A 67,324-nucleotide genomic window follows, 5' to 3' on the forward strand; every position below is an offset into this window, starting at 1 on the left:
CAGTCGTCTAACTCCTTTTTTGATTTTCTTCTTTTTTTTCAGATGTGGTGATGGTCTGTCTAGATCAGTCCACACGATTTGACGCCTTGAAACTGAAACAAAACCTGCTAGCTGAAAGATATAGTTGTCACCCTGAATACGTTTTCCGTGTTCATTCGGATCAACTTCCGGATAGCAAGCGAACGACTCATCACAGTTCCTTTGAGCCGCGCAGATTCAAAGTTTGCTGAGTGTCACATTAAAATATGTGATATGAAGAGGTATCTGTGCTTGTTATTTTCTTATGTTTCGACAAATGATGGGAAGTAGGCTCTTGAGCATCTGTAGCTGTTGTAATAGCACAAAACGATCTGTCAAGTGTTAGGACAAGTGAAGTTTTTGAACAGTGCTTGAAAAAAACAACCCCAAACAGAAACACACACACACACACGCGCGCACACACACACACACACACACACACACATACACAGAAAGAGAGATGTCCCATCGGACAACGTTCCACACAATAATTGCCTTTCAAAAAGAAAAAAAAAGTAACTGATGTTTATCGAGGGAAAAAAAACAACAAAAACACACCACCAAACTTAACGTTTCTTTAGAAATTGTTCAGTTGATATTTTTAGAAAATGCATCGGATTTGGAAGCTATTAATTTGGTAAAAAAAGATGAAGTTATAATAATAATTATATTTTCAAAACAAATGAAATGTAATGTCGCACTTTGGCATCCTGAATTCCTGGAGCTGAATTTAGGATGCTAAAGTATGATTATACTATTTCTTACTGATGTTAGTAGTTCTGTTTCTGAGTGAATATTGATATTTTTGTTTTGTTTGAATTTTAACACTTGTCAACAGGTCAGAAAAAGTTCCATTAACATTATTTGTGGAACTATACCAAGGTGAAGAAAAGAGCACAGCATGCATTCTGAGGTACCATTGGATAAATTTTGAACATGTATCCCAAGATACCATTGAACCAATTTTGAATTTAATTCAATAGATTTTATTTCATGAGGGTGGAATAAGCAACACAATCCTTTCATTTTTTTCATTTTTTCCATCCAGCCCTTGATCTGTTGAGCTGGCTATTTTTTTTCTTTTAGCTCTGTACAAGATACACTGATCAACATCACATTAATATGTTTATAACATTTAGGACTAAGTGAGATAGCTACATACTATTCTGATCAACATCATATTAATATGTTTATAGCACTTAGGCCTCAATGAGATATCCACATATATACTCTTCTGTCGGCTTAAGAGAAAAGAAGTGAATGTTACATATGGTAATTGATCATTGTAGATCTGGTGTCTGAATTATTTCACAAGCGTTGCAGCACTCACACCAGCTCAGCTCTAACAGACTGGTGCTCAAGGAGCAGGATATATCATGTTCTTGTTTTATTACATAAATTTTCTGGCTTAATATTTATTTGTCCCGGTATGCTTTATGAATTCTCCAGTCATTGTACTACTGTAGAAATGACCAAACATCTGTGGAGTTAAAACTGTGCAAGGTACATTGACATACTGTTTCTTGACATAAAAAAAATCAAACATACACTGATATAAAGGAAAACAAAATCCACATGCGTCTGCCTATAGTTTGCTCACCAAAATGTCATGCAGAGGCATACACATGTTCACACACACACACACACACACACACACACGCACACGCGCGCACACACACACACACACACACACACACACACACACACACTCACACATGCGTACGTGAACACACACACACACACACACAGAGAAAAAGAAAACAAACACATCAATCTGTCAAATATTCCAGATAATAATCTGTCATATATATGCAAATATTATGTATGCAAATATGTATATGCAAATAAATGCATATGAACCCATATTTGCAAATATTTATATGCAAATACATGCATATGAACCCATATTTGCAAATATGTATATGCATATACATGCATATCAACTCATATTTGTATATGTATGATATGTATGATTGTCAGTCATGCCCAACTTTGACCACCAGAACAGCAGAGGAGGCATCTGCTGTCCTGACTACTTGGGCTAGAATTTGATATAAATATTAGTGGAGAGTGTCCAGCCAAAGTTACATCCCCACTCTCGATCAAGAGTGTTTTAGGACAGTTGGTGCTGGGATGGTTCCCAAAGGACAACTAGCCCACAAGGCTGCAGCACTAAGAGCCAGTGCAAGAACTCATTAATGTTCACATGCAAATGCATGCTCACACACGCACACACACACATGCACACACGCACATGCACGCACACACACATTTAAAGAAATGAACTTAGCTACAGGTGTGTGATACATGCATGCTTTCAGACATTGTGAAAAAATGGCATCCCCTGACCAGCAAGCGATGTCAGAGGTGAAGATAGAGATTGATGTGGCTGAAGAACCACTGTGGATGACACAGGATCAGTGTTCAGGTCAGTTGCACATTCATCTTTCTGATTTTAATTTAAGAAGACATTTCCTATCCTGGCCCAGTAGTATGGAACAAACTGCCCATCTCACTCAGCCACGTGGATTCCTCAATACTGCTCAGCTGTAAAAAGTATCAAAACACAATTCTCCCATTCTGCCTTCCATCTTTGTGACAAATTTGCTTGTCATGAATGTGTGTGGGGGATGTGCATTGGTTTGCATGTCTGTGTTTGCATACACTTGATTGTGTATGGTGTACCTGATGCAACATGTATTGTCAACACCACAAACTCCCAGGTGTGAGCATCAATCTTCATTATAATGATTTAAAGTCCATGTCACTTGAGAGTGTGCCACAATTTGCAGGGTGAGGTCCCACTAAGAATCAGCCCAGTTTGAATCCTTGTTCTTCAACCAGTACAAACTGACAGCTATATAGAGCTAGTTATAATAATAGTAATTAGTAAATAGTGCTGTACAAATTGTACAAATCCAGTCTTTAACCACCAGCTTTTTTAGATAAGCTTGTTTGTGTATGTATTTTATTGGGGGGTTTTTTCTTCTTTTTTTTTTGGTTTTGTTTTTGCCTTTGTTTTCTTTTGGTGGTTTTTTTTTGCAATCACAGTCAGGTAGATTATGACCATTGTGGCTGACTGATCAACTGAATGTTAAGCAGTATTGCTAAACCCTTTGAATCCCAAACTTTGTGATAATTTTTTTTAGAGGATGATGATTCTTTTATGTCTGTTAACAGGTCTGGGCCAAATACTTACATTGTGAACGTAGCTGTGATAGTTTACTTCTTATTCTAATTTTTACATTGATCACCTTAGTGTTTGATGATGATAGATGATGGTGATCAGTTCAGGAAGAGAGATGTTGTTAATGACATTTGACTGATAAGTGTTGCAGGTAGCACATGTGAAACATCTGAAAATAATGTGAGCACAGCCTGTGAGACAGGCACTTGGAATCCATCAGCTGCTGTGTTGGAATCTGAACCAGACAGACACACAGACAGTGGTCCAGGTATCAAAACTGAACCAGTTGATCACTATGTGACAAGTGATATGTATCACCAGTTCCAGTCTGTAGACAAAGGGGAAAGGGAAGTAAACATCAAGTATGGGTCTCATACTTCAATGACTTCTGAATACTCTCAAGCAAACTTTTGTCATGATCGTTCAGAGGTGAATTTTGATATCCAGAGTGAATGCTGTAACACAGCAAACACCATCACTAATGTCATCAAGACTGAACCATTCACAGTAAACATCAGCACTGATGTCATCAAGACTGAAGCAGTCACATCAAACACCATCACTGATGTCATCAAGACTGAACCATTCACAGTAAACACCATCAGTGATGTCATCAAGACTGAACCAGTCACAGAAAACACCATCACTGATGTCATTAAGACTGAACCAGTCACATCAAACACCATCACTGATGTCATCAAGACTGAACCATTCACAGTAAACACCATCAGTGATGTCATCAAGACTGAACCAGTCACAGAAAACACCATCACTGATGTCATCAAGACTGAACCAGTCACAGAAAACACCATCACTGATGTCATCAAGACTGAACCAGTCACATCAAACACTAGCACCGACGTGCAGACTGAAGCAGTGACAGACATGATGGCAGTGACGTGTCATGCAGTCAGATCTGAATCCACCTCCAGCAGAAATGAAGACAACAGACCAGCAGGTGATAACCAGGTGTGTAAAACCTTTACTTGTGATTTCTTCAACAAGAGATGCTGTAAAAGAACTTAACATCCTTTGCTTCCTGTAACCATTACAAGTTCTCTGGGCTGTGGCTGTGTCATTGCTCAGATATCTGCCTGTTATTATATTTCTTTTCATTAAAGTTATACTTTAACCTATTGCACACAGCTGTTGTAATTTATAAAGCTGACAGGGATGACGAGCTTTTTTTTCTGACAATTTTCTGATGAACAGGGAACATGCCATTATTACCTGACAAACTTTTACTAAGATTGATACAAAGAATATGTTATTCTGTGACCATTTTTGACTCGTGTATTTAAACAAAGAGGGTCCATGTAATAACCCAGTTTTGGCTGTCTTTGTGTCAGTATGTATATATGTGAGTGAATGTGTCTGTGTGTGGTTGCCATGGGGGGTTATCAGTACTTACATATTATTGATCCAAATTCTATTTCGCTCATCATCAGAAAAGAATGTTTGTCAAACTGAAAGTTGCATGCTGAAAGCGGAACAGTTCAATCTTAAGTGACCAACATCTGTTGGCATTTCATTGTTTTTTCATTATAATTTAGATCTATGAAATTTTCAAACCTTTCCTGTCTTCATTGCATCTTTACCTTTTAAACGGATCATAACCAAATTGTGAAATGTATTTCTGGGCCTAATGTACACCATAATCACTCTGGAGAAATCCAGAACCTTTGGTAAATTATTATCGGCAGATCTGACACATTGTTGGTAAATTATTATCGGCAGATCTGACACATTGTTGGTAAATTATTATCGGCAGATCTGACACATTGTCACATCCCGCACAGTACAGACTGCCAGTCCATCACAACCTCTCTGTCTGATCATAGATGCCATTTAAAAAAGGCTACTCATTCTCAGAGCCCCTGGGAATAAATGCTTATATTTAAAAGCTATGAATATTTCTTTCCAAATAATAATGGAATTTCCTTCCGTTTGTGTACTGGAAAAGTATTACCCCGTCTCGCCAGCTCCGTTCTTCCTCTGATACTTGACTTCTCAGGATACCTCACGTCAGAAGTAAGACCTATGGACACAGATCATTTTCTTTTCAATCGCCAAAGACGTGGAACAAGCTCCCTGATAACCTCCGTCATTCTGATTCCCTCGCATCTTTTAAATCTCGTCTCAAAACTCACCTTTTCCCTCAGCAATAAGTTCAGTTGTGGCAGGCCCACAACTACATGCATATATATGAATGTGTATTGTGTGTGCGTGTGTTTATGTAAGTTTGTGCCTGCCTATGTGTGTGTATGTGTTAGGGTAGCTGTTAGATACACATGTATGTTAAAATGTATGTATACAGTGTGTGTGTGTGTGCGTGCGTGCGTGCGTGCGTGCGTGCGTGTGTGTGTGTGTGTGTGTGTGTGTGTGGTCACATTTTGGTGTGTGTATGTAACATAGATATAATGTTTTATGTTATCAAAAGCGTTTTTGTAAAGCACCTAGAGCAGATTTCTGGATAGTGTGCTATATAAGTATCCATTATTATTATTATTATTATTATTATTATAAGCATATGTGTAGTGTGAGTACAGACTGAATGACACATTCTGGACCACAAGTCAAGACTTTTTGCTCATTTATATGGTAATTTGTGTTTGTCTTACTGTTGGCAGTAATTTTCATTATTTTCATTTCAGAAACAAGTAAAAGTTGAGTCTTCAGTCACCAACAAGACAACACCTCAGCTGTCAGCATCTGAAGCAAACAGAACTCCTCTACACAAGTCTGCCAACACTTCTGGGTCACTGCTGTCTCAGAACAGAAGTCACGTGTCTCAGCGTTGTCCTCCTTCCTTTGTGCTGTTCAGGAATTCAAAACTAGATATGGTGCATGTTCATAGTGAGAAACTGCATGCTGTGTTACCTGTGTCCCCCACACCTGGTGTTTGTGATGCTGGTAACTATAGCAACATGGACGTGGGAAAGGTCACTGACAGGAAAGTTGTGCAGAGAACAAACAACAAAGCTGGTGATAACACTGACAAGGAGAGTGAGGAGAAAGAGAGCAGGCAGCATGTGTGTGAGGTATGCAGTAAGGCTTTTACTCGGGCTAGTCACTTGAAGGCACACAGGAGAATCCACTCAGGTGAAAAACTTTACATATGTCCACACTGTGCCGCTGGTTTTAATCGTTCAGGTCACTTACAGAGACACATCAGGTCAGTCCATGCAGGTGACAGACCTTATATCTGTGATGTCTGTGGGGCGGAGTTCTCTGAATTTGGTGATTTGAAAAAACACAAGATAATCCACACAGGTGAGAAACCACATGTCTACAGGAACATGGACATGGGAAAGGTCACTGGCCTTGATGACAAGAAAGTTGTGCAGAGAACAAACAACGAAGCTGATGATAACACTGACAATGAGAGTGAGGAGAAAAAGAGCAGGCAGCATGTGTGTGATGTGTGCAGTAAGCCTTTTACTTGGGCTAGTGACTTGAAGAGACACAGGAGAATCCACACATTGGAAAAACCTAACAAGTGTCCACACTGTGACGCTGATTTTAATCAGTCAAGTGACTTACAGACACACATCAGGTCAGTCCATGCAGGTGAGAGACCCTGTATCTGTCATTTCTGTGGGGCAGCGTTCTTTCAGACTGGTGTCTTGAAAAACCACAAGAGGATCCACACAGGAGAGAAACCTTATACCTGTGATGTCTGTGGGGCAGCGTTCTCTCATTATGGTAGCTTAAAAATGCACAAGAGAACCCACACAGGAGAGAAACCTCACGTGTGCACAGTCTGTGGAAAAGGTTTTACTCAGTCCTGTAATCTAAAGCGACATCAGCTGACCCACACAGGAGAGAAACCTCACACCTGTCCTCACTGTCCTGCAGCTTTCACCCAGTCACGTGATTTAAAGAGACACATCCAGAAATTACACCAGTAAAAATGTACACAGTACACTGGCAACCTGAAGAGACACAAGTTGATTCATACCAGTCATAAACAGTTGGTGTGTAACGTGTACAGTAAGGCTTTTACTCTGGCTCATCACTTGAAGAGACACAGGAGAAGCCACACAGGGGAAAAACCTTACATGTGTCCACACTGTGCCATCAGGTCAGTCCATGCATGTGCGAAACCCAATGTCTGTGGGACTGCATTCTCTGAGACCAGTGACCTAAAAAGACACAAGAGAACCCACACAAGTGAGAAAACCAATATTTACAGCAAATGGATGAGGGAAAGTTTGCTGACCTAGATGTCAGGAAACTTATGCAGAGAAATAACAATGAAGCATGTGTGTGATGTGTGCTGTAAGGCTTTTTACTCAGGCAGGTCATTTAAGACACACAAGTTGTTTCATACAGTTTGTGTGTGATGTGTGCAATAAGGCTTTTACTGGGACAGATCATTTAAAACGACAAGTTGATCCATACCGGTCATGAACAGTTAGTGTGTGACATGTGCAGTGAGACTTTAACTGAGACTGGTGACTTGAAGACACACAAGTTGATTCATACAGTTTGTGTGTGTCATGATCAATAAGGCTTTTACACAGGCTGATACCCCAAAGACCTGAATTTCCTGAAAGTGGCAGAATGGTTAAGACGTTTATCTGTCAGTACAGTGTCTGTGAAGGTCAGGGTTTGAATCCCTGTCTCACCCTTTCTCCCAAGTTTGACTGGAAAATCAAACTCAACGTCTAGTCTTTCAGATGAGGGGATGAACCAAGGTCCTGTATGCAGCACACACTTGGCACACTGAAAAAGAACCCATGACAACAAATGTTGTCCTCTGGCAAAATTGTGTAGAAGAAATCCACTCTGATAGGTAAACAAACATGCACTCAAGGCCTGACTAACGTGTTGGGTTATGCTGCTGGTCTAGCATTTGCCAAGTAGATGTGGTATGGCATATGTATGTAATTAACTGACCACAGTGACACATTGAAAAACTGACACTAAAGTCAGAATATCAAATGTTAAAATGTCATAACCAAGTTCATGTCATTTATTCTGTCTCCAACAACATAACTCATTGAATGGTGAATAAGAATGGGGTCTATTTTAAATATAATGATTTTAATCCTAATTCTGATTTGTCCATGATTGACATTGTCTTGTTAACAACAACAGCAACAAAAAAGAGAAAAAAAGGCACTGTAGATTTCACACACACACACACACACACACACACACACACACACACACACACACACACACACAACACACACACACACACACACACACACACACACACACACACACACACACAAGAAAAAAAGGCACACCAATTTGTAACCAAGATGGGTGTGTATTTGTGACTTTGTGATTTTTCATTCTTAACTGTCTTCAAATTTTTATTTTTTTTTATTTTTCTGTGTGTATATTTACAGTGAGTATCTGTGTCTCTGTGTCTGCGCGCACATGAGTGTGTGTGTGTGTGTATGTGTGTGTGTGTGTGTGTGTGTGTGTGTACATGCATCAGATTATGTGTATGTGTGTTTGGTATTATGATAACGTGGATTATGTTTGTTATGTTTGGATGTTTGCTATGTGGGTGAGGTGACTGTACATTGTATACAAGGGAGTGGGGGTAGATTTGTTATAAAATTCTCACTTGTGATTATGATTTTTATGTAATTTTTTTCTTCTTCTTATATTTTAGTCATGTGATTTGCCTTGAGTATTGTTGTATTTGAATGAAAATGCAGTACAAATAAAACATTCTTATTGTTTCTATTAATTGATGTTGCTGTGACAATGATTAACAATTCTAAATCTTTTATCTAATCTAATAGGTGCATACTTTTCCCCCTCCAAACATATCACTCAAATAGCCAGTGTAATTGATTGTGAGTACAATATTCATATCAAATGTGTTCTGTTTCGTATTGGATGAAATATATAATATTTTTATGTACCTCCATGGGGTTTCCTGGAATAAACATGTCTTCACATGTCTTGTCTTGTCACTGATAATAGAATGACTAGCATGTCTGTCTGCCTGTCTACCTGTCTGTCTGTCTGCCTCTGGATATACATACATACATACATATATATATATGTATATATGTGTGACGGGGTGGTGAGGTGGTGTTTGTGAAGGTGAAGACAGGTAGAAGGTGTTAGTAGAAGAGAGCTGCAGCCAGGCAAGGTAGACTCGGGATGAGGCAGTGCGCTGGTTTTCTTCTTTTATTCTTTCATTCTTCCAGACCAGGAGAGTTCTCTATATGTCTGGCACTCGCTCACTCCTTATATTCTGTTCCGCCGAATCGCAAAGCCAGCGCCGCGAAGCGACTCACGAAACCGGCCTCCCGCGAGCCTTGAGGGGCCAAGCTTGTGTTTCTTTGACCAAATTTAGCGGCTTCTGACTTTCGGCTCGGGGAACTAACATAGACATATTATATATCACACAAAACTACAAGAGACGAGCATTTTCTTAAGCTAAACCATTTTCTACAAAACAATGTAGTAAAATACTGTAAACAAAAAGAGTCACTGAATGAACGAGCTTTTAACGAGTTCATGTATCATTTTTGTACATTACAACAATTAATACGTCGCGATATGTAATATAATTGCAACAATTAAATAACTGAACAACCTGAATTTCCAACTATATAAAAATCATCTATAGAATCTGCTTCTAGAGTAAAAAAAAAAAAAATTATGTAAAAATTCAAGAGAAAACTCAACGGGAGCTCCCGTGTCGACAATGAAATACTTCGTTTAAACCAACAACAACACAGCTATACATGTATGATATGAATCAGATTGATAACAGAAATGCGAACATGAGCAAGACACGCTATAAAAATGTCTAGGTATTGTAAAAACGTATTTTGCTCAAATCGGCACTGACGAATTCCAATGGCTTGAAGAGGTTGCGCATGCGCGAGGAGAGGTTGCGCATGCGCGAGGATGGACGTGGTTTTTCTCTGTGGTGTGAAAAATTTTCAACTAAAACTCGTTTCTCAAAGAATAATGTGATCAAACTAGTGAAGTTTTGTGCCGAAATGATGGTGTAGTAAACCAGTGTACTAGTCTAAGTCAAGTTAGACCACTAAATTCTAAAACTCTTCTAAAAATTATACTTAAACATTGTGATTGACTCGATGACTTTCAGTGAGTTGAATGTGAACACTGTGCTTTGTTTACTTCCGGACATGATCGACAGACCAAGGTATGTTTTCATCAAATATAACATTACTTGTGACGGTAGTGGCTGCCCTACTTTATAAAACTGTTGTTGGTGATAACCAGAAACCTATTGCCCCAGACCAGGTGGACTCTATTAATTTCAGAGAGAAGACTGTGTTCCGTGCACTAGGCACGGGGTACTGCGTGTTTGTGGATTGGATTAAGTTCCTAACAACTCGTACTGCACGACCCCGAGCTGCCCGGAGTGATGTTACAAGACAGAGACTTGTTCTTCTGTATTTAGTAGGCCTCCTACTCGCAAACTCCTACTCGCCAGAACCAAATCCTGGACCTAGCTCCAATGACCCAACCTCACAAAATGACTCATTGAATATAGACCCAGACTCCCGCTACCCATGTGGTGCCTGTGACCGCAGTGTAACATGGGACCAACGAGGGGTTGCATGCGAGTCTTGTGGGCTATGGTTCCATGCAGAATGCCAACATATCGGCAGTGGATCCTACGACCTCCTTGGCAGAAGCGATGTCACCTGGCATTGCGTTGTTTGCGCCAATGCCAACTACAGCACCATTGCCTTTGATCTGCACGGTGTAGGTGCCACCCATCTCAGTCAAGTCAGCGAAATTGACTTATCCAACAGCTCAAACATAAACAGCCCCTTCAATCCACTCCATACTTCCACGCCTTCTAGAGCAAGCAAGCAAGATAAACACAGCAGACGACCTCTCCGCTTCCTGAATGTAAACTGCTACTCTATTGTCGGCAAGGTAGCCGAGTTCAGCAACCTGGTCCAAGCCATAAGACCAGACATCATTGTCGGTACAGAATCATGGCTGACCCAGTACCACAAAAACGCTGAAATCTTCCCCAGGGGCTTCGCCATCTATCGCAGAGACAGACCACCAGGTGAATGGGGTAAGGAGAGTGGGGGAGGTGTCTTTATCCTCGTCTCAGAAGACCTGACCTCACACGAGATGCCTGAACTCTCTGCAGGTTACGAAAACCTCTGGGTGAAGATCAAAATGAAAGGACGGCGCACACTGTTAGTCTGCTGTTTCTACCACCCCCACACAGAGTATGCTGAGAGCATGAACGCATTTGTGAAGTCTGCCCGACTTGCTTCCAACTCATACAGGAACGCCATCATTGTTGCCGGTGGCGATTTCAATCTACCAGGCTGGCACTGGCCCACCAAGACACTAAAAAAGGGATGCACCAAACCAGAAATTCATCGACAGTTCATGGACGCCATCAATGATGTAGGCTGGGAGCAGATGGTAATGGAACCAACAAAAGAGAGCAACACCCTGGACTTGTTCCTCACAAACCACCCCAACCTTGTCCCAAGAACCGAAACGCTCCCTGGTATTGCTGACCATGACACAGTGTACATGGAACTGCAGATCCATCCCCCAAAGAAACGCCAACCCCAGCGACTCATTCCCATCTACACTGAGGAATGCAAGGAGCCACTAAGGGAGGCGGTGCAGAAGGTGAATGATTACATCATGAGCACCTTCGACGAGAAGAGCAATGTTGAGGAAGTGTGGACTGAAATGCGCACTGGCCTGAGTCAAGCCCTCTCAGATCACGTCCCCCATAAGCAAACAAGATCCAAGCCAAGTCTCCCCTGGGTTGACTATGAGACCAAGAAACTCATACGCAGACGAGACAGAGTCCATAGACGCATGAAGAAAAACGGAGATGAGGCCCTCAAACAGGAATTTAAGGCACTCAAGCGCCTTATCCAGAAACGTCTACGTCGCGCCTACTGGAGACACGTAGAAGGCCTGATCTCTGACGAAGGAGAAAACCAGACCACCTCCAAGAAGAAGTTCTGGAGCTTCATCAAAGCAAGAAGAACAGAAGGAGTGGGCGTCTCCCCACTTAAAGAAGCCGGGAAACTCATCTCTGACCCCAAAGAGCGAGCCCAGATCTTAAATATCCAGTTCCACTCAGTATTCAGCCCCAAACACACCATTACAGCTGAAGAATTCGAACAGCAGTGCCCCCCTGGACCAAACCCTCTAGACTATCCATCATGTGCTGATATAAACATCACAGAAGATGGAGTTAGAAAACTCCTGCTCAACCTCAACCCCAATAAAGCCTGTGGCCCAGACGGCATTACCCCCAGACTTTTGAAGACCGTTGCAGAGGAGATCACTCCAGCCTTCACCCTGCTCTACCGCATTTCATACTCCTCCGGCACCCTGCCACAGGACTGGAAACAGGCCAACATCACACCTGTCTTTAAAAAGGGAGAAAAATACAAAGCTGCAAACTACCGCCCCATCTCCCTCACCTGCATAGCCTGCAAGCTGATGGAACATATTATCACCAGCCACATCATGTCCCATCTTGAGAACAATGAGATTCTCTGTCCAGAGCAGCACGGCTTCCGACGCGGACGGTCATGTGAAACGCAACTCTTAGGGTATGTGGAAGAAGCGACTAGAGAGATAGAGAAGGGAAACCAGGAGGACACTATCATCCTCGACTTCTCAAAGGCGTTCGACAAAGTTAGCCATACCCTACTTGTTCACAAACTATGTCGTTACGGCATCAGAGGACGCACCAATGCCTGGATCAAGGACTTTCTCAAGGACAGACAGCAGGCTGTGGTAGTGGAAGGAACAAGATCCGACCTTCTACCCGTGGAATCTGGCGTCCCTCAAGGCTCGGTTCTAGGGCCGAGTCTTTTTCTTCTATACATAAATGACCTTCCTGATGGCATCAAGTCGAAGATCCGCCTATTTGCCGATGACACCCTGTGCAGCAAGACCATCATAAAGAAAAATGACGAGCAAGTGCTGCAAGAAGATCTACACTCCCTTACCACCTGGGAGGAGAAGTGGTCCATGGAGTTTCATCCACAGAAGTGCTCAACGCTGAGAGTTTCCCGGAAAAGGGACAAGACCGCCCCTGCGTATGAGCTACATGGCCAAAAGATTGAAAACGTCAGCACCACAAAGTACCTGGGCGTCAACATTCAGGAAAATATGCAGTGGGAATCCCACATTGACTCCATCACCAAGAAAGCCAGCAAGACCCTAGGCTTCGTCCGGCGCAACCTCAAGATCAGCAACAAGAAGACAAAGGAAACTGCGTACAAAGCCCTTGTTCGCCCACTTCTTGAGTATGCAGCCACCGTCTGGGATCCCTACACTGCAAACGAGGTTGAGGCCCTCGAGAAGATCCAACGGAGAGCAGCAAGATGGGTCTCAAATCGCCACCGCCAAACATCATGCGTGGACTCCATCCTCAATTCACTCAATTGGCCTCCCCTACAACAGCGCCGCAAGAAAGCCCGCTTGGAGATGTTCTACAAATTCCACCATGGTATCATCTCCATCAACTCCAAGTACCTGCCCAAGCCATCTAAGAGCAGGCTGAGCTGTAGAACAAACAACAGCCTGAGCTACGACATTCCCTCCTGCACAACACTGTACAGGCAGATGGCATTCTTCCCAAGGACCATACCAGAATGGAACAAGCTGCCTCAGGAAGTTGTGACAGCCGAGTCACTGGACTGCTTCAAGTCCAGACTGGCCCCTCATCTCTAAAAGTGAATCCCCCCCCACCCCCCCCCATTCCCCCCCTCCTCCTAACCACCCATACACCCCAAATCACCCCCCGCACCCCTCCCCTCCCCCCGCTCACAGCTGATGCAGAGGCTTGGCATCATGTCAGTGCACGCTGAACGTACACTGGCTGGCCAGGTCGCAAAAAGAAAGGAAGAAGAAAAGAGAAAAAAGAAAGAGAGCTTTTTTTTTTTTTTTTTTTTTCCAATCCTCACAACAGCGCAATCCTCAGCAACCTCCCAAACTACAACAGAACCATCAATAAAATGATGTTGGTTGTACAAAGGAAGAAGAAGAAGAAGAGATAGTTTTGTGGGGCCGAACATTTCGTACAGACATTTCGTACTATCGCATGCCTATAACTTAGGTGTACACGGAAAGCAGTACACGAGAGGAAAGCTTAATCATTTACATTTTAATGCACAATCTAAATTCCACGGCAACTATATTGATTTATAGAAAACGAAGGTATTTTGTATGTTTCAACTGAGTGGATTTCGAAGATCGCGCCAAAACTCATTCACATATGTAGCCGGGTTGGCTACGATCTTCGTTGGGCCAGCTTAGCAGACGATTTTTGTGACTCGCCGAAGGTTACTAGGAAGTTGTAAATCGGTCACAAGTTATCTCCCTTTACAGGGAACCGTATGATGATTTTCATCAATTTGTTAAATTATAAACACTTCCTTATAGATGAGATTATAGTTTTATGTTATGGGACTTCAGAACGATCATACTTCTCAACTGTAATGATATCATTTGGCCAGAAAGCCTATAACTTTTTAAAACTAATATTTATGTGAATGAGTTTTGGCGCGATCTTCGAAATCCACTCAGTTGAAGCATACAAAATACCTTCGTTTTCTATAAATCGATATAGTTGCCGTGGAATTTAGATTGTGCATTAAAATGTAAATGATTAAGCTTCTTCTCGTGTACTGCTTTCCGTGTACACCTAAGTTATAGGCATGCGATGGTACGAAATGTCTGACGGCATTTCGGCGCCACAAAACTATCTCTTCTTCAAGCCATTGGAATTCGTCAGTGCCGATTTGAGCAAAATACGTTTTTACAATACCTAGACATTTTTATAGCGTGTCTTGCAGATGTTTGCATTTCTGTTATCAATCTGATTAGTATCGTGCATGTATAATTGTGTTGTAGTTGGTTTAAACGAAGTATTTCATTGTCGATCACAAGTGCCAAAAGCACCGCCAAGCGGTGCCGACACGGGAGCTGTCCGCTGAGTTTTCTCTTGAATTTTTACATAAAAAATCTTTACTCTAGAAGCAGATTCTATAGATGATTTTTATATAGTTGGAAATTCAGGATGTTCAGTTACTTAATTGTTGCAATTATATTACATATCGCGACGTATTAATTGTTGTAATGTACAAAAATGATACATGAACTCGTTAAAAGCTCGTTCATTCAGTGACTCTTTTTGTTTACAGTTTTTAACTACATTATTTTTGTAGAAAATGGTTTAGCTTAAGAAAATGCTCGTCTCTTGTAGTTTTGTGTGATATATAATATGTCTATGTTAGTTCCCCGAGCCGAAAGTCAGAAGCCGCTAAATTTGGTCAAACAAACACAAGCTTGGCCCCTCAAGGCTCGCGGAGGGCCGGTTTCGTGAGTCGCTTCGCGGCGCTGGCTTTGCGGTTCGGCGGAACAGAATATAAGGAGTGAGCGAGTGCCAGACATAGAGAGAACTCTCCTGGTCTGGAAGAATGAAAGAATAAAAGAAGAAAACCAGCGCACTGCCTTCCCGAGTCTACCTTGCCTGGCTGCGGCTCTCTTCTGCAAACACCTTCTACCTGTCTTCACCTTCTCCAACACCACCTTACCACCCCGTCACAACTGGCGCTTGCGAGCAGGATTAGGAGAAGACAGAGAGAAGAGAGTGCAGCAGGTACTTCAAGTCCACGCAGACTGAGTAACGTCGCCCATCAACATGGCCCAATCCGACTTCCTGCCCAAACTCCCGACATTCTCTGGTGAGGAAACCGGCAGGGAAGTTGATGACTTCATCTGGGAGGCCCGTATGATCCTCCATCTGCAGCCCCTGGATGACGCGACAGCCTCTCTCTGGCTGATCTCAGCCCTTGCAGGCAGAGCTCGCCAGCAGATTGTCAGGCTGCCGGCGACAGAAGTGGACACGCCAGCCAAAATCCTAACACTACTCGAGGAGAACTGGGGAGAGCAGCGTGACACCACAGACCTTGCCACTGCCTTCTTCACTAGGCAGCAGCAGTCCAAGGAGACGATTACAGTGTACGCGTCCCATCTTCGGTACCTCTGGACCAAGGTCAACAAGGCTGAAGATGGGATGATGCAGGTGCCAGCGACCATTCTCCGCGACGCCTTCGCCAGAGGTCTTCAGCCAGCTGCACTCAGGCGCGATGTCAGGCGCTTCATCAGAGACCACCCTGACACCACCTTCGAGGCGGCGAAGAAGGAGGCCCAGCGATGGCTGAGGGAGGACAGCGACGCTGACGACAGTCACAACGCTACTGTTGCCTGCCTACAGGCCCAGCTGGCTACATTGACGGCTGAAGTCAACAGTTTGCGACAACAGCAGCAGCAGTTCCCCATGCCAGCACACCGCCCACATCCTCCAGGACCAGCACATCATCCTCGCCGCTGTGCTGCTGACCGGGCCCCAGACCCTCCACACTGTGTCTGGTGTCAGCGGTCTGGCCACACTGAAGACCAGTGCCGGCACAAGCAGCGCTATATGAAGAATGCCAGGCGACAGAAAGCTGACCACCAGACTCCAATGGCAGTCAACAACCAGTGTGTTGTCATCAAACACACTGAGCAATCTGGGTCCATGCCAGCTGCTCCAGCTCCAAACCAGCGACGCAGGAGACGCCGACGCAGACGGAAGCGCCACAGCACCACACCTGATCCTGTGATCCCACAGGTGTCACCTTCACCTTTACTCAGCCTCACACAGCTGAGAGGCAGCCAACGACCACCACCTGCTGTCACGCCGACTGACCCATCCCAACGGTCCTGCCATGTCAACAAAGTGTCAGACTCTGACACTGACACTGACACTGACAGTGGGGTGTGGCTGTTCAGTCCCATGCCAGGGCCCAGGACATCAGCCCAGCAGGCAGCACCAGAGCCGCCTCCACTACCACCAGCTCCCACCCCTAGGCGATCTCTACACCTGACGACGAAGCCAGTAACATGGTACACATCTGGTGTTCCTTACGTTGGTCAGTGACTTTGCTTAGTTGCTGTCTCACTTGAAATTTGAGGAGACAAGATAGGTTAATGATGGACAATGTGTGGGACTGATTGTTCTCTTGTTTTTGTTTTTTTGTCACTGAGCAGTTGAAATTTTTCAAAGATTGACTTTTTTCCCAAGCAAAGCTGTTGAATGCTCACTTGTTTTTGGTTGATAATTGTATCAAATTGTATTGATGAAACTGTTCGCTGAACTGCAAATATGTTTTTGGGTGCTAATGAGTTGGTCAAAAAGAAGAGAGAGACAGAGAAAAAAATGACTCAAAGGAAACGTTTGTTAAAAAATGACAACTCCTTTCTAGTCTTCGTTGGGCCCGCGCTTCAGGTACTTCATCTTGAGGAATTTTGTTTCAGGTTCTCTCTAGTCAATACGGATGTGAAGCTGATGAAAAGGAATTATATGTTTATACAACTATTTTCCCACAGTCAGTGTATAACATGCCGATATACATTTCAGACAATTAACATTGTTGGGGCTTATTTTGTTATATTGGGAACACTGTTAATACAACAGCTCCCCTTATAACCTGTACTGGTTTTGGCTTTGGGGGTTTGCATTTTAAATAACGCCCCTCAAGAGCATTTGACTAGAGTCTACCCACTGGATTGCCGTGTGCATTTTAAACACATACTGAACTTTAAGGGCTACATTTAAAATGATGCCCCTTTAAGAATTCAGTGTGGGCAAACCGTTTTGCCCTGACGTGGGTTATACATTTTGTGAAAATCTGACTCTGAGGGTTCACGCTCAAGATAACGTTCCTCGAGGGTTACTGATTATTGTTTGAGATTTTAATGGATTTTGCATTTTTCCGATTTTTGGAACTCAGTGTCTTGGGATTTGCACTTAAGATAATGTTTTGTGTGTTCGTTGGTTTGAATGGATGTATTAGTGCATGATTTAGGCCCCCTTTTATGTAGTCATGAAAAGTGCCAGCGAGGACGCTGGTTGTAACTGAGTAGGGGGGGATGTAGCCGGGTTGGCTACGATCTTCGTTGGGCCAGCTTAGCAGACGATTTTTGTGACTCGCCGAAGGTTACCAAGGAAGTTGTAAATCGGTCACAAGTTATCTCCCTTTACAGGGAACCGTATGATGATTTTCATCAATTTGTTAAATTATAAACACTTCCTTATAGATGAGATTATAGTTTTGTGTTATGGAACTTCAGAACGATCATACTTCTCAACTGTAATGATATCATTTGGCCAGAAAGCCTATAACTTTTTAAAACTAATATTTATGTGAATGAGTTTTGGCGCGATCTTCGAAATCCACTCAGTTGAAACATACAAAATACCTTCGTTTTCTATAAATCGATATAGTTACCGTGGAATTTAGAATGTGCATTAAAATGTAAATGATTAAGCCTTCTTCTCGTGTACTGCTTTCCGTGTACACCTAAGTTATAGGCATGCGATGGTACGAAATGTCTGACGGCATTTCGGCGCCACAAAACTATCTCTTCTTCAAGCCATTGGAATTCGTCAGTGCCGATTTGAGCAAAATACGTTTTTACAATACCTACACATTTTTATGTCGTGTCTTGCAGATGTTTGCATTTCTGTTATCAATCTGATTAGTATCGTGCATGTATAATTGTGTTGTAGTTGGTTTAAACGAAGTATTTCATCGTCGATCACAAGTGCCAAAAGCACCGCCAAGCGGTGCCGACACGGGAGCTATCCGCTGAGTTTTCTCTTGAATTTTTACATAAAAAAATCTTTACTCTAGAAGCAGATTTTATAGATGATTTTTATATAGTTGGAAATTCAGGATGTTCAGTTACTTAATTGTTACAATTATATTACATATCGCGACGTATTAATTGTTGTAATGTACAAAAATGATACATGAACTCGTTAAAAGCTCGTTCATTCAGTGACTCTTTTTATTTACAGTTTTTAACTACATTATTTTTGTAGAAAATGGTTTAGCTTAAGAAAATGCTCGTCTCTTGTAGTTTTGTGTGATATATAATATGTCTATGTTAGTTCCCCGAGCCGAAAGTCAGAAGCCGCTAAATTTGGTCAAACAAACACAAGCTTGGCCCCTCAAGGCTCGCGGAGGGCCGGTTTCGTGAGTCGCTTCGCGGCGCTGGCTTTGCGGTTCGGCGGAACAGAATATAAGGAGTGAGCGAGTGCCAGACATAGAGAGAACTCTCCTGGTCTGGAAGAATGAAAGAATAAAAGAAGAAAACCAGCGCACTGCCTTCCCGAGTCTACCTTGCCTGGCTGCGGCTCTCTTCTGCAAACACCTTCTACCTGTCTTCACCTTCTCCAACACCACCTTACCACCCCGTCACACATAAATATTAGTTTAAAAGAGTTATAGGCTTTCTGGCCAAATGATACCATTACAGTTGAGAAGTATGATGTTTCTGAAGTCCCATAACATAAAACTATAATCTCATCTATAAGGAAGTGTTTATAATTTAACAAATTGATGAAAATCATCATTCGGTTCCCTGTAAAGGGAGATAACTTGTGACCGATTTACAAACTTCCTTTGTAATCTTCGGAGAGTCACAAAAGTCGTCTGCTACGCTGGCCCAACGAAGTTTCAGTTTCACTGAAAGATCGAAGATCGTAGCCAACCTGGCTACACACACACACACACACACACACACACACACACATATATATATATATATATATATTAGTGTCTGAGTGTGGATAGAGGGAAGGGGAGACAGCTTCTTTCAATCAGTGTTTTCACAGTCTGAGTGCATCATCTCCCTATTTACTGAGTGTACAAGATTCATATATTTGTTTCAGATGTAAAAACATCAAATTCATGCACGCATGCTTCCATGTGCCACACATACACATCCACACTCACGTACAATATGTACAAACAGACACACACACACACACACACACACACACACACACACACACACACACATGTATCAGACTCGCATCCATACACGCACATGTATCACACACACACATAGTGACATACACACAAGTTCACACACAGGCATATAATACTACACACATTCACACTCGCTCATACACACACATACACATAACACACATACTAACATCCTATCCCAGGATGATTTCTATTTCTTAATTTTTAAACGGGTATGATATATACATATATGATATATATACAGTGCAGGGAAAGATGCACAGAAGTCGAAAAATAAAAAAAAAGATGATAGAAAATAGGCCACCGGCACACACCAACAGAAGTGTGCTAATACACACACACAGATACACGTGTGCACACAGATGCGCGCATCCACACACACACACACACACACACACACACACACACACACACAAATGCACAATGTATATGTGAAATTTTCCAGTCTCACATTGAGGTAACTGTACCCAGACCCCACGCTACACATTAAAGCACACAAATCCCAACACACACACATACACATACATTCTTAAACACACACATACACACACACGCAAATGCACATGCACACATACACACACACACACACACACACACACACACACATTCTACATGCGTCAATTCACATACACATGCGCGCATGTGCACGCACGCACACACACACGCATGCACACACGCATGCATGCACGCGCGCACACACACACACACACACGTTTCTATATATCTCAACTCCCATAATTCAGATATGCACACAACACACACACACTCAAACACAGAGGGAGAGAGAGGTACAAAAGACATGTACCCACACACACACATACATTTGGGAAGGCCCAGAGAAACTCTGTTCTATTTTGAAGAAATATGCCCAAATGATACCAGTATCTGTGTTCTTCATTTTCCAATGAAAAAAATGTATTGTCTAAAGGCACGCATTTACATAAATGGAACCTGAAACATAATCGAAATCTTTTATATTTCTGCATCCCATAGGATAGTCATCTTCAAACAATGTGATGTTGTCAAGTAACGACACTGACAAAAAAAAGTCAATGAAAGACGTTTATTCACACTGGAAAAAAAATCATTTTAAGAAAATGAGGAAGGTGCAATGTTGATGCATGTGCATGCGCGTGTTTACGTGCGCGTGCACATACACACACACACACACACACACACACACACACACACGAGACACATTATTTTTCGCGTGTTAGTGTCACTGTTTGTCATCAAAACCCAATTGATGTTGGCACTTTCGCCATAATCGGTCTGTTTCGGTTAAAAGACAGCCATGGAATGTTTTTGTGCAGTGGCATTTGTGCCATTAGAGTTGTCTTACCTTACATAACTGGCGCGGAGAGGCTTTGCAATTTTTTTTATTATGTTCTAATAGAATTCCGTGGAATGTAAGTTATTCGAGATTTTATCATTCTGTTTGCTTTGTTGTCGGCAATATTCCTCCTGCAGTCACACAGGGGAGGGGAAGATATGTGCATGTCTTCGTTGTTATGCATGGTGGTGTTGTTATTTTATTCCATACAAAGCTTACAGTGCAGCTTTTGTTTTTCGCATGGAGCTCGGCCTCTTGCGCTGGGCAATACCTCTGAAACAGTAGTAGTGACTGACATTTCCCTGATTTTAAATCATTAATTTTTGTTCCTGCTTACACGTGCCTGTGTGCGTACACGTAGTTGCTACTTATCGTCTATAGTCTTTCTTTGTTTTCGTGATTAAAAGTCGATAACAACGGTATTTTGTTGTGTGTGTGTGTTTTGTTTGTTGTTGTTTTGTGTGTGTGTGTTATCAGTTTAAACAAACCAAGAGCTGGATAGCATTGAAATCAACGAAGACTGTGTTCGAAAGCTCCTAGCTACCCTGCACACCGGAAAATCCCCTGGTCCAGATGGAATCAGCCCTCTGATTTTAGCAAGAGCCGCAGACATCCTAGTGAGTCCACTTGCCCACATCTTCAGACTATCGCTGGAGACGGGAGACATACCAGATGAGTGGCGTCAGGCCAAAGTTACCCCCATTTTCAAGAAAGGCAGTCGATCAGAAGCCAGCAATACCGCCCCGTAAGCTTGACCTCAATCATCTGCAAATGCATGGAAAAGATTGTCAGGCAAAGAGTGATAGACCATCTCCAGGAAAACAACCTCATCAGCAAACACCAGCATGGCTATGTCTCGGGAAGATCATGCACCACGCAGTTGCTAGAGGTACTGGACGAATGGATAAGCATCCTGGATGATGGAGGGAGTGTGGATGCAGTATACATGGACTTCCAGAAAGCTTTCGACACTGTCCCTCATCGCAGGCTTCTTCTGAAGGCAACTGCCCATGGTATTACAGGCAAGGTTCTGGGGTGGATAGACGCTTTCCTGAGGAACAGGCGCCAACGAGTAGTCGTCAACGGCTCATACTCCAGGGAGGCAAACGTCTCAAGTGGCATTCCTCAGGGGAGCGTGCTTGGTCCCCTCCTCTTCGTCATCTTCATCAACGACCTACCACAAGGCATCAGTTCATCCGTAAAAATGTTTGCGGATGACACAAAAGTGTACACAAGAAGTGACGAGGAGGGTGCCACAGAGCTCCTGCAAGATGACCTGGGCAAACTGGAAGACTGGTCACAAAAATGGCTGCTGAAGTTCCACCCACAAAAATGCAGTGTACTCAAGCTGGGTAACAGAAAGTCAGAGGCGAAGTACCACATGACAAGAAAGAGCGGGGATGGAAAGGATTGCACTGTTGTATTGACAGAAAGCGAAACAGAAAAAGATCTTGGGGTCGTGATTGACAACAAGCTCAAATTTAAGCAGCATATCGCTCAGTGCACATCCAAAGCAAACCGAACATTAGGAGTGATACGGAGATCCTTCGACCACCTGACAGAGGAGACATTTGTCATGCTTTTCAAAAGCATGGTGCGACCAATCCTGGAGTATGGACATGCAGTCTGGCAGCCTTACCAGAAAACCCTCAGCGCCGAACTGGAAGACGTTCAGAGAAGGGCAACACGATTGCTGGTGTCAATGAAGGACAAACCGTACCCAGAAAGACTGAGGGCCCTTCATCTACCATCACTGGAACACAGGCGTCTCAGAGGGGACATGATTGAGGTCTACAAATACCTGCACGCCTTCTACAATGTAGACAATCCCAAATTCGAGCTTGCCGACAATAGCAGAAGAGACCTCTGAGGCAACCCCTTCAAGCTGACGAAATCCAGATTTCGCCTGGATATCAGAGGCAACTTCTTCTCAAACAGGGTAGTTGCCGGATGGAACAGCTTGCCAGACAGTGTTGTCACCGCCCCTTCCCTGAACTCCTTCAAGACAAGGCTAGACAAATATTGGGAGAACCATTCAGCTAGGTTCTCCCCTTCCTGTCTAGAGTAATGGACTCACAAACCAGTGACCAAACCACAAATGCGTAAAGTCGTAGGAACAACGAACAGGCAAATAAGCCTCAATCGTTGATCAAGTCAAGTCAAGTCAAGATGATACGAGGTGACGAATATTTATTCTCTTGTCAGTTCATTGTGCTAGATTAATTATATAGTTTGAATAATAGCTATTGGTATTAATTACCACTTGAAATTTTTGGCACAGTGACGATGATGAGATCCAAAGAAGACGATGGCAATGATGAGTTGTTGATCTGCAGATTTGTCACTATTTTCTGCATTTTGTGTGTGTGTGTTTTTAGTAGCTATCATGCAAATACTATACATATGTTCAGCTTATAATAAAGCATAGTCTTCCCCATTGGTATGCATTCGCTGTTTTCGGATACATTAATATATTTCTTTTTTCTTATATTTTTTCAGCAACACATCAGCACCAGACTTCTTGCTTGACCTGTGCCCTCCCTCAGCCTTGTCTGGCGACACAGTTCGTCATGTCGTTCAGGTGTACAACCTGTGACTTGACGCTCAAGTCAAGCCGGCAGTATGAGCGACACATGACAGGCAGATCACATGCCAAGAAACTGAAGGAGATAGCTTCCAGTGGACAAGGTCTGTGTGGTTTGAAGTGGTAACATTGATAACAGTTTAACACCATTAAAAAGATAAGATAGAATAAACTCCATTTTCTCATGTCATCATGATATGCTCCTCAGGAGCAGGTGTACATGAATGGTTCTGTGCATGGTTGGAGATCAGAAATGGTATTGAGTGTTAAAATGTGCCTGGAATTTTTTTTTTCAGTGTCTGTGAACATAAGCAAGCCTTTATAATAATTATGAACAGTGTGTTCCAATCTCATTTCACCACTTCAGAAAGGTTTGCAGAAACACATGCACAGAAAGGTTCGCAGAAACACATGCACGCATACATTAAAGCATGGATACACACACTCAAACACTAACACACACACACATGCACACACACCCACACACACACACACACACACACACACACACACACACACACACATGCACACACACACACACACACACAGACACACACAGAACCAGAACCTCATTACACATGTGTATAATGATGTTTTGAAATTCAGAATAATATTTACAAACCATATCGGGTTTATCAGTTGTGAAAAACAAAGCTAAAAAAAAGATGATAAACAACAGTGTCATATTTCTAACACTAGTAACAGCAATGAGCACAGTAGCCAAGTGATTCAAGAACTGGAACTCATTTCCATCCCATTGCCTGTGGTATGTTTTCAGTCTCTGAGTTGACATTCACAAATGCGGTCCTGCTTGTGCCTTGATTGCCTTTATGGAAATAAGCTTACAAAAGATTAGATATGCTCATTAAAGATCCTGTAACTGATATCAACACTTTAGTGACTGAGGACAGAAGTTGTCAATATCAAGCCACTGACATTCAGTGATTGAGGACAGAAGCTGTCAATATCAAGCCACTGACATTCAGTGATTGAGGACAGAAGTTGTCAATATCAATCCACTGATATTCAGTGATTGAGGACAGAAGTTGTCGTTGACAAATCACTTTCAATCAGTGATTGAGGACAGAAGTTGTTGTCATTAACAAGCCTCTTATGTGTTCTGTCTGTTGCAGATTATGCATGTGACAGGTCTGTGACTGATGTGAGCACAGCCACCACACCCTGTGAGACAGACACTCAGAATCCATCGGCTGCTGTCATGAAGTCTGAAACAGACAGACACACAGACAGTGGTCCAGGTATTAAAGTTGAACCAGTTGATCAGGATGCAACAAGTGGTGTGTTTCACCAGTTGCAGTCTGTAGTCAAAAGAGAAGGGGATGTGAACATCAAATGTGAATCCTGTACATGTGTTCATTTGTCTTCTTCACCAGTGACTCCATGGAATGTGAGGTGTCATTTTCAGTGTGAGAAATCAAAAGTTAAGTTTCATTTTCAGACTGAATCCATCAGCACAAACATAAACCATGATGTTGTAAAGACTGAAGCAGTCACAGGAAACATCAGCAGTGATGTCATCAAGACTGAAGCAGTCACAGCAAACATCAGCAGTGATGTCATCAAGACTGAAGCAGTCACAGCAAACATCAGCAGTGATGTCATCAAGACTGAACCAGTCACAGCAAACACCAGCAGTGATGTCATCAAGACTGAAGCAGTCACAGCAAACATCAGCAGTGATGTCATCAAGACTGAACCAGTCATAGCAAACACCAGCACTGTCATCAAGACTGAAGCAGTCACAGCCAACATCAGCAGTGATGTCATCAAGACTGAAGCAGTCATAGCAAACACCAGCAGTGATGTCATCAAGACTGAACCAGTCATAGCAAACACCAGTACTGATGTCATCAAGACTGAACCAGTCACAGCAAACACCAGCACTGATGTCATCAAGACTGAACCAGTCACAGCAAACATCAGCAGTGATGTCATCAAGACTGAAGCAGTCACAGCAAACACCAGCAGTGATGTCATCAAGACTGAAGGAGTCACAACAAACACCAGCAGTGATGTGCAGACTGAAATAGTGACAGACATTATGATGACGGTGACTCCTGATGCAGTCAGATCGGAACCCACCTTCGGGAAGGATGAAGACAACAGACCAGCAGGTGATAAACAGGTGGGTAAAACTTCTGGTATGGGGTACCGTACTTCATATTTCCTACAAGATATGTAATAAACACTTCTCCTTTACTTCCGTTATATTTTTATCTCTTTCGCTGTGGTTTTATGTTTCTTTTCCTTCTAAGTTATACTTCAGCCAAGTGCACACAGCTGTTGTAATTTTGAAAGTTTATGTAAAAAGGAGTAGTTTTTCTGACAATTTCTGGTGATCTAAGAACTTGCCATTGTTACTTGTAAATATGTACCATGACTGTCATTCTGTGACCATTTTTGACTGGTGTTGGTCTAAACAAAGTGAATCTTAGCCAGCGGGACAAAGGGGAGGTTACCTACTTCCGGGGGGTTATCGGCCGTAGTTTCGTTTTCTCCGCATAGGCGGATAGTAGTTTGCACAGGACAGGAATGTCAGACCCCTGCCGGAGTCTGCACTAGTTGGGTCACGGTAAGTATGTTATTTAAACGTAATTTTAGATAGAAAATTTCCTTTTTGGTGTGTGTGTGTGTGTGTGTGTATGTGCATGCATATGTATGTGTGTGTGTGTTGTTGGCCTTTGCTTGATAACTACTGTTAGTGATATATGCAAATAAAACTCAGTGGTGTGATAGGTATGAGTGAGACCTTTCCAGTCATAACCTGTACTGTGTACAATGATGTGTTAAGGTGCTCAGTAAGAAGTCAAAGGTCAAGGTCACTTTCAAGACAGTATGCTTTACAGTGTCCTTTTTATATTCCAATGCTGTAATTCACGTGTTCAAAACAGTGGGTATTATATATGTGTGAGTCTTGAAGGCCTTGCCTCTCGTTGTTGTTTTTTTGTGTGTGTTGACCATGCAGCACATTGTGTATTGGTTGTGTTTGTGTTATTGATAACAGTGGTTATCAAACTGATTTTTCATTTCAGAAACAAGTGAAACTTCAGTCTTCAGTCATTAGTAAAACAACACCTCAGCTGTCAGTGTCTGGAGCGAAGAGAACTCCTCTACACAAGTCTGCCAACACTTCTGGGTCACTGCTGTCCCAGAACAGAAGCCACGTGTGTCAGCGATGTTCTGCTGCCTTTGTGACATTCAACAGTCTAAAGATACATCTGATGCATGTTCATGGTGAGAAACTGCATGCTGTGTCACCTGTGCCCTCCACACCTGGTGGTTGTGATGCTGGTAACCATAGCAACATGAATGTGGAAAAGGTTGCTGACCTTGACAAGAGAAACATTGTGCAGAGAAAAAACAACAAAGCTGATGATAACACTGACAAGGAAAGTGAGGAGAAAAAGAGCAGGCGCCATGTGTGTGACGTGTGCAGTAAGGCTTTTACTCAGGCTGGTCACTTGAAAACACACAAGTTGGTTCATACTGGTCATAAACAGTTTGTGTGTGACGTGTGCAGTAAGGCTTTTACTCATGCTGGTACCTTGAAGAGACACAAGTTGATTCATACTGGTCATAAACAGTTTGTGTGTGACGTGTGCAGTAAGGCTTTTACTGAGGCTGGTACCTTGAAGAGACACAAGTTGATTCATACTGGTCATAAACAGTTTGTGTGTGATGTGTGCAGTAAGGCTTTTACTCAGGCTTGTAACTTGAAGACACACAAGTTGATTCATACCGGTCCTAAACAGTTTGTGTGTGACGTGTGCAAAAAGGCTTTTACTCAGGCTGGTACCTTGAAGAGACACAAGTTGATTCATACTGGTCATAAACAGTTTGTGTGTGACGTGTGCAGTAAGGCTTTTACTGAGGCTGGTACCTTGAAGAGACACAAGTTCATTCATACTGGTCATAAACAGTTTGTGTGTGACATGTGCAGTAAGGCTTTTACCCAGGCTGGTCACTTGAAAACACACAAGTTGGTTCATACTGGTCATAAACTGTTTGTGTGTGATGTGTGCAATAAGGCTTTTACTCATGCTGGTACCTTGAAGAGACACAAGTTGATTCATACTGGTCATAAACAGTTTGTGTGTGACGTGTGCAGTAAGGCTTTTACTCAGGCTGGTACCTTGAAGAAACACAAGTTGATTCATACTGGTCATAAAGAGTTTGTGTGTGACGTGTGCAGTAAGGCTTTTACTGAGGCTGGTACCTTGAAGAGACACAAGTTGATTCATACTGGTCATAAACAGTTTGTGTGTGACGTGTGCAGTAAGGCTTAACACCTGTCCACACTGTGTGCACACATGTATCTTTCTCTCCATCTTTTGATGAGAACCAATGCTGAACTGATGGGTTAACTCCATGCACTTGTGTAAATAATGTGATATAAATTGTGATGCACTGTGGTTGGATTAGAAAAATTTGATTCCAATGGCAGTGGCAGGATGACAGTGGCAACTAACAAAGTTTATTCAACTGTAGTTTGGAAAATGAATATGGATGAAAATTATATCAGTGTTTCATAAAGGAGTTGGGGATTGAGGAGTGGGGACTGGGGGGTATGGCAATGATTCAGTGGTAACATTGTGTCTGTGACTATGTATTGTAAAAATGCTCATACGTTTTATGCCATTGGAATGCCTTCTTTCTCTCAGTCACTGTCACTTTCTCTATGTCTCTTTTTCTCTGTGTGTGCGTCTGAGTGTGTCAGTCTGTCTCTATCTCTCTGTATCTCTCTCAGTATGTCTCTCATTCTCTCTCACTCTCATTTTCTTTATGTATGTAAGCACCAACACTAAGACTTACTGAAATGCCATGGGTTATCATTTTCATATGCATGTGTGTTGGTATGCATGTACTTATTTCCAGTATGGATACGTACAAATCGGTGTATGGATTGATGTATTCATATTTGTTCTGTTTTGTTAATTGAAAAATAATATATAAAAGAAAATCAAAAATCATTTTTGAACATTGTTGTTTATAGATGAATATGTGTGTGTGTGTTTGCGAGTACATGTGTGTGTGTGTGTGTGTGTGTGTTTATCTTCAGTTTAGGTTTATTCACTATAAGTGTTTTTAGATGGGTGGGTGTATGTGTGGTGTGTGTGTAATATTAATTCCGAGCATGTTTTTCCTCAGTGATTTCTTGCCATGTTAGTATTACCTAAACAAGTAATGGCATTGCCATATGCCATAATTTGTGTGTGTGTGTATGTGTAACATTCATTCTGAGCATACTTTCCATCAGTGTTTTCTTGCCGCACACAGTTATCCACACAAGTCACAGTATTGCCATATACATTGTTATAGATCTGAACAAGTCAAATTCTTATATGCTTTGTTATCATATCAACACAAGTCATGGTTTTGCCATACATACTGTTATCTACAAAAGTCAGTTTTGCCATATGCACTGTTATGTACACAAGTCACAGTATTGCTGTACGCATTGTTATGTACACAAGTCACAGTATTGCTGTACGCATTGTTATGTACACAAGTCATGGTCAAAGCAATCAGTGACATTTCTTTCCTTCTTTTTTTTAACCATGTCCCATTCATAATATTTGGGAAAGAACTTTTGTTCTAAGATATATTCACATGCAATACATAGATAGTCTGCACTTTTTTGCATGTCATGCACGCTCATGTATCTGTGTGGGCTATTGTTTAAAAAGCATCACCTCCCTTGTATCATTGTACTCTCAAAAACATTAGTACTGGTTCATCAGGAAAAAACCCACAACAATCAACACTTGAAGTTAGCAGTTGTTAATTCAGTTTAGAAAAATATTCATGATTTGCTTTTAATAATAAGAAGAATAGATCCTTTATCATAATCATTGTATGAGAACATGAGAGTGGTGTTTATTTACTTTCTTTCTTCTTCTTCTTCTTCTCTCTCTCTCTCTCTCTCTCTCTCTCTCTCTCTCTCTCTCTCTCTTTTCATTGGGAAAAATCTCAATTTTTTGTTTAGTCACCAACAGATTTCATAATTTGGAACACCAGACATAGCCCACATGGCTGAAAAGGGGTATGTAGTGCATGGCATGTGTATATTTGCCTGTACTGTTTTGTTTGGGTTGTCTTTGCTTTTTTAAAATATTGAAATGAAAAAAGCTGGCCTATTTATTTGTTTCAGGAGTGTGTGTGTGTGTGTTTGAGCAGAGTATGACTGCCTACATGGTGGGGTAAAAACGGTCATACAAGTAAAAGCCCACTCGTGTGCATACGAGTGAACATGGGAGTTGCAGCCCATGAATGCAGAAGAACAACAAGACATACCTCTACCCTATTAGGAAGGAGGAAGGTGTCAGAATGGTTCAAATGCTCAGCTGCCAATACAGAGAGTCCATGAGGGTGTGGGTTCGAATCCCGCTCTCGCCCTTTCTCCCAAGTTTGACTGGAAAATCAAACTGAGCGTTTAGTCTTTCGGATGAGATGATAAACCAAGGTCCCGTGTGCAGCAGCACACACTTGGCACACTGAAAAAGAACCCATGGCAACGAGAGTGTTGTCCTCTGCCAAATTATGTAAAAATAGATGGGCGCAAGCTGGTTAAAGCATTAGACTTTCAATCTGAGGGTCCCAGGTTCGAATCTCGGTAACAGCACCTGGTGGGTAAAAGGTAGAGATTTTTCTGATCTCATACACAACACACACATGTACCACACACACACATAGTGACATACACTCAAGTTCACACACAGGCATATAATAGCACACACACTCCCACTTGCTCATACACACTCACACATACACACACACACACACACACATACACACACATACACACACACAGAACACCCATACAAACATCCTATTCTAGGAGGATATTTATTTCTTACTTCTTAAAAGAGTATGATATATACGTCAAAATACAGTGCAGGGAAAGATGCACAGAAGTTGAAAAATATAAAGATGAAAGAAAATAGATCACTGGCAAACAACTGTACCCAGACCCCACACTACACATAAAAGCACACAAATCCCAACACATACACATACACTGTTAAACACACACATTCACACACACGGAAAAACACATGTACACATATACACACATACATGCACACACACACACACACGTTTCTACATGCCTGAACTCCCATAATTCAGACACACACACACACACACACACACACACACACACAAATGTGCAAGTGGAGGGAAACACACACACATATTTCACAGCTCCTATGATATGCACACAACACACACACTCAAACTGAGAGAGAGAGGTACAACAGACATGTACCCAAGCACACACATGCATTTGGGAAGGCCCAGAGAAACTCTGTTCTATTTTGAAGAAATATGTGCATTGTTTGTTTGGCAATGATACCAGTATCTGTGTTCTTCATTTACTAATGAAGAAGGTGTGTTGTCTAAAGGTCCACGTTTACATAAAAGGAACCTGAAACATAATTGAAATCTGTATGTCTTCTGCATCCCGGAGGATAGTCATCTTCAAACAATGTGATGTTGTCAAGAAACCACATTAACAACAAGGAGTCAATGAAAGACGTATACGAAAAAAAATATTAATCATTAATCATTAAAATTTAAAAAAAGAGAAAGGTGGAGTGTTGATGTGTGCGTGTGCATACACACACACACACACACACACACACATACACACGTACATGCGCGCGCGCGCGCACACACACACACACACACACACACACACACACACGAGACACATTATTTTTGGTGTGTTAGTGTCACTGTTTGTCATCAAAAACCCGATCGATTGATGTTGACACTTTCGTCTTGACCGGTCTGTTTCGGTAAAAAGACAGCCAGTGACTGTTTTTGTGCAGTGGCATTTGTGCCATAAGAGTTGTCTTACCTTGTACGACTTACAGAGAGGCCGAGATTTGATCCTTGTTATTTTCTGTAGTTCTTATAGAATTTCGTGAAATGTAAGTTATTCGAGTTTTTATCATTCTGTTTGTTTTTGTTGTTGGCAATATTCCTCCTGTAGACGGAATGATTAATGTTCACAACAAGGCGTGGACGTTCACTCCGCCAGTCACACAGACAGTGGAGAGGGGAGGGGAAGAAGTGTGGATGTAATGTTTTATTAAAATTTATAGCATTGTCTTCTTTGTTATGCATGGTGTTGTTGATTTTTTTATATTACATACAAAGCTTACAGTGCAGCATTTGTTTTTCGCTTGAAGCTCAGCCTATTGCGCTTGGTGATATTTTAAACAAACCAAGACGATACGAGGTGACGAATATGTCTTCTCTTGTCAGTTCATTGTGGTAGATACATTATAGTTTATACCGTATAGTTTGAATCATCTCTATTGCCATTATAGGTATTAATTACCAGGCACAGAGACAATGATGAGATCCAAAGGAAGTGATGTCAATGACCAGTTTTGTTGTTGATCTGTGGATTTGTTACTATTTTCTGCACATTATATATAATATATATATATTATTATATATAATTATATACATATTTCTTGTCTAGTAACTAGCCTGTACATACTATATTATACAGTTATTAAGGTTATAATCATAGTCTACACCTTTGGTACACATTCAGTGTTGTCTGATACATATGAATTTTAATTATGATATATATTTCTTTTCTTTTTTAGCAACACATCTTCAGCACCAGATTTCTTGCTTGACCTGGCGGCACAGTTCATCATGTCATTCAACCTGTGACCTCTTCCGCCTTCACAGCCGTTGGGAAAGGTTTCCTCCTCCGCCTGGTCTGTCGTTGGGAGACTTCACATGCGGCAGGTAGTACTGGGTTACATGGTACCAGAGGCAAGGGCTGTGCCCCTGACCTGATCCAAACACACAAAACACACATACTAACATCCTATCCTGGAGGATTTTTATTTCTTAATTCTTAAAAGGATATGATATATACATCAAAATACAGTGCAGGGAAATATGCACAGAAGTCGAAAAATAAAAAGATGAAAGAAAATAGGCCACTGGCACACACCAACAGCAGTGTGCTAATGCACACACACAGATGCATGTGTGCGCGCTCATGCACGCACTCACTCACTCACACACACACACACACACACACACACACACACACACTCTGAAATTAAATTCTTAACTACATGTGTGATACATGCATGCTTTCAGACATTGTGACCAAATGGCATCCCCTGATCAGCAGGCAATGTCAGAGGTGAAGATCGAGATTGATGTGGCTGAAGAAACAGGACCACTGTGGATGACACAGGATCAGTGTTCAGGTCAGTTGCACATTCACCGTTTTTATTTCATGACATTTCTTATCTTGGCCCAGTAGTAACTAGTATGGAACAAACTGCCTTTCTCAATCTCTTATATGGATTCCACAGTACAGTTTAGTTTTTAAAAAGTATAACAAAACACACTCTTCCAATGTTTCATTGTACCTACCATCTTATTGACTCGTTTTCTTCTAGAAGTTATGATGGACATGTGTGTGTACATATGCAGTTTATGTGTTAGTGTGTGCACTCACTCACCTCACACTTGTTTTGTATGGTGTACCTGATGCATACAATATGTTTATATGTATAACTTTTTATTGTAAACTCCACAAACTCCCTGTCTGGGATGTGTGAGCATCAGTCTTCATTATCATTATTACTACTATGGTTCATTATTATTATTGAAATTATCTCTTTTTTTATCACTGTTATCATTATTAAAATTTCAAGTCAATTGACAGTGTACAACATCTTGGTGAGGTCCTAGGAATCAGCCTTGTGTCATCGCTCTTGAACCAGCACACAGTGACTGCTATTATAGAGTTAGATGTGTACAAATCCAGTCTTAGACATATTCACCCTCATATCATCGTTCTTGTTGTGTTCAATTCCAGTCTTAGACATATTCACCCTCATATCATCGTTCTTGTTGTGTACAATTCCAGTCTTAGACATATTCACCCTCATATCATCATTCTTGTTGTGTTCAATTCCAGTCTTAGACATATTCACCCTCATATCATCATTCTTGTTGTGTACAATTCCAGTCTTAGACATATTCACTCTCATATCATCGTTCTTGAACCAGCACACAGTGACAGCTATTATAGTGCTAGATGTGTACAATTCCAGTCTTAGACATATTCACTATATCTTTCACTTTCTGTATATTTCATTATTTGTGTGGATGTGTTTTATTTTTGTGGTGTTTTTTGTTTGTTTTGCAATCACTGTCAGTTGGATTGTGACCATTTCAGGTGATTGATTGATTGATTGATGGATTTAATGTTAATCAGTTACTGTTAATTGAGTCTCAAGCATTTGTGGTGAGCTTTTTTGGTGATATGTGTGTGCGTGCGTGCGTGGCATGCGTGCGTGCGTGTGTGAACGGTGGATCTGGGGAATGTGATGGTGATAGAGGAAGAGAGATGTAGTTGACATTTGATGCATAACTGTTGCAGGTAGCACGTGTGAAACACCTGAAAATAATGTGAGCACAGCCACCACACCCTGTGAGACAGACACTCAGAATCCATCAGCTGCTGTCATGAAGTCTGAAACAGACAGACACACAGACAGTGGTCCAGGTATTAAAGCTGAACCAGTTGATCAGGATGCAACAAGTGGTGTGTTTCACCAGTTCCAGTCTGTAGTCAAAAGAGAAGGGGATGTGAACATCAGATGTGAATCCTGTACCTGTGTTCATTTGTCTTCTTCACCAGTGACTCCATGGAATGTGAGGTGTCATTTTCAGTGTGAGAGATCAGAAGTTCAGTTCCAAACTGAATCTATCAGCACAAACATAAACCATGATGTTATCAAGACTGAACCAGTCACAGCAAACACCAGCAATGATGTCATCAAGACTGAACCAGTCACAGCAAACACCAGCAATGATGTCATCAAGACTGAACCAGTCACAGCAAACACCAGCAATGATGTCATCAAGACTGAACCAGTCACAGCAAACACCAGCAATGATGTCATCAAGACTGAACCAGTCACAGCAAACACCAGCAATGATGTCATCAAGACTGGACCAGTCACAGCAAACACCAGCAGTGATGTCATCAAGACTGAACCAGCCATTGCAAACATCAGCAGTGATGTCATCAAGACTGAACCAGCCATGGCAAACATCAGCAGTGATGTCATCAAGACTGAACCAGTCACAGCAAACACCAGCAGTGATGTGCAGACTGAAGCAGCGACAGACATCATGATGACGGTGAGACCTGATGCAGTCAGATCTGAATCCACCTTCAGGAAGGATGAAGACAACAGACCAGCAGGTGATAACCAGGTGGGTAAAACTTCTGGTTTGGGGTACTTCATATTTTCTACAAGATATGTAATAAACACTTATCACACACACACACACACACACACACACACACACACACACACATATATATACTTCCTTTTTAAAAAAATTTTTTAATCTATCTTGGGCTGTGGTTTTGTTTCTTTTCCTTCTAAGTTATTCTTCAACCAAGTGCACACAGCTGTTGTAATTTAGAAAGTTTATATAAAAAAGAGTAGTTTTTCTGACAGTATGTGTTTAAGGTATAGACGACCAAGGCCAAAACCAGGATAGGGACCTGGAACATCAGAACCCTATACGAGACAGGCAAAACAGCTCAAGTCTGTCGTGAAATGCAAAGGTACAACTTGAAGATTCTAGGCCTATGTGAGACAAGATGGACAGGATCAGGAAGAACGCAACTAGAGAGTGGAGACACCATCATCCATTCTGGACAGGAAGAAGGCCAACCCCACACCCACGGAGTAGCGTTGCTGATGACACCCGAAGCAACACGAGCACTGCTGTCCTGGGAGCCTATGTCACCAAGGATCCTCACGGCACGCTTCAATTCAAAGGGCAGGAAAGTTACCATCATTCAGTGCTACGCCCCTACCAACGTGGCAGTCATCGAAGAGAAGGATGATTTTTACCAACAAGTCCAAGCAGTCATAGACAAGACACCCAAAAGAGATATGAAGATCCTCATGGGAGACCTGAATGCCAAGGTAGGCGCCGACAACACAAACAGAGAGCTCATCATGGGCAGACACGGCACTGGAGTACAGAATGAGAATGGAGAACTTTTCATGGAGTTCTGCACCTTCAATGACCTGGTCATTGGAGGCACCTTGTTTCCCCACAAGACCATCCATAAGACCACGTGGGTTTCCCCTGACGGCAAGACCGAGAACCAGATCGACCACATCACCATCGGTCGTAAGTGGAGACGAAGCCTGCAAGACGTCAGGGTAAAGCGTGGCGCAGACGCAGCATCGGATCACCACCTGGTTGTGGCAGCACTCAAAACCAAGCTGAAGGCCTACAACGACCAGGCCGCAAGACCATCGCACAAGTACAACGTGCACAGCTTGAAGGAGAAACTCAAAGCAGAAGAGTTCAAGATTGAATTGAGGAACAAGTTCAGTGTGCTTTCCCAACTCCCAGAGGACTCAATAGAAGAACATTGGCACAGCCTTCGAGAGACCTGGACAACAACTTGCAAAACAGTCCTAGGCAAGAAAACGAGGAAGCACAAAGAGTGGCTATCAACAGACACCTGGACACTCATCACTGAGAGGAAGCATTTGAAAGACCAGATCAACTGCACGCAAGATCAAGCCAAGAGACATGAGCTACAAGCACAGTACTGGGAGACGAACCGACAAGTAAAGCGAAGTGCGAAAAAAGATAAAAGAACCTACATCGAGGAACTGACAGCAGAAGCTGAGAGTGCAGCAGGTCAGCGGAACATGAAGCGCCTGTATGAGATCACCAGGACACTCTCCGGGAAAAACAGCAACCCAAGCCGGCCCGTCAAGGACAAAGACGGAAACACCATCCTAGGCGAAGAACAGCAGAGAACAAGATGGGCGGAGCATTTCAAAGAAACGCTCAACCGACCAGCACCACCCGCCCCACCAGACATCCCGCCACCTACCAAGCTCCTCGACATCAACACCAACCCTCCCAGCAAGACCGAGATCGTCAAGGCCATCAAGTCCCTCAAGTCAGGAAAGGCAGCCGGCCCAGATGGAATTCGACCTGAAGCTCTGAAGGCCGACATCCAGACTTCAACTGAGATGCTGCACCCTCTCCTTTGCAAGATCTGGGAACAGGAGCGAGTGCCAAAAGACTGGAAAAGAGGACATCTTGTAAAGCTGCCAAAGAAAGGGGACCTTTCATCCTGCAACAGCTGGCGGGGAATCATGCTGTTGTCTATTCCGGGCAAGGTACTGAGCAGAATCATTCTTGAGAGACTGAAGAACGCTTTGGACAAGACACTTCGGGATGAACAAGCAGGCTTCCGACAAGATCGCTCGTGCACGGATCACATCGCAACCATGCGCATCATCATCGAGCAGTCCCTGGAGTGGCAGACCCCCCTGTACACAGTCTTTGTCAACTTTTAAAAAGCTTTTGACAGTGTCGACCGAGATGTCATCTGGAGACTGATGTACCACAATGGATTTCCACCAAAGTTTGTAACCATCATCCAGCAAATGTACGAAGACACCACCTGTCAAGTGATCCACGACGGGAAACTGACGGAACCTTTCAGTGTGCAAACCGGCGTCCGTCAGGGTTGTTTGCTCTCACCGACCATTTTCCTGATGGTGGTTGACTGGGTCATGAGGCAGTCTACAGCAGATCGGAGGACAGGCATCCAGTGGACTTTCACTAAACAGCTGGAGGACCTAGACTTCGCAGATGACATAAGTCTTCTCTCCCACAGGCAGCAAGATGCGCAGGAGAAACTATGTCGTGTGGCAGAAGAAGCTGAGAAGACTGGACTCCAAATCAACATTGGGAAAACAGAGGTCATGAGGGTCAACAACAAGAAGCAAGATCCAGTGCAACTACACCAAGAGAACATCAAGGAGGTGGACAAGTTTGTCTACTTAAGGCCGTTCTTAACCAAGCCAACACTTGCTTGGACAACCATGTTTGACAACACTTCTAACAGTGTTGCATCTTAACCGCGCTAACACTTGTCGGGGAACACGGTGTGCCAAGCTCAGCCAACACTGTTATCCAACTCTTTCGGTGTTGGCAAGTCCTGCTCTGACAACTTTTGTGTTGCTGCGTTTTCATTGGTCAACAAAATTAGCAACCGGCAAGTACAAAATGGCTGACATCACCAACATCGAGACCGATTCCACTACCACAAGTGCTTTTATTGACTTGTGGGCCCATTTTCGTTGTTTGTGGGATTGTAGGGATCCTGCCTACAAAAACAAAAATGCCAGGCACGCTGCCTTGAAGGAAATCAGCGACACGTTCGCCCAAGGATGGACTACAGGTAAGTGTTTTACTGAGTACCCCCGTCAAGTTTCTACTTTCTCATTTACACGAAGGCCTTTTTGATTAAAAATTGGAAGAAAGGGTTGTTCCAAGGCTTTTCTATGACGTCAAAAATAGTTTCACGTTTTGATGTTGAAAACAGTTGTTCTGAGAGAGAGAGAGAGAGAGCGCAGTAAGTACAGAAAGTAGGGCTTGGTGAAAACGAGTTGTACAAAATATCACAGTACTAGTAAACTGTAAACGGCAGTTTGTCATGTGTCATTTTGTATGATGAGAATGGCATAATCTCAGAGAGACATTGCAGATTCTTTTATGAAATTCTTAAAGAATGAAATATAGTTAAGGTTGGGGCTGTGATTTGTTTGAGTAGACGAGGCCTTTTGCTGGATCCATGAAAATACATGAGCATTTATTATTGTGTATGTGAAGTGTCATGTGACTCAGGATATCTTTCAGGCAAGTCGAGATAATCCATCAATTTTCACATCTACTGATCTAGTGTTGTGCTGCTGAAATAGGAAGAGATTTGAACATAAATTATGAACATGAAGGTTTTGACTTTCACATAAAAAAAAACAAGAACCTAGTTTCAGTCAAATCTCATGTATTATATATAATGTGTGTGTGAGTGTCTGTGTTTTTGGTAGAGGTGTAGGCTGTGGAAGCGAGTATGGGAAGGCACATGTATACATGTAGTTCATGCTTATTTTCATATAATAAATAATTAAATGAGAAATGTTCGGGAGGGGAGGGGTAGGAGTGAATATGATCTCTTATGCATGTGGGAGGGAGGGGGGTATGTGAAGGGGCTTGCATGTATGGTTCATGCCTAGTATATTATATAACTTTATGAGAAATATGGGGTAAGCAAGTATGTGAAAACCTAGTGGCATATATGTGGTTCATATTATCATAATTATGCTTATCTCCATATGAAAATTATGAAAAATGTCATGTGCGAGGGGTGGAGCATGTGAAGGAGCATGCATATGTGGTTCATGCTTATTTCAATAATATATTTATACTAGAAATGTTATATGTTTCATGCATAGATTTGTTTTTGTATAATTTGAGTGTTTGTCTGTGTGAGTGTGTGTATGTGTGTGCATGCTTGTTCATGTGTGTGTGTGTGTGTGTGTGTGTGTGTGTGTGAGTGCATGTGTGTTCACCTGTGTGTGCCTGATGCATGTATGAGTGCAAATAGGAACATGCCTTTGTGTTTGCTAGAGCATGTTTGCCATTTGTGTTTTTTTCACTGACATTTGTTAGTAATTTCCTTATCATTTCTTAATCTTATTACTTTTACTGATACTGTAAGTGTAACATTAAACAACCACAAAATTATGCGCTTAGAGATCATGTTACTTTTGTTAGGTAAAGCGTTTATTCATAAATACCCTTGGTCATTTTAAATTACATTACATAACATAGAGCCAAGATCCCGAAAGCATTTTCAACAATCCGACGAGCTCTGCTCAGTCGGTAGTTAAACACCTTTTTAGTGTGATCTATTCCTCGCTCTGGGTATGGTTTCATCAGGCTTGGTGATAGAGCAAATGCCGAGTCAGCCACTATTAGACTAGGAATTCTGACATTGGTTCCTGGTAGAGTTATCCCAGGTGGTGCTTGCAGCTGTTGCCCCTCAAGGCTCCTCTTCAATTTAGATGAGTTCCAAATTGTGGCATCACCAACTCTTCCAGGTGCTCCAACTTCATAGTACAAAAATTTGTATTTGGCATCGGCAGCAGCAAAAAGTACGATACTGTGAAACCCTTGGTAGTTGTAGAAACTGGAGCCAGCATTCGGAGGACAGCGAATTCGGATGTGCTTCCCATCCATGGCTCCAATACATTGTGGAAAATTCCACTTCTGGAAGAACTTGTCCTGAATTGCTCGCCACTCATCTTCCGTTTCAGGTGTCTGAAACAAGACAAATACATAATGTACATACAATAATTTAACCTTTGGGTTTGCAGAACTTGGATTACCCGGCTTCTGACATTGTGGAACTGACCAGGAGAGTGCACAAGAGCTACAACTGCAGCCCGGCTAGCACTTCGTCGGTATCATGCGCTGACCCTGAGATGCCGGAGAAGAACACAGGCGGGCGCATTACACCTGGTTGCAGCTCATCCACCAGTACAGTTGATCTGACTGGTGATATTACAGCGCCTGAAAGGATGCGCACGGGTGTGAGCTCACCAAGTCTCACACCTCCAGTAAAGAAAGCCAGAGTGGTTTTGGGCAGGAAGGGATCTGATCCTGCCAGCAATGATCCCTTGACCTCGAGCCTACTTGAAGACACCAGGGATTTAATCCAAACCATGAAGGAGGCGAAGAGAGCCAAAGAAGATGACAAAGATGCAGACTATCATTTTTTTATGAGCCTTCTAGGTGATGTGCGGAAAATAAAAAATGAAATGAGCCGACTCCAAGTGAAAAGAGAATTACAAATGATAGTCTGGGATGCCCTCACGCAGGAAATGAATCATTAATTTCAGTTTTTCTCTTTCATCATTTTACTTTTTAGTGTTATGTTTCTTTTTGATCTTGTTCTAGTCAACAGTCTATCACTGATTTGGTGTGTGTGTGTGTATGTGTGTGTGTGTGTGTGTGTGTGTATGTGTGTGTGTGTGCATGCGTGCGTGCGTGCGCACGTGTGTGTGGCACCTGCGTAAGCCACATACCTGTCTGTATAAGTCAGTTGATTGACAATTTCATCAAAATTTAAATCATATGATTTCAGTGTCTAAGTGATTTATGTTTATCCATCATCTTTTTTCTTGCTCTAGTCACATAATATTTTTTGTTACAGTGACATAAAGTTTTGCTTTTCCTTTGTACAATAACTGTGCTAAAAAGGGTGAAAAAATGTAATAATGAATAACAGGTGCATGAACATTCTTTTATTATAATATGTTTGTGACCCAAACCCAAATCCTGACTTTTTTTTGCCAGTCATTGTTTTACGAGTCAAAAATTGTAGCACATCTGAATTAATGAACAAGCTTTTTTGCCTATGTTCTTTGTTCTTAAATCTAGTCATATAGTAGTACCCTCCATTACATAACTTTATATCCTCCCATTACAGTACCCCTCCTGCTGTGACATTTCCCTTCTGTGTTAGAATTACAATTGCTCAGTTTGTAAGGCCCGTCCATTATAAGACCTCATAGTAATATTGAGTAAATTTTAAGGCCTGACACCGGAATACAATTTTTGTTTTAGAAATGTAATACAATAGATAATAGGGAGTTGATAGCCTGTATACAATTACAAAGAAGAATATGAATAGGGAGTTGATAGCCTGTATACAAAGAAGAATATGAATAGGGAGTTGATAGCCTGTATACAAAGAAGAATATGTCACTGACACTGACAGTGAAGAGGTAGGTTGGGTACATATGAGAAAAAAAAATTTTTTTTAGTGCCTTTGGATTTAATGTGTTAAATGTGTGGACACTGGGGACAAAAGCATGCATGAATTTACAAGAAGATAGACATGTTTGCCACTCGGCAACAAGCTTGTTGTCCTGTTATGGTTTTTTTTATTTTATTTTTTTATGCTGTATGTCTTCATGTTGTATCTTTTATTTTTAATCATTTTTGCTTCTCTGTTATTTGTCTTTGGAAGTAATATTAATTGTTGGTTCAGACTGTTCAGTTTACTGAACATGGAAGAAAATACTTACATCCCCAAACTTATTGTGTTTACAAAAAAAAAAAGATGAGATACAGAGGTGTGTCAAGAGCTCAGTATGCTGGTAATAGGTGAAAGATGGATTAAGCAAATATTTAAACTTACTGAGAATGTTGTGCTATGCATGGATTTTTTTTTTTTTTTTTTTTTTTTTGTCATGTTCATGTTGTATTTCAAAATTTTTATTTGCTATTTAAGTTAAAATGACAGCAAAATTTAAGTTGCAAAGCTCTGCTTTTATAATAAATGATTTGATTATAATAACAACTGATTTGATGTGTGATTGTGCTTTGTATTCTGATTTTCTGTGACTGACAAAGTTTATACTTATTAACTGATATCCCTGAAAACAGCAGATAGCTGTTTAACAGTACATGACAGGATATTGAAAGACATTCATACATGTAATACTTTGAAATTGTAGGTTGTACATTTCTTCCCAACTGTTTTTAACTGTTTGGTTGGTCTGAAATGTAGTTTTATTGACAACAGTTAAAAGAAACTGTTTAAAAAAAAAAAAGTTAAACTGACTGTTTAAAAGTACATGTTTAGTTAGGTTTAATACCCAACAAGACACAGGGTAAAAACACATAGGGGTTTTGGTTTAAAATGAGAATGGGTAGTTTACTCAAATTTCATTGGAAAATTAAGCTAAATAATATTTGCAACAAAACGTTCAAATTTTGAATCATCATGAGATTATTTCACAGGCAAATAATTATGCCAGGGGGACAAATCAGATTATATAAAACTTAGCGTTAGGTACTTGTCCTTCAAGACTTCATAGATAGCTTCACACGTGTCTGGAATAAGGTATGCCAGAGTTGCCACAGGGATGCGGAACAGAAAGAACATTGATGCGTATGTGCCACCTGTAATAAGCAGATGACATTGTTGCTCAATTAACATGCTGAATATATTGCATACGAGTATGGTGTACGGCGCTAAGTGTAAGTAAGTCCAAAGTGTGGCAGATGCCATAAGATAAGATGTCGATGAGATAAAATGTGGCAGATGCCATAAAATGAGATAAGATACAGTTGCATTCCTCTCAACAGCTCGAGACTGATATTGCCTCAAAATAAAAAAAAGTATCACACTGAAAGTTGAACAAGGTCAGGTAAACATTTTTGTATGGGATCTTCAGTGTCTTACGATAAATACCATGTTAAAAAAAAATTTTGCTAGTTACAGGCCAATCTCTCTCTTCTCTCTCTCTCTCTCTCACACACACACACACAAATACACACATAGACATAGACATGTCTATATGTGTGCAGCATGCAAACATGCACTGTGTATGCAGGCACACATGCACATAAACTGAACAATTTTAACTATTTCAAGATGACTATGAAACCTACTTTATTGTAATATTTAATACATCTTTCAAGCAATATGTATTGACTTGTAAAAGTTGTATGCTAAGATTTGAGGTGGCTACAGGAGCTGATAGCCTGTATAAGAAGAAGAAATTAGAAGAAATCGGTCCTTGTTAAAATTTCCTTCTTTTTTTTAAAGTTGCGGAAAATACACAACCTCCAACATAAGATATTGACCAGTTTGAAAGACAAAAATTGAAAATATATAGCATACCTTGGGCTAGAAATCTCAAAGTAACAGCAAGACGCTCTTCAGGTGCAATGCTAACTTTGTAGTTGGTGTCTTGTTTCTGGATGGAAGGGCCAACCAGGTGGAGCAGTTCATCGAATGTTGGGCCACTCATGCGCAAGAACTTGTATAAATATTTTGGATCCTGGAATAAATTTTTTTAAAAATAAATAAATAAAACTGACAGTGCATTACAAAAAAAATTAAAGAGTTCTTGAAATGTCATTGAATGGTGGATGCTCTGCCATGTAGCTTAAATATTACATGCAAGCAAATAATTATAAATGAAATTCCAGGCAAAACAGTACCTCAATCATAGAGGCAAAAAACAAAACAAAGTATGATTTGCATAATCTTGGCCTGAGTTTAAGAAAAAGTGCAATTACTGACATTATAAAGCAGGTTTTCTTATTTGGAGAATCACCAAAGTTACAATGTTCATCCCCCATCCCCCACCACCCCCTAAAAAAAGTAGTAACAAGCATTCAACAGGATTATTTTCTGTTGTCAATGTTTTCAGTTCACACTGTACTACTTTTCTTCTTCCTTATTTAGTTATTACACTACATAATAAAGTAACTACAGGCAGGTAACACTTTCTCTCTCTCTGTGTTTCAAACACACACAAGCATACACGCACGCACACACATACACACAAACACATACACTCTCTTTGTCTCAGACTCGCACACGCAGACTTACACATGCACAGACTTAATCTTTTGTTAAATACAGTGATAAGTGACAACTGCATAGAACTTCTATTAGTATTAATTGATATAAAATTCTACCTTGATATCACAATCATTAGGCCTAAAAATGGCTTGGAAGCACGGTATATTACATGGAGAGAAAAGATAAAATAGCAATGAATCTGAGAGATGTTAAAGTGCTAATACTGTTCTGCTGCCCCCTGTTAATTTGAATCGGCGAAATTCCTTGTAGCAACTTTGTTTCCGTCAAACTTGCTAGGAAAAAAACACGTGCTTACCTGTTCTGCCAGTTCTTGTACGAGCGAATGGTAGGCGCCGAATTCATGGCGTTGAAGAACGTAGGGCATTGTTGCTTTTCTCCTCCTCTTGCTCATCTCCTTCTCTCGCTGCTGTACGCACTCTAAAAGCCCATGCACCAGCACAATCCCAGCAAAATCTTCTGCATCGCTAAAATCGCTATCGGAGGCAGCCATTTTGTTTAGTAACCGAGTAAGTGACGTCTTCTACACAAGTATGCATATCATTAACTGGCGGTTAAGAACCACAACTTGAGTTGGAGAATACAAGTGTTGCAACACTAGTTGGAACATACTCGGTTAATACGCAAATTGTTGTAGAACAACATGTGGCCCAAGAAAGTGTTGGCTTGGTTAAGAACGGGCTTTACAGTGTCCTTTTTATTCCAGTGCTGTAATTCACTTGTTCAAATCAGTGGGTATTATATATGTGTGAGTCTTGAAGGCCTTGCCTCAATTTTGTGTGTGTTGGAACAGCACATTGTGTGCCTTGGAAAAGCACATTGTGTATTGGTTGTGTTTGTATTACTCAATTTACTGTTAACAGTGGTTATCAAAACTGATTTTTCATTTCAGAAACTAGTGAAACTTCATTCCTCAGTCATTGACAAAACAACACCTCAGCTGTCAGTGTCTGGAGCGAACAGAACTCCTCTACACAAGTCTGCCAACACTTCTGGGTCACTGCTGTCCCTGAACAGAAGTCATGTGTGTCAGCGATGTTCTGCTGCCTTTGTTCTATTCAACAGTTTAAAACTACATCTGATGCATGTTCATGGTGAGAAACTGCATGCTGTGTCACCTGTGCCCTCCACACCTAGTAGTTGTGATGCTGGTAACTACAGCAAAATGAATGTGGAAAAGGTTGCTGACCTTGACAAGAGAAACATTGTGCAGAGAAAAAACAACAAATTTGATGATAACACTGACAAGGAAAGTGAGGAGAAAAAGAGCAGGCGCCATGTGTGTGACATCTGCAGTAAGGCTTTTACAAAGGCTGGTACCTTGAAGACACACAAGTTGATTCATACTGGTCATAAACAGTTTGTGTGTGACGTGTGCAGTAAGGCTTTTACTGAGGCTGGTACCTTGAAGAGACACAAGTTGATTCATACTGGTCATAAACAGTTTGTGTGTGATGTGTGCAGTAAGGGTTTTAATCGGGCTGGTATCTTCAAGATACACAAGTTGATTCATACTGGTCATAAACAGTTTGCGTGTGACGTGTGCAGTAAGGCTTTTACTCAGGCTGGTCACTTGAAGACACACAAGTGGATTCATACTGGTCATAAACAGTTTGTGTGTGATGTGTGCAGTAAGGCTTTTACTCTGGCTGGTAACTTGAAGACACACAAGTTCATTCATACTGGTCATAAACAGTTTGTATGTGATGTGTGTAGTAAGGCTTTTACTCATGCTTGTACCTTGAAGAGACACAAGTTGATTCATACTGGTCATAAACAGTTTGTGTGTGATGTGTGCAGTAAGGCTTTTACTCAGGCTGGTAACTTGAAAACACACAAGTTGATTCATGCTGGTCATAAACAGTTCGTATGTGACATGTGTAGTAAGGCTTTTACTCATGCTTGTACCTTGAAGAGACACAAGTTGATTCATACTGGTCATAAACAGTTTATGTGTGATGTGTGCAGTAAAGCTTTTACTCTGGCTGATCACTTGAAGAGACACAAGTGGATTCATACTGGTCATAAACAGTTTGTTTGTGACATGTGCAGAAAGGCATTTACTCAGGTTGGTGACTTGAAGAGACACAAGTTGATTCATACTGGTCATAAACAGTTTGTGTGTGACATGTGCAGAAAGGCATTTACTCGGGTCGGTAACTTGAAGAGACACAAGTTGATTCATGCTGGTCATAAACAGTTTGTGTGTGACATCTGCAGTAAGGCTTTTACTGAGGCTGGTAACTTGAAGAGACACAAGTTGATTCATGCTGGTCATAAACAGTTTGTGTGTGACATCTGCAGTAAGGCTTTTACTGAGGCTGGTAACTTGAAAACACACAAGTTGATTCATACTGGTCATAAACAATTTGTATGTGAAGTGTGCAGTAAAGCTTTTTCTCAGGCTGGTCACTTGAAGACACACAAGTTGATTCATACTGGTTATAAACAGTTCGTATGTGACGTGTGTAGTAAGGCTTTTACTCTTGCTTGTTGCTTGAAGAAACACAAGTTGATTCATACTGGTCATAAACAGTTTGTGTGTGACGTGTGCAGTAAGGCTTTTACTGCGGCTAGTAACTTGAAGACACACAAGTTGATTCATACTGGTCATAAACAGTTTGTATGTGACGTGTGTAGTAAGGCTTTTACTCATGCTTGTACCTTGAAGAGACACAAGTTGATTCATACTGGTCATAAACAGTTTGTGTGTTAAGTGTGCAGTAAGGCTTTTAATCATGCTTGTAACTTGAAACACAAGTTGATTCATACTGGTCATAAACAGTTTGTGTGTGACGTGTGCAGTAAGGCTTTTACTCAGGCTGGTACCTTGAAGAAACACAAGTTGATTCATACTGGTCGTAAACAGTTGGTATGTGACATGTGCAGTAAGGCTTTTACTCATGCTTGTACCTTGAAGAGACACAAGTTGATTCATACTGGTCATAAACAGTTTGTGCGTTAAGTGTGCAGTAAGGCTTTTACTCATGCTTGTACCTTGAAGAAACACAAGTTGATTCATACTGGTCATAAACAGTTTGTGTGTTAAGTGTGCAGTAAGGCTTTTAATCAGGCTTGTACCTTGAAGAGACACAAGTTGATTCATACTGGTCATAAACAGTTTGTGTGTTAAGTGTGCAGTAAGGCTTTTAATCAGGCTTGTACCTTGAAGAGACAGAAGTTGATTCATACTGGTCAAAAACAGTTTGTGTGCAACGTGTGCGGTAAGGCTTTTAATCCAAGACACACAGGAGAATCCACACAGGGGAAAAACCTTACAGGTGACCACACTGTGATGCTAGTTTTAATCATTCAAGTCGCTTAACAGACTAACATCAGGTCAGTCCATGCAGGTGACATACCCTATGTCTGTGATGTCTGTGGGGCAGCATTCTCTGAGACTGGTCACTGAAAAGGACACAAGAGAACCCACACAGGAGAGAAACTTCACGTGTGCACAGACTGTGGAAAAGGTTTCTCTGAATCCAGTGATCTAAAGTGACATCAGTTGACCCACACAGGAGAGAAACCTCACACCTGTCCACACAGTGTGCACACATGTATCTTTCTCTCCATCTCTTGATGAGAACCAATGCTGAACTGATGGGTTAACTCCATGCACTTGTGTAAATAATGTGATATAAATTGTGATGCACTGTGGTTGGATGGATGGTCAATGATGCATATATTTAAGGTGATTGTTTTCTTCACATGATTTATTTGCATGATCATATTTCTGATTTGTAATTCTTTGAGCAATGTCATTTTTTCCCCATTGTCATTGTTGTTCTTGATTGTCTCCTGTTTTTTTTTGTTTTTTGTTTTTTTGTTTTTTTAATGTTTTTTCTTCATTTCCTTTGTGTTGTTTCCTCATGTGTTGTAAATATTATAAAAGAATCAAAGAAAGGAACCAAGAAAAAGAAAAAAAGAAACCAGATGACCTAGAAAGTAGATCCAAGTGGAACAGTCACATTTTTCACGGATGTAAGAGGAGACTTCTTGAGGACCGTGAGGGTATTGTTCAGGACTCATAAACGACAAGTTGATGTTATCAAACGAGGTGCAGTTTGGTGTGGTTCACCATTTTGATCGGAAAACATGACTCCCCAATTATCACCAGATACTGTTGTTGATTTTATGAGAATCAAATCAGTGTTCTCAAAGAAAAGGAAATTGAAAGGAAATGATGTGAAGGACTTTTCATTTTGAGTGTGTGAAGTAAGAAGAAAGTTGTCACCATATTCAATAAATGCTTGTAGCAATGGACAGAGGTGCTTGATAGTGTTTGAACATCTTGTTATTGATGGGAAGAAATTCTATCTGGATCAAAATGATAAGTTTAAAAGAATCTGTGTGAAAAAGTGACGACAACACAGCAAAATGGTTCACGGCACAACGGTACATTCCATTATTGTACAATTTTATACTGCTCAATGGTATATTTCAATGCTGTACAACTTTACACTGCACAATGGTACGTTCCATCACTGTACAACTTTGCACTGCACAACAGTACACTTCAATGCTGTACAACTTTACACTACACAACGGTACACTTCAACACTGCACAACGGAACACTGGTACTGGTACAGTTGTACATTGCTCAATAGTACACTACACAGTGGTACATTGCTCAGTAGTACAGTGCATAATGGTACACTACTCAATAGTACACTGCATAGCAGTACATTTGCATATGTAATACAGCACAATGGTACACATTGTTTTTTCTCTCTTACATTAATGGTGTATTCTTTTTGTGCCCAGGACATGTGAGGGGGAGGTTGGCAATTTTATTTTATTTTATTTTTTATGCCAGTTATTCTGGATGATGTGTTTTGTATTATTGTTATGTATTATTAATATTATGTTGAGGTTCAGGTTCTTTTATTTTTTCCTCCGCAGAAAAATTGACAGAATGGTCAATGTCAGAGGCATGTCCTATGTGAGCTTTATGTAAGTGAATATGACTTGACTTGTGCCTGATTTTCTTTTCCAGCATTTTGAAAACATTTTTAATTTTTTACCCATTTTCGTGGGATCAGTATGTAGTTTTTCAGTCCTGATATGGCCCTGTGTAGTCGGCTGGACAATAACTGTGTAAGCAACAAAAGATTAGAAATATTTGATTCCGATGGCAGTTGCTAGATGACAGTGGCAACTCACAAAGTTTATTCAACTGTAGTTTGGAAAATGAATGTGGATGGAAATTATATCACAGTGTTTCATAAAGGAGTTGGGGATTGAGGAGTGGGGACTGGGGGGTATGCCAATGATTCAGTGGTAACATTGTGTCTGTGACTATGTATTGTAAAAATGCTCATACGTTTTATGCCATTGGAATGCCTTCTTTCTCTCAGTCACTGTCACTTTCTCTATGTCTCTTTTTCTCTGTGTGTGCATCTGAGTGTGTCAGTCTGTCTCTGTCTCTCTCAGTATGTCTCTCATTCTGTCTCACCCTCTCTTTCTTTCTATATGTAAGCACCAACACGAAGACTTACTGAAATGCCAAGGGTTATAATTTTCATACACGGGTGTGTTGGTTCGCATGTACTTATTTCCAGTATGGATACATACAAATTGGTGTATGGATTGATGTATTCATATTTGTTCTGTTTTGCAAATTGAAAAAGAATATATAAAAGAAAATCAAAAATCATTTTTGAACGTTGTTGTTTATAGATGAATATGTGTGTGTGTGTGCTTGCGAGTATGTGTGTGTGTGTGTGTGTAATATTAATTCCAAGCATGCTTTTCCTCAGTGATTTCTTGCCATGTTAGTATTGCCTAAACAAGTAATGGCATTGCCATATGCTATAATTTGTGTGTGTGTGTGTGTGAGTGTGTGTGTAACATTCATTCTGAGCATACTTTCCATCAGCGTTTTCTTGCCGCACACAGTTATCCACACAAGTCACAATATTGCCATATGCATTGTTATAGATCTGCACAAGTCACAGTCTTATATGCTTTGTTATCATATCAACACAAGTCATGGTTTTGCCATACATACTGTTATATAGAAAAGTCAGTCTTGCCATATGCACTGTTATCTGCACAAGTCACAGTATTGCTGTACGCATTGTTATGTACACAAGTCACAGTATTGCAGTACACATTGTTATGTACACAAGTCACAGTGTTGCTGTACGCATTGTTATCTACACAAGTCACAGTATTGCCATATACATTGTTATGTACACAAGTCACAGTATTGCTGTACGCATTGTCATCTACATAAGTCACAGTGTTTCTGTACGCATTGTTATCTACACAAGTCACAGTATTGCCGTACACATTGTTATCTACACAAGTCACAGTATTGCGGTACATATTGTTATGTACACAAGTCACAGTATTGCTGTACGCATTGTTATGTACACAAGTCACAGTATTGCTGTACGCATTGTTATGTACACAAGTCACAGTATTGCTGTACGCATTGTTATGTACACAAGTCACAGTATTGCTGTACGCATTGTTATGTACACAAGTCACAGTGTTGCTGTACACATTGTTATGTACACAAGTCACAGTATTGCTGTACGCATTATGTACACAAGTCACAGTATTGCTGTACGCATTGTTATGTACACAAGTCACAGTATTGCTGTCCGCATTGTTATGTACACAAGTCACAGTATTGCTGTACACATTGTTATGTACACAAGTCACAGTGTTGCTGTACACATTGTTATGTACACAAGTCACAGTGTTGCTGTACGCATTGTTATGTACACAAGTCACAGTATTGCTATATGCATTGTTATATACACAAGTCACAGTGTTGCTGTACGCATTGTTATGTACACAAGTCACAGTATTGCTGTACACACTGTTATGTACACAAGTCATGGTCAAAGCAATCACTGACATTTCTTTCTTTCTTTTTTTTTAACCATGTCCCATTCATGATGTTGGGAAATAATTTTTGTTCTAAGATATATTCACATGCAATACATAGATAGTCTGCACTTTTTTTGCATGTCATGTACGCTCATATATCTGTGTGGGCTGTTGTTTAAAAAACATCACCTCCCTTGTATCATTGTACTCTCAAAAACATTAGTACTGGTTCATCAGGAAAAAACCAGAACAATCAACACTTGAAGTTAGCAGTTGTTAATCAGTTTAGAAAAATATTCATGATTTGCTTTTAATAATAAGAAGAATAGATCATTTATTATAATCATTCTGTGAGAACATGAGAGTAGTGTTTATTTACTTTCTTTCTTCTTCTTCTTCTTTTCATTGGGAAAAATCTCAATTTTTTGTTCAGTCACCAACAGATTTCATAATTTGGAACACCAGACATAGCCCACGTGGCTGAAAAGGGGTATGTAGTGCATGAGACAATAAACCAAGGTCTCATGTGCAGCAGCACACACTTGCAACACTGAAAAAGAACCCATGGCAAAGAGAGTGTCATTCTCTGCCAAATTATGTAAAAATAGATGGGCACAAGCTGATTAAAGCATTGGACTTTCAATCTGAGGGTCTCAGGTTCGAATCTCGGTAACAGTGCCCGGTGGGTAAAAGGTGGAGATTTTTCTGATCTCCCAGGTCACCATATACGCAGACCTGTTTATGCCTGAACCCCCTTCGTGTGTATATGCAAGCAGAAGATCAAATACGCACCTTAAAGATCCTGTAATCCATGTCAGCCATACCCAGCATGTACACCCCCCAAAACGGAGTATTGCTGCCTACATGGTGGGGTGAAAACGGTCATACATGTAAAGCCCACTCATGTACATACGAGTGAACGTGGTTTTTGCAGCCCACAAACGAAGAAGAAGCAGAATGTAGAGAGAAATCCACTCTCATAGGTACACAAATATATATGCATGTAATCAAGGCTGACAAACACGTTGGGTTATCATGCTGTCAGGCATCTGCCTAGAAGATGTGAGGTAGCGTATATATGGATTTGTCTGAACACAGTGATGCCTTCTTGAGAAATTGAACCTCGACCCTATTATATGTTTGAAGGATACCCCAAAAGAATTACTGGTGACTGTGCAAGCCAGTTGCTGGGCCAGTCAGTCTTGAACCATGTATAGTATTCACTGGCTCTTAGAGTCTGAAAGAATTCAGGAACCTAGGGCAGGGTCGTTATTTTTTCGGTGTGACCCTCTGTGGGATAGAACTCGGATCAAACTTCAATTCATTACTGTTAAGTATTTATTCTACCCAATGAGAGGGCATCACCCCAGAATCATGGTTCGAGTGTGCGTGCTAGCTATCTGGGCACATTGGGTTTAGCCCCAACACTAGCTGCTTTCGAGGGCCGCTTGGACACTCACTGAAGCAGTATTCCCACCCTTTATGACCCAGAGTGCCACCACTAATCACAACCACGCATACAAGTTTTAGAACAGTGACGAGCCCAGAACGGCAAACAGGCCACTACCAAGCCTCATGCATCTGACAAGATCAAGATCAAGATCAAATAAATTCGTGTCCAACTCGTTCTGGGCGTCTTAATGGGATACCTAATGTATGATACAGTATAAAGTCTATTGCAGTTCATTATTTACTGTACTTGGATGTGTCTGTTACTCCGATCAAACTTCAAGTCTTGAACAGCAGACAAGTCGTTAGTCATCGTGGCGACAATTGCTAAAGGCCAGATCAGTACGTTGGGTTTACGAACATCAGTCGTCTAACTCCTTTCTTGATTTTCTTCTTTTTTTTTCAGATGTGGTGACGGTCTGTCTGGATCAGTCCACACGATTTGACGCCTTGAAACTGAAACAAAACCTGCTAGCTGAAAGATATAGTTGTCACCCTTAATACGTTTTCCGTGTTCATTCGGATCAACTTCCGGATAGCAAGCGAACTACTCGTCACAGTTCCTTTGAGCCGCGCAGATTCAAAGTTTGCTGAGTGTCACATTAAAATATGTGATATGAAGAGGTATCTGTGCTTGTTATTTTCTTATGTTTCGACAAATGATGGGAAGTAGGCTCTTGAGCATCTGTAGCTGTTGTAATAGCACAAAACGATCTGTCAAGTGTTAGGACAAGTGAAGTTTTTGAACAGTGCTTGAAAAAAACAACCCCAAACAGAAACACACACACACACGCGCGCACACACACACACACACACACACACACACACATACACAGAAAGAGAGATGTCCCATCGGACAACGTTCCACACAATAATTGCCTTTCAAAAAGAAAAAAAAAGTAACTGATGTTTATCGAGGGGAAAAAAAACAACAAAAACACACCACCAAACTTAACGTTTCTTTAGAAATTGTTCAGTTGATATTTTTAGAAAATGCATCGGATTTGGAAGCTATTAATTTGGTAAAAAAGATGAAGTTATAATAATAATTATATTTTCAAAACAAAATCACCGGAGTTGAAATGAAATGTAATGTCGCACTTTAGCATCCTGAATTCCTGGAGCTGAATTTAGGATGCTAAAGTGCGATTATACCATTTCTTACTAATGTTAGTAGTTCTGTTTCTGAGTGAATATTGATATTTTTGTTTTGTTTGAATTTTAACACTTGTCAACAGGTCAGAAAAAGTTCCATCAACATTATTTGTGGAACTATACCAAGGTGAAGAAAAGAGCACAGCATGCATTCTGAGGTACCATTGGATAAATTTTGAACATGTATCCCAAGATACCATTGAACCAATTTTGAATTTAATTCAATAGATTTTATTTCATGAGGGTGGAATAAGCAACACAATCCTTTCATTTTTTTTCATTTTTTCCATCCAGCCCTTGATCTGTTGAGCTGGCTTTTTTTTTTCTTTTAGCTCTGTACAAGATACACTGATCAACATCACATTAATATGTTTATAACATTTAGGACTAAGTGAGATAGCTACATACTCTTCTGATCAACACCATATTAACATGTTTATAGCATTTGGGCCTCAATGAGATATCCACATGTATACTCTTCTGTTGGCTTAAAAGAAAAGAAGTGAAAGTTACAAATGATAATTGATCATTGTAGATCTAGTGTCTGAATTTTTTCACAAGCTTTGCAGCACTCACACCAGCTCAGCTCCAACAGACTGGTGCTTAAGGAGCAGGATATATCTTGTTCTTGTTTTATTACATAAATTTTCTGGCTTAATATTTATTTGTCCCGGTATGCTTTATGAATTCTCCAGTCATTGTACTACTGTAGAAATGACCAAACATCTGTGGAGTTAAAACTGTGCAAGGTACAGTGACATACTGTTTCTTGACATAAAAAAAAATCAAACATACACTGATATAAAGGAAAACAAAATCCACATGCGTCTGCCTATAGTTTGCTCACCAAAATGTCATGCAGAGGCATACACATGTTCACACACACACACACACACACACACACACACACACATGCGCACGTAAACACACACACACACACACACAGAGAAAAAGAAAACGAAAACAAACACATGAATCTGTCAAATATTCCAGATAATAATCTGTCATATATATGCAAATATTATGTATGCAAATATGTATATGCAAATACATGCATATGAACCCATATTTGCAAATATGTATATGCATATACATGCATATCAAGTCATATTTGTATATGTATGATATGTATGATTGTCAGTCATGCCCAACTTTGACCACCAGAACAGCAGAGGAGGCATCTGCTGTCCTGACTACTTGGGCTAGAATTTGATATAAATATTAGTGGAGAGTGTCCAGCCAAAGTTACATCCCCACTCTCGGTCAAGAGTGTTTTAGGACAGTTGGTGCTGGGATGGTTCCCAAAGGACAACTAGCCCACAAGGCTGCAGCACTAAGAGCCAGTGCAAGAACTCATTAATGTTCACATGCAAATGCATGCTCACACGCGCACACACACACATGGACACACGCACATGCACGCACACACACATTTAAAGAAATGAACTTAGCTACAGGTGTGTGATACATGCATGCTTTCAGACATTGTGAAAAAATGGCATCCCCTGACCAGCAAGCGATGTCAGAGGTGAAGATAGAGATTGATGTGGCTGAAGAACCACTGTGGATGACACAGGATCAGTGTTCAGGTCAGTTGCACATCCATCATTTTGATTTTAATTTAAGAAGACATTTCCTATCCTGGCCCAGTAGTATGGAACAAACTGCCCTTCTCACTCAGCCACGTGGATTCCTCAATACTGCTCAGCTGTAAAAAGTATCAAAACACAACTCTCCCATTCTGCCTTCCATCTTTGTGACAGATTTGCTTGTCATGAATGTGTGTGGGGGGTGTGCATTGGTTTGCATGTCTGTGTTTGCATACACTTGATTGTGTATGGTGTACCTGATGCAACATGTATTGTAAACACCACAAACTCCCAGGTGTGAGCATCAATCTTCATTATAATGATTTAAAGTCCATGTCACTTGAGAGTGTGCCACAATTTGCAGGGTGAGGTCCCACTAAGAATCAGCCCAGTTTGAATCCTTGTTCTTCAACCAGTACAAAGTGACAGCTATATAGAGCTAGTTATAATAATAGTAATTAGTAAATAGTGCTGTACAAATTGTACAAATCCAGTCTTTAACATATCCACCAGCTTTTTTTAGATAAGCTTGTTTGTGTATGTATTTTATTTCTTCTTTTCTTTTTCTTTTTTTTTTGGAGGGGTGGGGGGGGGGTTGCTTTGTTTTCTTTTTGTTTGTTTTGTTTTCTTTTGTTTTTCCATCACAGTCAGGTAGATTATGACCATTGTGGCTGACTGATCAACTGAATGTTAAGCAGTATTGCTAAACCCTTTGAATCCCAAACTTTGTGATCATTTTTTTTTAGAGGATGATGATTCTTTTATGTCTGTTAACAGGTCTGGGCCAAATACTTACATTGTGAATGTAGCTGTGATAGTTTACTTCTTATTCTGATTTTTACATTGATCACCTTAGTGATTGATGATGATAGATGATGGTGATCAGTTCAGGAAGAGAGATGTTGTTCATGACATTTGACTGATAAGTGTTGCAGGTAGCACATGTGAAACATCTGAAAATAATGTGAGCACAGCCTGTGACACAGGCACTTGGAATCCATCAGCTGCTGTGTTGGAATCTGAACCAGACAGACACACAGACAGTGGTCCAGGTATCAAAACTGAACCAGTTGATCACTATGTGACAAGTGATATGTATCACCAGTTCCAGTCTGTAGACAAAGGGGAAAGGGAAGTAAACATCAAGTATGGGTCTCATACTTCAATGACTTCTGAATACTCTCAAGCAAACTTTTGTAATGATCGTTCAGAGGTGAATTTTGATATCCAGAGTGAATGCCGTAACACAGGAAACACCATCACTAATGTCATCAAGACTGAATCAGTCACAGTAAACACCAGCAGTGATGTCATCAAGATTGAACCAGTCATATCAAACACCAGCAGTGATGTCATCAAGACTGAACCAGTCACAGCAAACATCAGCAGTGATGTCATCAAGACTGAACCAGTCACAGCAAACATCAGCAGTGATGTCATCAAGACTGAACCAGTCACATCAAACACCATCACTAATGTCATCAAGACTGAACCAGTCACAGCAAACACCAGCAGTGATGTCATCAAGACTGAACCAGTCACAGCAAACACCATCACTAATGTCATCAAGATTGAACCAGTCATATCAATCATCAGCAGTGATGTCATCAAGACTGAACCAGTCACAGCAAACATCAGCAGTGATGTCCTCAAGACTGAACCAGTCACATCAAACACCATCACTGATGTCATCAAGACTGAACCAGTCACATCAAACACCATCACTGATGTCATCAAGACTGAACCAGTCACAGAAAACACCATCACTGATGTCATCAAGACTGAACCAGTCACAGAAAACACCATCACTGATGTCATCAAGACTGAACCAGTCACATCAAACACTAGCACCGACGTGCAGACTGAAGCAGTGACAGACATGATGGCAGTGATGTGTCATGCAGTCAGATCTGAATCCACCTCCAGCAGAAATGAAGACAACAGACCAGCAGGTGATAACCAGGTGTGTAAAACATTTACTTGTGATTTCTTCAACAAGAGATGATGTAAAAGAACTTAACATCCTTTGCTTCCTGTAACCATTACAAGTTCTCTGGGCTGTGGCTGTGTCATTGCTCAGATATCTGCCTGTTATTATATTTCTTTTCATTAAAGTTATACTTTAACCTAATGCACACAGCTGTTGTAATTTATAAAGCTGACAGGGATGACGAGCATTTTTTCTGACAATTTTCTGATGATCAAGGAACATGCCATTATTACCTGACAAACTTTTACTAAGATTTATACAAAGAATATGTTATTGTGTGACCATTTTTGATTCGTGTATTTAAACAAAGAGGGTCCATGTAATAACCCAGTTTTGGTTCTCTTTGTGTCTGTATGTACGTCTGTGAGTGAATGTGTCTGTGTGTGGATGCCATGGGGGGTTACCAGTACTTCATCTTATTGATCCAAATTCTATTTTGCTCATCATCAGAAAGGAATGTTTGTCAAACTGAAAGTTGCATGCTGAAAGCGGAACAATTCAATCTTAAGTAACCAACATCTGTTGGCATTTCATTGTTTTTTCATTATAATTTCGATTTATGAAATTTTCAAACCATTCCTGCCTTAATCACATCTTTACCTTTTAAACGGATCATAACAAAATTGTGAAATGTATTTCTGGGCCTAATATACACCATAACCACTCTGGAGAAATCCAGAACTTTGGGTAAATTATTATCGGCAGATCTGACCCATTGTCACACTCTGCACAGTACAGACTGAAGGTCCATCACAACCTCTCTGTCTGATCATAGATGCCATTAAAAAAAGGCTACTCATTCTCAGAGCCCATGGGAATAAATGCTCATATTTAAAAACTGTGAATATTTCTTTCCAAATAATAATGGAATTTGCCTTCCGTTTGTATACTGGAAAAGTATTATATGCATATGTGTAGTGTGAGTACAGACTGAACGACACATTTTGGACCACAAGTCAAGACCTTTTGCTCATTTATATGGTAATTTGTGTTTGTCTTACTGTTGGCAGTCATTTTCATTATTTTCATTTCAGAAACAAGTAAAAGTTGAGTCTTCAGTCACTAACAAGACAACACCTCAGCTGTCAGCATCTGAAGCAAACAGAACTCCTCTACACAAGTCTGCCAACACTTCTGGGTCACTGCTGTCTCAGAACAGAAGTCATGTGTCTCAGCGTTGTCCTCCTTCCTTTGTGCTGTTCAGGAATTCAAAACTAGATATGGTGCATGTTCATGGTGAGAAACTGCATGCTGTGTTACCTGTGTCCTCCACACCTGGTGTTTGTGATGCTGGTAACTATAGCAACATGGACGTGGGAAAGGTCACTGACAGGAAAGTTGTGCAGAGAACAAACAACAAAGCTGGTGATAACACTGACAAGGAGAGTGAGAAGAAAGAGAGCAGGCAGCATGTGTGTGAGGTATGCAGTAAGGCTTTTACTCGGGCTAGTCACTTGAAGGCACACAGGAGAATCCACTCAGGTGAAAAACTTTACATATGTCCACACTGTGCCGCTGGTTTTAATCGTTCAGGTCACTTACAGAGACACATCAGGTCAGCCCATGCAGATGACAGACCCTATATCTGTGATGTCTGTGGGGCGGAGTTCTCTGAATTTGGTGATTTGAAAAAACACAAGATAATCCACACAGGTGAGAAACCACATGTCTACAGGAACATGGACATGGGAAAGGTCACTGGCCTTGATGACAAGAAAGTTGTGCAGAGAACAAACAACGAAGCTGATGATAACACTGACAATGAGAGTGAGGAGAAAAAGAGCAGACAGCATGTGTGTGATGTGTGCAGTAAGGCTTTTACTTGGGCTAGTGACTTGAAGAGACACAGGAGAATCCACACATTGGAAAAACCTAACAAGTGTCCACACTGTGACGCTGATTTTAATCAGTCAAGTGACTTACAGACACACATCAGGTCAGTCCATGCAGGTGAGAGACCCTGTATCTGTCATTTCTGTGGGGCAGCGTTCTTTCAGACTGGTGTCTTGAAAAACCACAAGAGGATCCACACAGGAGAGAAACCTTATACCTGTGATGTCTGTGGGGCAGCGTTCTCTCATTATGGTAGCTTAAAAATGCACAAGAGAACCCACACAGGAGAGAAACCTCACGTGTGCACAGTCTGTGGAAAAGGTTTTACTCAGTCCTGTAATCTAAAGCGACATCAGCTGACCCACACAGGAGAGAAACCTCACACCTGTCCTCACTGTCCTGCAGCTTTCACCCAGTCACGTGATTTAAAGAGACACATCCAGAAATTACACCAGTAAAAATGTACACAGTACACTGGCAACCTGAAGAAACGCAAGTTGATTCATACCAGTCATGAACAGTTGGTGTGTAACGTGTGCAGTAAGGCTTTTACTCTGGCTCATCACTTGAAGAGACACAGGAGAAGCCACACAGGGGAAAAACCTTACATGTGTCCACACTGTGCCATCAGGTCAGTCCATGCATGTGCGAAACCCAATGTCTGTGGGACTGCATTCTCTGAGACCAGTGACCTAAAAAGACACAAGAGAATCCACACAGGTGAGAAAACCAATATTTACAGCAAATGGATGAGGGAAAGTTTGCTGACCTAGATGACAGGAAACTTATGCAGAGAAATAACAATGAAGCATGTGTGTGATGTGTGCTGTAAGGCTTTTACTCAGGCAGGTCGTTTAAGACACACAAGTTGTTTCATACAGTTTGTGTGTGATGTGTGCAATAAGGCTTTTACTGGGACAGATCATTTAAAACGACAAGTTGATCCATACCGGTCATGAACAGTTAGTGTGTGACATGTGCAGTGAGACTTTTACTGAGACTGGTGACTTGAAGACACACAAGTTGATTCATACAGTTTGTGTGTGTCATGATCAATAAGGCTTCTACACAGGCTGATACCCCAAAGACATGAATTTCCTGAAAGTGGCAGAATGGTCAAGACGTTTATCTGTCAGTACAGTGTCTGTGAAGGTCAGGGTTTGAATCCCTGTCTCACCCTTTCTCCCAAGTTTGACTGGAAAATCAAACTCAACGTCTAGTCTTTCAGATGAGGGGATGAACCAAGGTCCTGTATGCAGCACACACTTGGCACACTGAAAAAGAACCCATGACAACAAATGTTGTCCTCTGGCAAAATTGTGTAGAGGAAATCCACTCTGATAGGTAAACAAACATGCACTCAAGGCCTGACTAACGTGTTGGGTTATGCTGCTGGTCAAGCATTTGCCAAGTAGATGTGGTATGGCATATGTATGTAATTAACTGACCACAGTGACACATTGAAAAACTGACACTAAAGTCAGAATATCTAATGTTAAAGTGTCATAACCAAGTTCATGTCATTTATTCTGTCTCCAGCAACATAACTCATTGAATGGTGAATAAAAATGGTGTCTATTTTAAATATAATGATTTTAATCCTAATTCTGATTTGTCCATGATTGACATTGTCTTGTTAACAAAAACAACAAAAAAAGAGAGAAAAAAGGCACTTGATTGACACTGCAGATTTAACTAACACACACACACACACACACACACACACACACACAAGAAAAAAAGGCACATCAGTTTGTAACCAAGATGGTGTGTATTTGTGACTTTGTGATTTATCATTCTTAACTGTCTTCAGATTTTTATTTTTCTGTGTGTATATTTACAGTATCTGTGTCTCTGTGTCTGCGTGCACATGTGAGTGTGTGTGTGTGTGTGTGTGTGTGTGTGTGTGTATGCATCAGATTATGTGTATGTGTGTTTGGTATTATGATAACGTGGATTATGTTTGGATGTTTGCTATGTGGGTGAGGTGACTGTACATTGTATACAAGGGAGTGGGGGTAGATTTGTTATAAAATTCTCACTTGTGATTATGATTTTTATGTGATTTTTTTTCTTCTTCTTATATTTTAGTCATGCGATTTGCCTTGAGTATTATTGTATTTGAATGAAAATGCAGTACAAATAAAACATTCTTATTATTTCTGTTATTTGATGTTGATGTGACAATGATTAACAATTCTAAATCTTTTATCCAATCTAATAGGTGTATACTTTTTCCCCTCCAAACATATCACTCAGATAGCCAGTGTAATTGATTGTGAGTACAATATTCATATCAAATGTGTTCTGTTTCGTATTGGATGAAATATATAATATTTTTATGTACCTCCATGGGGTTTCCTGGAATAAACATGTCTTCACATGTCTTGTCTTGTCACTGATAATAGAATGACTAGCATGTCTGTCTGCCTGTCTACCTGTCTACCTGTCTGTCTGTCTGCCTCTGGATATACATACATACATACATATATATGTATATATGTGTGACGGGGTGGTGAGGTGGTGTTTGTGAAGGTGAAGACAGGTAGAAGGTGTTAGTAGAAGAGAGCTGCAGCCAGGCAAGGTAGACTCGGGATGAGGCAGTGCGCTGGTTTTCTTCTTTTCTTCTTTCATTCTTCCAGACCAGGAGAGTTCTCTATACGTCTGGCACTCGCTCACTCCTTATATTCTGTTCCACCGAATCGCAAAGCCAGCGCCGCGAAGCGACTCACGAAACCGGCCCTCTGCGAGCCTTGAGGGGCCAAGCTTGTGTTTGACCAAATTTAGCGGCTTCTGGCTTTCGGCTCGGGGAACTAACATAGACATATTATATATCACACAAAACTACAACAGACGAGCATTTTCTTAAGCTAAACCATTTTCTACAAAAACAATGTAGTAAAATACTGTAAACAAAAAGAGTCACTGAATGAACGAGCTTTTAACGAGTTCATGTATCATTTTTGTACATTACAACAATTAATACGTCGCGATATGTAATATAATTGCAACAATTAAATAATTGAACAACCTGAGTTTCCAACTATATAAAAATCATCTATAGAATCTGCTTCTAGAGTAAAAAAAAAAAAAAAATTATGTAAAAATTCAACAGAAAACTCAACGGGAGCTCCCGTGTCGACAATGAAATACTTCGTTTAAACCAACAACAACACAGCTATACATGTATGATATGAATCAGATTGATAACAGAAATGCAAACATGAGCAAGACACGCTATAAAAATGTCTAGGTATTGTAAAAACGTATTTTGCTCAAATCGGCACTGACGAATTCCAATGGCTTGAAGAAGAGATAGTTTTGTGGGGCCGAACATTTCGTACAGACATTTCGTACTATCGCATGCCTATAACTTAGGTGTACACGGAAAGCAGTACACGAGAGGAAAGCTTAATCATTTACATTTTAATGCACAATCTAAATTCCACGGCAACTATATTGATTTATAGAAAACGAAGGTATTTTGTATGTTTCAACTGAGTGGATTTCGAAGATCGCGCCAAAACTCATTCACATAAATATTAGTTTAAAAGAGTTATAGGCTTTCTGGCCAAATGATACCATTACAGTTGAGAAGTATGATGTTTCTGAAGTCCCATAACATAAAACTATAATCTCATCTATAAGGAAGTGTTTATAATTTAACAAATTGATGAAAATCATCATACGGTTCCCTGTAAAGGGAGATAACTTGTGACCGATTTACAAACTTCCTTTGTAATCTTCGGCGAGTCACAAAAGTCGTCTGCTACGCTGGCCCAACGAAGATCGTAGCCAACCTGGCTACACACACACACACACACACACACACACACACATATATATATATATATATATATATATATTAGTGTCTGAGTGTGGATAGAGGGAAGGGGAGACAGCTTCTTTCAATCAGTGTTTTCACAGTCTGAGTGCATCATCTCCCTATTTACTGAGTGTACTAGATTCATATATTAGTTTCAGATGTAAAAACATCAAATTTATGCACGCATGCTTCCATGTGCCACACATACACATCCACACTCACGTACAATATGTACAAACAGACACACACACACACACACACACACACACACACACACACACATGAACCAGACCCGCATCTATACACTGACGAACATGTACCACACACACACATAGTGACATACACACAAGTTCACACGAAGGTATATAATACCACACACATTCACACTCGCTCAAACAAACACATACACACACACAGAACACACATACTAACATCCTATCCCAGGATGATTTCTATTTCTTAATTTTTAAACGGGTATGATATATACGTATATGATATATATACAGTGCAGGGAAAGATGCACAGAAGTCGAAAAAAAAAAAAAAGATGATAGAAAATAGGCCACCGGCACACACCAACAGAAGTGTGCTAATACACACACACAAATACACGTGTGCACACAGATGCGCGCATCCACACACACACACACACACACACACACACACACACACACACAAATGCACAATGTATATGTGAAATTTTCCAGTCTCACATTGAGGTAACTGTACCCAGACCCCACGCTACACATTAAAGCACACAAATCCCAACACACACACATACACATACATTCTTAAACACACACATACACACACACGCAAATGCACATGCACACATACACACACACACACACACACACACACACATTCTACATGCGTCAATTCACATACACATGCGCGCATGTGCACGCACGCACACACACACGCATGCACACACGCATGCATGCACGCGCGCACACACACACACACACACACGTTTCTATACATCTCAACTCCCATAATTCAGATATGCACACAACACACACACACTCAAACACAGAGGGAGAGAGAGGTACAAAAGACATGTACCCACACACACACATACATTTGGGAAGGCCCAGAGAAACTCTGTTCTATTTTGAAGAAATATGCCCAAATGATACCAGTATCTGTGTTCTTCATTTTCCAATGAAAAAAATGTATTGTCTAAAGGCACGCATTTACATAAATGGAACCTGAAACATAATTGAAATCTTTTATATTTCTGCATCCCATAGGATAGTCATCTTCAAACAATGTGATGTTGTCAAGTAACGACACTGACAAAAAGAAGTCAATGAAAGACGTTTATTCACACTGGAAAAAAAATCATTTTAAGAAAATGAGGAAGGTGCAATGTTGATGCATGTGCATGCGCGTGTTTACGTGCGCGTGCACATACACACACACACACACACACACACACACACACACACACACACGAGACACATTATTTTTCGCGTGTTAGTGTCACTGTTTGTCATCAAAACCCAATTGATGTTGTTGGCACTTTCGCCATAATCGGTCTGTTTCGGTTAAAAGACAGCCATGGAATGTTTTTGTGCAGTGGCATTTGTGCCATTAGAGTTGTCTTACCTTACATAACTGGCGCGGAGAGGCTTTGCAATTTTTTTTATTATGTTCTAATAGAATTCCGTGGAATGTAAGTTATTCGAGATTTTATCATTCTGTTTGCTTTGTTGTCGGCAATATTCCTCCTGCAGTCACACAGGGGAGGGGAAGATATGTGCATGTCTTCGTTGTTATGCATGGTGGTGTTGTTATTTTATTCCATACAAAGCTTACAGTGCAGCTTTTGTTTTTCGCATGGAGCTCGGCCTCTTGCGCTGGGCAATACCTCTGAAACAGTAGTAGTGACTGACATTTCCCTGATTTTAAATCATTAATTTTTGTTCCTGCTTACACGTGCCTGTGTGCGTACACGTAGTTGCTACTTATCGTCTATAGTCTTTCTTTGTTTTCGTGATTAAAAGTCGATAACAACGGTATTTTGTTGTGTGTGTGTGTTTTGTTTGTTGTTGTTTTGTGTGTGTGTGTTATCAGTTTAAACAAACCAAGAGCTGGATAGCATTGAAATCAACGAAGACTGTGTTCGAAAGCTCCTAGCTACCCTGCACACCGGAAAATCCCCTGGTCCAGATGGAATCAGCCCTCTGATTTTAGCAAGAGCCGCAGACATCCTAGCGAGTCCACTTGCCCACATCTTCAGACTATCGCTGGAGACGGGAGACATACCAGATGAGTGGCGTCAGGCCGAGGTTACCCCCATTTTCAAGAAAGGCAGTCGATCAGAAGCCAGCAACTACCGCCCCGTAAGCTTGACCTCAATCATCTGCAAATGCATGGAAAAGATTGTCAGGCAAAGAGTGATAGACCATCTCCAGGAAAACAACCTCATCAGCAAACACCAGCATGGCTTTGTCACGGGAAGATCATGCACCACGCAGTTGCTAGAGGTACTGGACGAATGGATAAGCATCCTGGATGATGGAGGGAGTGTGGATGCAGTATACATGGACTTCCAGAAAGCTTTCGACACTGTCCCTCATCGCAGGCTTCTTCTGAAGGCAACTGCCCATGGTATTACAGGCAAGGTTCTGGGGTGGATAGACGCTTTCCTGAGGAACAGGCGCCAACGAGTAGTCGTCAACGGCTCATACTCCAGGGAGGCAAACGTCTCAAGTGGCATTCCTCAGGGGAGCGTGCTTGGTCCCCTCCTCTTCGTCATCTTCATCAACGACCTACCACAAGGCATCAGTTCATCCGTAAAAATGTTTGCGGATGACACGAAAGTGTACACAAGAAGTGATGAGGAGGGTGCCACAGAGCTCCTGCAAGATGACCTGGGCAAACTGGAAGACTGGTCACAAAAATGGCTGCTGAAGTTCCACCCACAAAAATGCAGTGTACTCAAGCTGGGTAACAGAAAGTCAGAGGCGAAGTACCACATGACAAGAAAGAGCGGGGATGGAAAGGATTGCACTGTTGTATTGACAGAAAGCGAAACAGAAAAAGATCTTGGGGTCGTGATTGACAACAAGCTCAAATTTAAGCAGCATATCGCTCAGTGCACATCCAAAGCAAACCGAACATTAGGAGTGATACGGAGATCCTTCGACCACCTGACAGAGGAGACATTTGTCATGCTTTTCAAAAGCATGGTGCGACCAATCCTGGAGTATGGACATGCAGTCTGGCAGCCTTACCAGAAAACCCTCAGCGCCGAACTGGAAGACGTTCAGAGAAGGGCAACACGATTGCTGGCGTCAATGAAGGACAAACCGTACCCAGAAAGACTGAGGGCCCTTCATCTACCATCACTGGAACACAGGCGTCTCAGAGGGGACATGATTGAGGTCTACAAATACCTGCACGCCTTCTACAATGTAGACAATCCCAAATTCGAGCTTGCCGACAATAGCAGAAGAGACCTCTGAGGCAACCCCTTCAAGCTGACGAAATCCAGATTTCGCCTGGATATCAGAGGCAACTTCTTCTCAAACAGGGTAGTTGCCGGATGGAACAGCTTGCCAGACAGTGTTGTCACCGCCCCTTCCCTGAACTCCTTCAAGACAAGGCTAGACAAATATTGGGAGAACCATTCAGCTAGGTTCTCCCCTTCCTGTCTAGAGTAATGGACTCACAAACCAGTGACCAAACCACAAATGCGTAAAGTCGTAGGAACAACGAACAGGCAAATAAGCCTCAATCGTTGATCAAGTCAAGTCAAGTCAAGTCAAGTCAAGATGATACGAGGTGACGAATATTTATTCTCTTGTCAGTTCATTGTGCTAGATTAATTATATAGTTTGAATAATAGCTATTGGTATTAATTACCACTTGAAATTTTTGGCACAGTGACGATGATGAGATCCAAAGAAGACGATGGCAATGATGAGTTGTTGATCTGCAGATTTGTCACTATTTTCTGCATTTTGTGTGTGTGTGTTTTTAGTAGCTATCATGCAAATACTATACATATGTTCAGCTTATAATAAAGCATAGTCTTCCCCATTGGTATGCATTCGCTGTTTTCTGATACATTAATATATTTCTTTTTTCTTATATTTTTTCAGCAACACATCAGCACCAGACTTCTTGCTTGACCTGTGCCCTCCCTCAGCCTTGTCTGGCGACACAGTTCGTCATGTCGTTCAGGTGTACAACCTGTGACTTGACGCTCAAGTCAGGCCGGCAGTATGAGCGACACATGACAGGCAGATCACATGCCAAGAAACTGAAGGAGATAGCTTCCAGTGGACAAGGTCTGTGTGGTTTGAAGTGGTAACATTGATAACAGTTTAA

At 41.1% G+C, this 67,324-nt stretch overlaps 3 protein-coding genes and 1 long non-coding RNA gene across 4 annotated transcripts; all 4 read left to right on the forward strand.

The window, feature by feature from the left end:
• Positions 1-4,850: 4,850 nt before the first annotated feature.
• Positions 4,851-8,271, forward strand: LOC143277086 (zinc finger Y-chromosomal protein 1-like). The gene is made up of 2 exons (XM_076581824.1): positions 4,851-4,890; positions 6,359-8,271. The coding sequence occupies exons 1-2, from the start codon at positions 4,851-4,853 to the stop codon at positions 7,114-7,116; spliced, it is 798 nt and encodes a 265-aa protein (XP_076437939.1). The 3' UTR covers positions 7,117-8,271.
• A 17,579-nt stretch (positions 8,272-25,850) lies between these two features.
• LOC143277228 (uncharacterized) lies at positions 25,851-28,882 on the forward strand. The gene is made up of 2 exons (XM_076582016.1): positions 25,851-26,118; positions 27,026-28,882. Exons 1-2 carry the CDS (start codon positions 26,035-26,037, stop codon positions 28,277-28,279), a joined length of 1,338 nt encoding a protein of 445 aa, XP_076438131.1. The 5' UTR covers positions 25,851-26,034; the 3' UTR covers positions 28,280-28,882.
• Positions 28,883-31,863: 2,981 nt separating this feature from the next.
• Positions 31,864-34,956, forward strand: LOC143277240 (uncharacterized). The gene is made up of 4 exons (XR_013053702.1): positions 31,864-31,927; positions 32,618-32,765; positions 33,129-33,241; positions 34,426-34,956. It is a non-coding gene; the product is annotated as an uncharacterized LOC143277240 (long non-coding RNA).
• Positions 34,957-34,960: 4 nt separating this feature from the next.
• LOC143277217 (uncharacterized) lies at positions 34,961-49,945 on the forward strand. The gene is made up of 2 exons (XM_076582004.1): positions 34,961-35,267; positions 45,188-49,945. Exons 1-2 carry the CDS (start codon positions 35,094-35,096, stop codon positions 47,009-47,011), a joined length of 1,998 nt encoding a protein of 665 aa, XP_076438119.1. The 5' UTR covers positions 34,961-35,093; the 3' UTR covers positions 47,012-49,945.
• Positions 49,946-67,324: the final 17,379 nt, after the last annotated feature.

Source organism: Babylonia areolata, chromosome 33, assembly GCF_041734735.1.
Source record: "Babylonia areolata isolate BAREFJ2019XMU chromosome 33, ASM4173473v1, whole genome shotgun sequence".
Taxonomy (NCBI): domain Eukaryota; kingdom Metazoa; phylum Mollusca; class Gastropoda; order Neogastropoda; family Buccinidae; genus Babylonia; species Babylonia areolata.

Coding starts and splice junctions, on each gene's coding strand:
- LOC143277086 (XM_076581824.1), top strand. CDS start 4,851: ATGTACACCATAATCACTCTGGAGAAATCCAGAACCTTTG. Junction 4,891..6,358: donor GGAGAAATCCAGAACCTTTG/GTAAATTATTAT, acceptor TTAATCGTTCAG/GTCACTTACAGAGACACATC.
- LOC143277228 (XM_076582016.1), top strand. CDS start 26,035: ATGATGACGGTGACTCCTGATGCAGTCAGATCGGAACCCACCTTCGGG. Junction 26,119..27,025: donor GACCAGCAGGTGATAAACAG/GTGGGTAAAACT, acceptor TTTTCATTTCAG/AAACAAGTGAAACTTCAGTC.
- LOC143277217 (XM_076582004.1), top strand. CDS start 35,094: ATGGCAAACATCAGCAGTGATGTCATCAAGACTGAACCAGTCACAGCA. Junction 35,268..45,187: donor GACCAGCAGGTGATAACCAG/GTGGGTAAAACT, acceptor TTTTCATTTCAG/AAACTAGTGAAACTTCATTC.